The 72089-nt window shown below is 48.9% G+C and overlaps 1 protein-coding gene across 1 annotated transcript; it reads right to left on the reverse strand.

Annotated features, from left to right (window-relative positions):
- Nucleotides 1-13235: 13235 nt before the first annotated feature.
- LOC138293765 (uncharacterized) lies at nt 13236-58936 on the reverse strand. The gene is made up of 4 exons (XM_069233107.1): nt 58827-58936; nt 54710-56829; nt 52504-52599; nt 13236-15848 (listed from the first exon to the last, which is right to left on the reverse strand). The coding sequence occupies exons 2-4, from the start codon at nt 56187-56189 to the stop codon at nt 14797-14799; spliced, it is 2628 nt and encodes an 875-aa protein (XP_069089208.1). The 5' UTR covers nt 56190-56829; nt 58827-58936; the 3' UTR covers nt 13236-14796.
- Nucleotides 58937-72089: the final 13153 nt, after the last annotated feature.

Raw genomic sequence — 72089 nt, forward strand, 5'->3', positions numbered from 1 at the left:
CCCTCTCTGTTCCTTCCTCCTGCATCTGTGACTTGCCCTGAGTCACTCCTTTGTTATCCTGCTCATTTACTTTTCTGCTGCCCTCCTTTCTGTCCAGCCCTCGCTTAAGGTACACCTCCTACAGACTCTAAGAATCTATCCCATCTATCTGCTCTTTGTTAGCACAATCCTTGAACAACGCCATAAACATCTCTCCTAGATACTCTGTTACTATCTGTGTGACTCTCAGACCTTGAGGCTCTCTGAGGTTTGGTCCAGTCTCCAAGCTCTCCTAACTCGCGAACTGCCTCCAGTACATCTTTTAATGCCTGCTCTCTCTGATTAATTAGGAGAGTCATTATTACCTGCTTGTAAGCTGGGGGAGCTAAGTGAACGATTTTCTTTCGTATTGAAACTGTCAGTGGAGCATCTAACAAATTGTGAGCCTCCTCCAAGAGAATAGCAGTTTTCATACTTTCTTCTTTAATTCTCTGCATAGCATCTCTCAACGTGTACCAACGCTTATAATTTGGCGGAAAGTCTGATTCAGTACGATATTTCTGGCCACATCACACAACTGCCAATTGCAACTAGTTGCTCCTTGATAAAATGCTCTTGTATTATGGGGTCAGTGCTAAGAGTGCAAAACTTCCTTGCATCTGTCTCATCCAGTACCACCCCAGAAGCTCCTGTATCAAACAACCACACCATCCACATAAGCAATGCTTCCCCAGGATTTTCGCAAAACCTATCTGATGGAAATGGCCCTTTTCGCAGGGTTATCCCAAAACCTTTTGCCTTCTTCCTATTTTTTCTAATCTGTTTTTGCTGTTTTATTGTCTCTGCACATTTTACCATAGCTGATCAGTGCTAAAGTGCAAGTGCTCCCTATGTAAATTGTATTGGTGATTGGTTTATCCGTGATTGGCATAGTTGATTTCCTAGTAAGTCCCTAGTAACGTGCACTAGAGGTGCCCAGGGCCCGTACATCAAATGCTACTAGTGGGCCTGCAGCACTGGTTGTGCCACCCACATGAGTAGCCTTATGAACATGTCTCAGACTTGCCACTGAAGTGTCTGTGTGTGCAGTTTTAAACTTCCAATTCGACATGGCAAGTGTACCCACTAGCCAGGCCCAAACATTTCTTACAACTACCTGTAAGGCACACCTAAGGTAGGTCCTAGGTTGCTCCAAGGGCAGGGTGCAGTGTATGTTAAAGGTGGGACAAGTACTGATGTGTTTTACATGTCCTAACAGTGAAATACTGCCAAATGTGGTTGTCACTGTTGCAAGGCCTATGTCTCTCATAGGTTAACATTGGGGCTGCCTTTAATTATCCTTAAAGTGCAGTTTCCCTTTGAGAGCAGATGGAGATCTGGAGTTTGGGGTCTCTGAACTCACAATTTAAAAATACATCTTTTGGTAAAGTTGGTTTTTAAATTGTTTGTTTGAAAATGCCACTTTTAGAAAGTGGGCATTTTCTTGCTTAAACAATTCTGTGCCTCTGCATGCTTGTGTATTCATCGTCTGGGTTAGACTGACAGTTGGGCTGTTGTGAATTCCCTCTAAACACTGACACAAAAGGAAGCTGGGGTGTAGCCTGTAGGAGGCTGGCCTGGCTTGTAGTGGGTGCCAAGGGGTACTTACACCCTGTACCAGGTCCAGTTATCCCTTATTAGTGTAGAAGATGTGTTTCTAGCAGCTTAGGCTGATAGAAGGTAGCTATAGCAGAGCAGCTTAGGCTGAACTAGGAGACATGCAAAGCTCCTAATATACCACTGGTGTCATATGCACAATATCATAAGAAAACACAATACACAGATATACTAAAAATAAAGGTACTTTATTTTTATTGCAATATGCCAAAAGTATTACAGTGAGTACCCTCAGTATGAGGATGCCAAATATACACAAGATATATGTACACAATACCAAAAATATGCAGTAATTGCAAAAGGAAGTAATGCAAGCAATGTAAAGTTACAGTAGATTGCAATAGGAGCACATAGGTATAGGGGCAACACAAACCATATACTCCAAAAGTGGAATGCGAACCACGAATGGACCCCAAATCTATGTGAGCTTGTAGAGGGTCACTGGCACTGTAAGAAAACAGTGAGGGTCATCAAAATAGCCCAACCCCAAGACCCTGAAAAGTAGGTGTAAAGTGCACCTATATTCCCCAGAGAGCACAGAAGTCGTGATAGGGGAATTCTGCAAGGAAGACCAACACCAGCAAAGCAACCAAAGTGGATTTCTGGATGAGAGTACCTGTGGAACAAGGGGACCAAGTCCAAGAGTCGCGACAAAATCGAGAGTGGGCAGATGCCCCGGAAATGCCAGCTGAGGGTGCAAAGAAGCTGCCACCGGATGGTAGAAGCTGTGGATTCTGCAAGAACGAAGAGGGTTAGAAACTTCCCGTTTGGAGGATGGATGTCCCACGTCGTGAAGAAGCTTGCAGAGGTTTTCCCACGCAGAAAGACCGCAAACAAGCCTTGCTTGCTGCAAGGGTCGCAGTTAGGGTTTTTGGATGCTCCTGTGGCCCAGGAGGGACCAGGATGTCGCCACTTGGCTGAGGAGACAGGGGGGTGCCCAGCAAGCCAGGGAGCCCTCCCAGAAGCAGGCAGCACCCGTAGAAGTACCGGAACAGGCACTTCAAAGAGGAGTGAACCGGAGCTCACCCGAAGACACAAAAGAGAGTCCCACGACGCCGGAGGACAACTCAGGAGGTTGTGCACTGCAGGTTAGAGTGTCGGGGACCCAGGCTTGGCTGTGCATGAAGGAAATCCTGGAAGAGTGCACAGGAGCCGGAGCAACTGTAAATCACGCAGTACCCAGCAATGCAGTCTAGCGTGGGGAGGCAAGGACTTACCTCCACCAAACTTGGACTGAAGACTCACTGGACTGTGGGAGTCACTTGGACAGAGTTGCTGAGTTCCAGGGACCACGCTCGTCGTGCTGAGAGGGGACCCAGAGGACCGGTGATGCAGTCTTTTGTTGCCTGCGGTTGCAGGGGGAAGATTCCGTTGACCCACAGGAGATTTCTTCAGAGCTCCTGGTGCAAGAAGGAGGCAGGCTACCCCCAGAGTATGCACCACCAGGAAAACAGTCGAGAAGGCGGCAGGATCAGCGATACAAGGTTGCAGTAGTCGTCTTTGCTACTTTGTTGCGGTTTTGCAGGCGTCCTGAGCAGTCAGCGGTCGATCCTTTGGCAGAAGGTGAAGAGAGAGATGCAGAGGAACTCTGATGAGCACTTGCATTTGTTAGTTGAAGAATTCCCCAAAGCAGAGACCCTAAATAGCCAGAAAAGGAGGTTTGGCTACCTAGGAAGGAGGATAGGCAGCAAAACAGGTAGGAGCCTATCAAAAGGAGTCTCTGACGTCACCTGCTGGCACTGGCCACTCAGAGCAGTCCAGTGTGCCAGCAGCACCTCTGTTTCCAAGATGGCAGAGGTCTGGGGCACACTGGAGGAGCTCTGGGCACCTCCCCTGGGAGGTGCAGGTCAGGGGAGTGGTCACTCCCCTTTCCTTTGTCCAGTTCTGCGCCAGAGCAGGGCTGGGGAATCCCTGAACCGGTGTATACTGGCTTATGCAGAGATGGGCACCATCTGTGCCCATCAAAGCATTTCCAGAGGCTGGGGGAGGCTACTCCTCCCCAGCCCTGACACCTTTTTAAAAAGGGAGAGGGTGTAACACCCTCTCTCTGAGGAAGTCCTTTGTTCTGCCTTCCTGGGCCAAGCCTGTCTGGACCCCAGGAGGGCAGAAACCTGTCTGAGGGGTTGGCAGCAGCAGCTGCAGTGAAACCCCGGGAAAGGCAGTTTGGCAGTACCCGGGTCTGTGCTAGAGACTCGGGGATCATGGAATTGTCTCCCCAATGCCAGAATGGCATTGGGGTGACAATTCCATGATCTTAGACATGTTACATGGCCATGTTCGGAGTTACCATTGTGACGCTATACATAGGGAGTGACCTATGTATAGTGCATGCGTGTAATGGTGTCCCCGCACTCACAAAGTCCGGGGAATTTGCCCCGAACAATCTGGGGGCACCTTGGTTAGTGCCAGGGTGCCCACACACTAAGTAACTTAGCACCCAACCTTCACCAGGTGATGGTTAGACATATAGATGACTTATAAGTTACTTAAGTGCAGTGGTAAATGGCTGTGAAATAACGTGGGCATTATTTCACTCAGGCTGCAGTGGCAGGCCTGTGTAAGAATTGTCAGAGCTCCCTATGGGTGGCAAAAGAAATGCTGCAGCCCATAGGGATCTCCTGGAACCCCAATACCCTAGGTATCTCAGTACCATATACTAGGGAATTATAAGGGTGTTCCAGTATGCCAATGTGAATTGGTGCAATTGGTCCCTAGCCTGTTAGTGACAATTTGTAAAGAGAGAGCATAACCACTGAGGTTCTGGTTAGCAGAGCCTCAGTGAGACAGTTAGGCATCACACAGGGAACACATACATATAAGCCACAAACTTATGAGCACTGGGGTCCTGGCTAGCAGGGTCCCAGTGACACATAACCAACATACTGAAAACATAGGGTTTTCACTATGAGCACTGGGCCCTGGCTAGCAGGATCCCAGTGAGACAGTGAAAACACCCTGACATATAATCACAAACAGGCCAAAAGTGGGGGTAACAAGGCTAGAAAGAGGCTACTTTTTCACATAGCCTACATATCCCTATGGGCCATCTGGGCTATAGTGGAGGGAGGAGGGGTCACTTACACCTGAAAGGGCTGTGCCTACCCTCACACAATGCAGTCTCCGACCAACTGGAGTGTATCTGGGGCCAGGCCTGGGCATGGCAGGATCTTGTGAACTACAGAGACTTTCCTTTGAGAATGCCTATTTCAAAGGCAGAAAGGGGTATAAGTAGTGGACCCAAAACCCCAGACTTTTAGAATCTTTCTGGAATCAAGACGAACCTCTGCCAAGTAGAAGAGCTGAAGCACGGGAGGAGGACTACTGTGTCCCTTTACTGTGTTGCTTTTCTTGATTAGCCTACAGTTGCTGCTTCTGCCTTAAAAGAGAGCAAAGGGTGAACTTTGTTGTGTATCCATGCTTGAGAAAGTTCTCCAAGGCTTGGAGTACAGCTTGCCTCCTGTTGGAAGACTCAGGGATATCAAAGACTTCAGCTTCCTCTTCCTACAACACTGGGAACAGTGTGTTTTGTGCTGTTCAAGGAGAAAAACCACTTTGAGACCGTCAATGACGCTGCTGGCCTGCACCATGACCTGCCGATGCCACACGGAGTTGCACTGCCTCGCTTCGCACCGCGACTCTGGTCTCACTGACGCCGTCATCTGACGCCGCCACTAAGCCACTGCTCACACCGTGACCTGTGGGCCCCGCACTCCAGCATTGCCTTGCTCACACTGCAGCCTGGGCATTCTTGACAACGCTCCTGCTGACACTGGCGCCGCAGCCTGCACCGTGGCCTGTGGACACCACTCGTGAGGAACACGAAGCACCGTCCCGCACCGCAGCCGCGGTCCACCAACACCAGCACCATAGACTCCAGTGTTGTCACCAGGCATCCCTGCCTGCACCGTGACCCGTGGACTCTGCATGGAGCTTGTCCCGCGCCGCACCGCCAACTTGGGCTTACCGAATATAGCGATTTAGCAACGACTGCACTGCTGCCTGTACCGTGACCTGCTGACACCGCATGTTGCACCGCCCCACTTCCCACTGCAGCCCTGGTCTCACCAATGCCGTCACCAAGCTGCTGCCTGCACCATGACCTGTGGGCAATACACGTTGAATCGTCCCGCTTCGCACTGCAGTCCCAACGCCATGCACGCCAGCGCTCCTGACTTCATCAGTCTGGAGTTTGATCTGCAACGCGTTTGACTTCAAGGGCCCGACGACCCCCACAACGACTCCAGAACCGACGCCAGCGACACCACTCTACGGATCTCATTGCGAGGATCACAATACCTTGAAAATCCAAAGGTACTGTTTATGGGTCTTCCAGACACCGAGGCTGGCCCGCAACACTGCAGCTGGCCTGAACTGTTTGTTTTGTTGATCACAACGCCGTGATAGCCCCAGGTGGAGCTATCAACTTCAAGGAACTGTATTTTTAAGTTAAATCTTGCAAAATTCATATCTTTATTATTGTATGTCGGATTTTTATTGTTTTGGTCTTGTTTTATGCAGATAAATATTTGCTATTTTTCTAAAACCTGTGTATTGTCCTTTTGTAGTGTTTTCAACGTGTTACTGTTCGTTATGTGCAAATGCTTTACACATTGTTTCTTAGATAAGCCTGACTGCTCCTGCCAAGCTACCAAGAGAGTGAGCAGGGGTTATCGGAGCGGGTATCTCCCTTATCCTGACTAGAGTGAGGGTCCCTACTTGGACAGAGTGTAAACCGACTGCAAACTAGAGACCCTATTTCTAACACTATCCTTAATATCCTGCTGAGGATAATCTTCTAAGGAGTGCAACTCAACATCTCAGCCCTCCCACCCCTCAGGTTTTTATGACTGCCCTAGATTTTCCGTCTAAATATAGGCTGTGCCCGAACCACTGTCTGTTCATCCGGCTCAAGCTGGCCCCCACCTTTTTGCCTCATAACTAGAATAAAATAAACAAAGTTGTAAAAAACTGTAGAATCCCAAATATTGGCATCCCAAAAATCAGGGTCCTAATTTAACCCTGGTTTAGCAATGGCTAAATGAACTTTCTTTTGATTGACTCTATGTGTATGTTTACGGTATCTAAATTATGCAACGCTGTAGGAAAGTACCATCTTTCTTGGCATGTTACCCCCAAATTCTGCCTGATTGCATGTTTTGCCTGTCTCACTGGGATCCTGCTAGCCAGGACCCCAGTGCTCATATTTTTTAGCGATGTGTGTTGTCAGTATGCTTGACTGTGTCACTGAAGTTCTGCTAACCAGAACTCCAGTGCTTATGCTCTCTCTTCTTACCAAATTTGTCACTGTAGTTCAGTGACTCCAGATTCCAATTCCAATTGGCACACTGGACCCCCCTTATAAGTCCCTAGTATATGGTACCTAGGTGCCCAGGGCATTGGGGGTCCAGGAGATCCTTATGGGCTGCAGCATTTCTTTTGCCACCCATAAGGAGCTTAGACAAATCTTTCTTCAGGACTGCCACTGCAGCCTGCGTGAAATAGTGCAAAAACTATTTCACAGCCATATTTCACTGCACCAGGTAACTTATAAGTCACTTATATGTTGAACCATATCTAGGGCCAAATTCCCTGACTTCGTGAGTGCGGGGACACCATTATAAGCGTGCAATACATATATGTAGCTTCACAATGATAACTCCGAATATGGCCATGTAAGGTGTCTTAAGATTGTGGAATTGCACCCCAATCCAAATCTGGTATTGGGGGGCCACTTCCATGCACACTGGTGCCTCCACCATGGACCCCCAGTGCTGCCAAACCAGCTCTCTGAGGTTTCCACTGCAGCCCCAGCTGCTGCCACCTCACAGACAGGTTTCTGCCCTCCTGGGGATTGAGCAGCATAGTCCCAGCAAGGCAGAACAATGCATTTTGTTTAGGAGAGGGGTGTTACTCCCTCTCCCTTTGGAAATAGGTGTTACAGGCATGGTAGGAGTATCATCCTAGAGCCTCCGGAAGTGCTTTGAAGGGCACAGATGGTGCCCTCTTTGCATAATCCAATCTACACTGGTTCAGGGACCCCCAGGAACTGCTGTGGCGTGAAACTGGACAAAGGAAAGGGGAGTGACCACTCCCCTATCCATCACCACCTCAGGGGTGGTGCCCAGAGCTCCTCCAGAGTGTCCCTGGTGTTAGCCATCTTGGATTCCAAGGTTTTGGAATACTCTGGGAGCATCTGAGTGGCCAGTGCCAGCAGGTGACGTCAGAGACCCCTCTTGATAGGTCCTCTTCTGATAAGGTAGCCAATCCTCCTCTCTGGCCTATTTAGGGTCTCTCTTCTTGGTGTTTCCTCAGATTCGGATTGCAAGACTCCAACAGGACTCCTCTGCTTCAGCTTCTACCATTAGATCAACTGCAGAACTGGTCAAGGAACACTGCAACTGCAACAAAGAATCCAAGAAGGCTACTGCGACTCTGTAACTTCAGCTACTGCCAGCAACTGCAACAGTTTCCAGGTTGTGCATCCTCAGAAGGCTCCCTGTCTTCAGCCTGCACTGGAAGAATTGAAGGAATCTACTGTGGAGTGACGGAGTCACTTCCCTGCTTCAGCAGGCACCCTTCTGCAGCCACAACCAGTACTCTGGGTCCCCTCTCATCTTGATGAGTGTGATCTCAGAACACACGTGGTGGACCAAAGTGACCCTGACTGTCCAAAGGTCCAGCTGTCCAAATTTGGTGGAGGTAAGAGCTTGCCTCCTTGTGCTAGACAGTACCCCTGTGCACCGTGTGTTTTGCAGCTCCTAGGGTTTCTGTGCACTTCTTCCAGAAATCCTTTGTGCCAAGCGTATTCCAAGTCCCCAGCACTCTATCCTGCTACGCTCAGCTCCCTGAGTTGTTCTCCAGCGGCGTGGGACCCCTTTGTGTAGTGCTGCAATGACCGCCATTTGCAACTCCTTTGTCCCCATGTTCTGGGACTCCTGTGGGTGCTGCCTGGTCTTTCTGATGGCTCTCTGAAGTGCTGACATCCCCCTCTTTCTCCTCATCCTGAGTTGAGACCCCTAGGTCAGTCCTGGGCCCTGGCAGTGCCTTTTTCCGCCAACTGCATTTCTTGCATGAGCCAAGGTTTGTTGGTGGAATCCAAAGACAAAAACCAGCCTGCATTCTTCCACTCGACATGGGACCTCTCCTGCACCATGCAGGAACCTGCAGCTGTGTTCTTTGGTGCATCTCTGAATTTTTCTTCCAACCGGAGGTTTCACTTTTGAACCTTCATCCGGGTTAGCAGGAGCTCTTATTCTTCCTGGACTCTAAATCGACTCTTGGGCTTGGTCTCCTCTCTCCACAGGTCTTCAGGTCCAGGAACCCATCATTGGTGTCTTGCAGTTTTGCTTGGGTTTTGCATTATTCTTTATCACAACTTCTAGTGTGTTCTGAGGAAACTTGCTGTACGCACTCCTACTTTCCTGGGCTCTGGGGTGGGGTATTTTACTTACCTTTGTTGTTTTATTACACTCCCAGCGCCCCTCCACACACTACACTTGCCTAGGTGGGAAACAGACATTCACATTCCACGATTTTAGTATATGGTTTGTGTTCCCCCTGGCCCGTTGCAATCTATTGTGTTTTTCACTGTTGGCACTATTTTATGACTGTTTGCTTACCTGATTTGGTTACTAGTGTATATATTGTGTATAATACTTACCTCCTGTAGGAGGCTGGCCTAGCTTGTAGTGGGTACCAGAGTGTAACCGTATCGGCGCGTAGGAATCACACATGAACTGGCTGTTCTATGTACAAGGTGTTTATTATTAGATATTGTGGGTTAGAGTCCGGGTAGTTTTAGGTCTTTCTTCTGTTGGAGTTTTCTTTCTGCTGGCTTGGTTATGGATGTTTTAGATATCGGAGTATGTTCTTCACACTTCTCCTTTGTCTCCTCGTCTCACAGGTTTCCCGGGAAGCGTATGTGGAGAGAAAAAGAGGAACAGAGGTAAGTGATTTATTTTAAGATACTCTGGGATTTTGTTATTCTCTTTTCTGTCTCCTTTCTTGTTTTTCCTTCTTTTGTTTCCTCTCCACTTTGGTATCTTTTCTTCCTTGCACTCGTTCTCTGTTCTATCTCCTTTAACTGGGATTCTTCCTAGGTCTATTCTTCTCCCTTTTCTTTTAAGAATGGTATCAATCTATTAGTCTCCTATTAGCCTACTTGGCTGGTGATACCCTGTGCGCGGTGCCTTGGTGCTGCCTGTAGGCTTGTGCTTGATATTTAGTGATTTCGTGCGCTAGCGCTCTCCCACCCTTTTCCCCTTCTGTTGCCCTTTTCCTTCTTCCCCTCCCTTCCCCTTGTTTCTTCCATTCCCTACTCTCCCCCCTCCACCCCTTCCCACTCCCTCAGGGTAGGGCCCTCACGCACCTGGAAATGCCACCCTTCTCCAGAAGCGTGGTGAGGTGCAGCGTTCTGTCTTCCTGGATTCCTGCTGTTAGGGGTCCCGTCTGTGATATCCGGTCGCGTCGCTGGGATGAGCACCACTCTTCCATCTCCCGGCTCCTCTCGCGTCTCCAACTCTCTTTGTCCTCCTCCTCGTTGTCCTCGCAGTCTTCTTCTTCAACACCGGTTCCGTCTCTGTCTCAGCCTTTCCTTCCGTCTACTCCGACGCCTGCTTGTGCTGATACTGGGGTATCTGACCTTCCGGCTTCCCGCGCCGACGGTCCCTTCAGCCAATCACGGGAAGGGAAGCCGGGGAGGTCCGGAGCAACACAGGCAGCGCCAGCACCAGTCAGTCCGATGTGCAGGGGATCCACATCTAGCCCGTCACACAGAGGTACTTACACCTTGTGCCAGGCCCAGTTATCCCTTATTAGTGTAAAGAGGTGTTTCTAGCAGCTTAGGCTGATAGAAGGTAGCTATGGCAAAGCAGCTTAGGCTGAACTAGGAGACATGTAAAGCTCCTACTATACCACTGGTGTCATATGCACAATATCATAAGAAAACACAATACACAGAATTACTAAAAATAAAGGTACTTTATTTTTATGACAATATGCCAAAAGTATATCAGTGAGTACCCTCAGTATGAGGATAAGTTATATACACAAGATATATGTACACAAACCAAACTTAGGTAAGTAATAGCAAGAAAAGTAATGCAAACAGTGTAGAATTACAATAGATTGCAATAGGAGCACATAGGTATAGGGGCAACACAAACCATATACTCCAAAAGTGGAATGCGAACCACGAATGGACCCCAGACCTATGTGAGCTTGTAGAGGGTCGCTGGGACTGTAAGAAAACAGTCAGGGTTAGTAAAATAGCCCACCCCAAGACCCTGAAAGGTAGGTGTAAAGTGCACCTACTACCCCCACAGAGCACAGAAGTCGTGATAGGGGGATTCTGCAGGAAGAACAAACACCAGCAATGCAACAACAGTGGATTTCCGGACCTGAGTACCTGTAAGACAAGGGGACCAAGTCCAATAGTCGAGACAGTGTCGAGAGTGGGCAGGAGCCCAGGAAATGCCAGCTGAGGGTGCAAGGAAGCTGCCACCGGTTGGAAGACGCTTGGAGTTCTGCAAGAAAGAAGAGAGCTAGGGACTTCTCCTTTGGAAGACTGGTGTCCCACATCGCAATGAAGCTTGTAGAGGTGTTCCCACGCAGAAAGGCCGCAAACAAGCCTTGCTAGCTGCAAGGTTCACTGTAAGGTTTTTGTGTGCTGCTGTGGCCCAGGAGGGACCAGTATGTCGCCACTTGGAGGAGGAGACAGAGGGGGCGCCCAGCAACTCAGGGAGCCCTCACAGAAGCAGACAGCACCCACAGAAGTACCTGAACAGGTACTTGGAAGGAAAGTGAACCGGAGTCCACGCAAAGTCACAAAAGGGAGTCCCACGACGCCGGAGGACAACTCAGAAGGTTGTGCACTGCAGAATAGAGTGTCGGGGACCCAGGCTTGGCTGTGCGAGAAGGAAATCCTCGAAGAGTGCATAGGAGCCGGAGTAGCTGCAAATCACGTGGTACCAAACAATGCAGTATAGCGTGAGGAGGCAAGGACTTACCTCCACCAAACTTGGACTGAAGAGTAACTGGACTGTGGGAGTCACTTGGACAGAGTTGCTGAGTTCCAGGGACCACGCTCGCCAGGCTGAGAGGGGAGCCAGAGGACCAGTGATGAAGTCTTTTTGGTGCCTGCGTTAACAGGGGGAAGATTCCATCGACCCACAGGAGATTTCTTCAGAGCTCCTGGTGGAGGGTGAAGGCAGGCTACCCCCAGAGCATGCACCACCTGGAAACAGTCGAGAAAGCCGGCAGGATGAGGCGATACAAGGTTGCTAGTAGTCGTCTTGGTACTTTGTTGTGGTTTTGCAGGCGTCCTGAGCAGTCAGCTGTCGATCCTTTGGTAGAAGGTGAAGAGGGAGATGCAGAGGAACTCTGGTGAGCTCTTGCATTCGTTATCTGAAGAATTCCCCCCAAAGCAGAGACCCTAAATAGCCAGAAAAGGAGGTTTGGCTACCTAGGAAGGAGGATTGGCTACCAAGAGAGGTAAGAGCCTATCATAAGGAGCATCTCACATCACCTGCTGGCACTGGCCACTCAGAGCAGTCCAGTGTGCCCCCAACACCTCTGTTTCCAAGATGGGAGAGGTCTGGGACACACTGGAGGAGCTCTGGGCACCTCCCCTGGGAGGTGCAGGTCAGGGGAGTGGTCACTCCCCTTTCCTTTGTCCAGTTTCGCGCCAGAGCAGGGCCGGGGGATCCCTGAACCGGTGTAGACTGGCTTATTCAGAGAGGGGCACCATCTGTGCCCATCAAAGCATTTCCAGAGGCTGGGGGAGTCTACTCCTCTCCAGCCCTCACATCTATTTCCAAAGGGCGAGGGAGTTACACCCTCTCTCAGAGGAAGTCCTTTGTTCTGCCTTCCTGGGCCAGGGCTGCCTGGACCCCAGGAGGGCAGAAACCTGTCTGAGGGGTTGGCAGCAGCAGCAGCTGCAGTGGAGACCCCGGAAAGGCAGTTTGGCAGTACCCGGGTACTATGCTAGAGACCTGGGGGATCATGGAATTGTCACCCCAATGCCAGAATGGCATTGGGGTGACAATTCCATGATCTTAGACATGTTACATGGCCATGTTCGGAGTTACAATTGTGACACTGTACATAGGTAGTGACCTATGTATAGTGCACGCGTGTAATGGTGTCCCCGCACTCACAAAGTCCGGGGAATTTGCCCTGAACTATGTGGGGGCACCTTGGCTAATGCCAGGGTGCCCACACACTAAGTAACTTTGCACCCAACCTTCACCAGGTGAAGGTTAGACATATAGGTGACTTATAAGTTACTTAAGTGCAGTGGTAAATGGCTGTGAAATAACGTGGACGTTATTTCACTCAGGCTGCACTGGCAGGCCTGTGTAAGAATTGTCAGAGCATCCTATGGGTGGCAAAAGAAATGCCGCAGCCCATAGGGATCTCCTGGAACCCCAATACCCTGGGTACCTCAGTACCATATACTAGGGAATTATATGGGTGTACCAGTATGCCAATGTGAATTGGTAAATTTAGTCACTAGCCTGTTAGTGACAAATATGGAAAGCAGAGAGAGCATAACCACTGAGGTTCTGGTTAGCAGAGCCTCAGTGAGACAGTTAGGCATCAAAGAGGGAACACATATAGGCCACAAACTTATGAGCACTGGGGTCCTGGCTAGCAGGGTCCCAGTGACACATAACAAACATACTGACAACATAGGGTTTTCACTATGAGCACTGGGCCCTGGCTAGCAGGATCCAAGTGAGACAGTGAAAACACCCTGACATATACTCACAAACAGGCCAAAAGTGGGGTTAACAAGGCTAGAAAGAGGCTACTTTCTCACACCTCGTAAGGGAGTATAGCATCTAAGATATTTTTTGGCATTGTGTCACTAAAATAATGTACCTTTGATTTTGGTAACACTGATTATTGTCTTTCTTGTGTGTAAGTGCTGTGTGACTACAGTTGTATTGCATGAGCTTTGCACGTCTCCTAGTTCAGCCTTGGCTGCTCAGCTACGTCTACTCCTAGACAGCCTAAGCTGCTAGACACTGGCTACATTTCACTAATAAGGGATAACTGGACCTGGTATAAGTTGTAAGTACCTTAGGTACCCACTATAAACCAGGACAGCCGCCTACAAAGGCAAACAGCTGCCTTTTCTGCAACAGCCTGATAAGTATCCCCTTTATCCTGCAGTAATTTATTCTAACAAGACAGCATGGTTACGTTATTTTTGGCTTCAAGTAGCTGCCTCTCCATTTGCTTGCTTTCTTGTTCTAACTGAGCACATTTCTCATGCATTTTTGCACACAGTAGAGAATCAGCAGGGCCAGCAGAGGGTGTTTAGGAAAGATACAGCAGGGAGGGTTCTGCAGGAAAAGAAACCTCTGAGAGTGTGCAAGATTATTCTGATTTAAACACCCTTTATGAGGGCAGCGCCCTGAGACTCTCACAGGTGAGTAGTTGCGCTTTATAAAAACTGACTGATTGATTGATATTCCAGAAATTGCCTTTAATAAATGGAAGCTCCCAGCTATCTGCTGTGGAAAGGTGGAGGACAAGTGGAACCTGCTAATCTGCTAAGGTACACAGAAAAACATGTGTGACTCATTAAATATTCATCCAACAACTGAACTACTCATTAAGCCTCTTTCACCATAGGCCCCGATAAGTTACAACATACAAGTAAAACTGTGCATTACAGGATCAACAGTATACAATCTAGAGTTGTTTTGGTTTATAGGACTAGTAGGTGAAAAGATAGTTACAGCGAATTATGAGGTCAAAAGGACAAAATACAGAGCTGCAGTGATTTATGGGGTAAACCTAACAAAATCTTGTTACAGCTAAAAAGGGATCTATCTTGTTTGTACCACTTGATGTGGCAGAAAATGTCCTTTAGAGTAAAGCTTTTGGCATATACTGTACAATTATAAGGTACTCAGTGTGCATTGTTCGGTGCCGCAGAAGATGTGCCTTTCGAGTAAAGCTCTTCTCACACCCAGTGCAGCTATAAGTCCTCTCTCCGGTGTGTTAACATTGATGCAATTGAAGATGTGCCTTTTGAGCAAAGCTCTTCTTACACTTGGCACAGTGGTAAGGCCTCTCTCCTGTGTGTAGGCTTTGATGCCGTAGAAGGGTTCTCTTCTGAGCAAAGTGCTTGGAACACACAGTGCAGAGTTAAGGCCTCTCTCCTGTGTGTGTTCTTTGGTGCCGCAGAAGATTTGCCTTTCGATTGAAGCTCTTCTCACACACAGTGCAGCCATAAGCATGTTCTCCTGTGTGCATGCATTTATGTTGATGAAGAATTTTCTTTCGAGTGAAGCTCTTGGCACACACAGTGCAGTGATAGGGTCTCTCTCCTGTGTGTATAATTTGGTGCTGTAGAAGAGTTGACTTTCGATTGAAGCTCTTCTCACACACAGAGCAGCTCCAAGGCTTTTCTCCTGTGTGTATGCGTTGATGCTGATAAAGGCTTTGTTTACATGTAAAGCTCTTCTCACACACAGTGCAGCCATATGGCTTTTCTCCTGCGTGTGTGCGTTGATGCTGATAAAGGCTTTGCTTACATGTAAAGCTCTTCTCACACACAGTGCAGCTATAAGGCTTTTCTCCTGTGTGTATGAGTTGGTGCTCATGAAGAGTTTTCTTCTGAGTGAAGCTCTTGGCACACACAGTGCAGTGATAAGGTTTCTCTCCTGTGTGTATTCTTTGGTGCTGTAGAAGATTTCCCTTTTGATTGAATCTCTTCTCACACACAGTGCAGGTATAAGCCCTCTCTCCTGTGTGTACTCTTTGGTGCCGTACAAGATGTGACTTTTGATTGAAGTTCTTCTCACATGCAGTGCAGGTATAAGCCCTCTCTCCTGTGTGTACTCTTTGGTGCTGTAGAAGATTTGACTTTTGATTGAAGCTCTTCTCACATGCAGTGCAGTTATAAGGCTTCTCTCCTGTGTGTGTTCTTTGATGCTGTAAAAAAGTTGATTTTTGAGTGAAACACTTTTTACACTTGGTGCAGGGATATGGCCTGAGGCTGGTGTGTACTTTTTTGTGCCTCACAAGAAGTGTTTTAGTGATAAATCCTTTTTCACACACATTGCAAGCAAAGTGTCTCCCCCTCATGTGCATTCTGCGGCGTTTTCTTAAGTAGATATTTTGAATAAAGTTCTTCTTGCCTCCAGAACTTTTATGGCTCTCTTCCCCATCCATACTTTCTAAGTGTGATTGTTGAGCTGCAGAATGAAAAGAAGACGGAAAATTACACATGGAAAATATTTCCTGAAAAAGCTGCAGTTATAATATGGAAGAGTGGACAGGTAGAATTCAGGAAAATATGTACATTCCAACAAGAAGAGTCACAGTTCACTTTGAGACACAAATGGTGGCAAGGCCGCTCACAGGAAGTGCAGTGACGTAGTGAGTCAAGTGCTTCACAATAAGCACTCACTGCAGAGATTGAACCACAGCAGGGACCTGGGATACGCTAGCTCTAGTCTGTGTACTTATAGGGTAACTTCACCCCACGATCCAATGACATCAAAGGATCATTAATAAGAACTGGAACATTCTAAATGGGGACTGAAGTCTACCCCGACTCAGTGATGTGCACTATTAAGGGGCTTTCCCAAGATAAGGGGACATTGTCCCTGTGGCGACTGCAACATTTACTGGCTGACAGAAGCGACCAAGGAGCTTGACTTAGGCCTACTCCGTACGTGGGAAATACGGGGCCATACAAATTACAATACGAACAACCGCGTATACTTAATTCACTGTCCATGTCAAATGTTCTATGCAGCCATGACCACAAGGTCGGGAAAGATTAGAATTAATGAGCATCATAGCACAATTAGATGCAAAGAAAATCAACAAAACTTACCAGTCATAACACTTCTAAGCAGCAAACTCAAAATGACATGAAGTGCACTGTTTATAGAAGTTACAGGATGGACCCACCATACATCAGTCTACTGCTGCAACCACGTTAGGTTTTTAAGCTTCACATGAACATCAACAGCCTTACCGATGACAAACCTTGGATGTCACTCATGAAGAATGTTACTGCCCCTCCCGCAGCTAAGCTGTTCATTGTTTAAAGCACTCCACAAGTGCATGTGTTCTCCAGGTGAGTCCCTTGTGTGCTCCTCTACAGGGGGTTGCTCTCTCGCCCAACAGTATACTTTGATTAAAATTCACATTGTTGCTCTGTTCCTTAAAGTGTCCTCAGTTGGAGAGTGCCGTCTTCGCAGGGCCATACAGTCGCGGTCAGGCAGCCTAGCGTTACTCTGTTTTTTATTACTTATTTTTTACTACTGTTCGCTTGCGCAGTTTGGTGAAGTGTCCACTGCATTCCTGCAAATGACATCAGATCTTTGTTGCATTCTCTTCTCATACGAGTCAAGGTTTAAAAAACTGCACAATGTGGCATTCCATTCCTCAGCACACCAGGTGCCTGTCCTGTAGTATGTGAGCTTGTACGTGCAGACGATGAGTAGCCAGCGGTGTGCTGGAGACACGAGGCCCAAAATGGAATGGCGAATGAACTGCATCAGCACTCGTAAAGCGCTAACAGAAGCAAGAGCACCAATGAAGCTATATATTGAGGAGAACAGTGCCTGCGTGGCTGTTCATTCAAAGCAAGTGATATTGAAGCAGCTAGCTGTTTGTACACTCCAGCTTCCACCCTCCTCGCACTCTGCCAACAGGAAATGTCTTGAGTAAAGAATGTGTGGGGTTTGTCTTAAAGACTGTAAGGCCATCAGGCGCAGGTCTCCAGTTTAGCAATCCCTCGCCATATAACAGTAGCCGTACAGCAATCTCGGCTCAGTGAGTTAAGGGCTCATATTGACAATAGTGCTGTCAGCAACCGTTCACAAGCTACACATTTGGCAAGGTAAACACAAGGGTTTTGCCTTCTGAAGTCGATAAATAGAGTGCTGCTAAATTTGGCATTAGTAACACTGGTTATTTACACTTCCTATGAATGGCATATTATGAGAACACTCATTATCAGGTTAACGCAATCAATATTAAAATACTGGTCACACATAACTTTCAAGTGAACATTTGTATATGCAATAAAACAATTTAAAATTACAAAACTGACTCACAAATAAATACCTACACTAGAAAACAACTACCTCTCACAAAGGCGAGCCCTATTGGCTTTGCCAATGCCCGTTCTTATTTGGTGTAAATCTGTTCAGTAGTCTGAGATATTAAAGGAAATCCTGAATTATATATCTGGGCGGAGCCTAAGCACAGATCTCACTGTGAGATCTGATTGGCTGTCAGCACTTCAACCAGAAAGTGATGACAGCCATCTTGGGACCAATATGCATGATAGCCCCGATGAAATACATTGTATTGAATGGCAGGTCTTAAGGATCACAAAAAGGAGAACATATAAAAGGTGATAACAGATTTTAGTTACAATATAAGTCATTTGTTAAAGCTACAATTCTAATTTTAGGAATTGTGGTGTGTTCTAAGGTGATTTTACCCTCCTGGGATTTAATGAATCATGTTTGAGAAAAACAGTTGTCTCATGATTTTCCCATAGAGGTTATCGAAGGTGCCCCAGAAGCTAAAAGGAGAGCATATTTCTGGCAAATTCTGGGTCAGGACCGGAGATGAGGATTATGCCTTCTTTCTCCACTTTATTAAATAGCAGCCGAACATTAAAACAAGAACTCCTATTCCCATGAAAGCTTGGGAATGGGAGTACAATAAAGAACCAATCAAAATATATAAGCAAAACCAATCAGGAACAGGCAATCCATAATACAGTCCATTGTCTGTTTCCAGCATTCCTCTTTCTTTGCTGCTCGCGGCCGAGATAAGTTTACTTCCTTTACTCTGTTTCATTGTTTGATTAATTGCTCAGTGTTTTCAAGATTTTTTTTTTATGTTCACTATGCTAATTTCATTGACCTTTTTATTTTATTAATGTTTAACATCGCGGGAATGTTATCGCTCCTTCGCAATTGTTTTTCGAGTTGTGCACTGCATGCGGTGTTTGAAGGCCACCATGTGGCACCCATTCGAACACTCGCGCTGAGGAGATGTGCAGAGTTGAACACGCGGCTTCATGTCCTGTCGGATAACGGGAACGAAGCTGCGTGCCCCCTTCCAGCTGTGTGTGTCGCTCTCAGCTATCAGCCTGTAGGGTGACGCCCTTTCTAAAGGGTCTATAATTTGGGCTATTTGAACGCCTCATATTCACAGGGGTCTGTACTATTTTTACTTTTTTATATACCCTGCAGGGTCAGTATTTGGGCATTTCTGCCCTTTAGGGACACACTCCGAGGCAAATATTTCTATATATCTAATTATATATTTAATAATTACATATTTATATATATGTGGTTCCCCTTTTAGAACATCTTTGCACTGGGGAGAGGTGTTCCAGGCTGAAGACCTTTTCCGTCAGTGTAAATTCACACTTTTTACCCTCAACTGACACCCAGCTTGTATTACTAATTGTCATGTATATATATATATATATATATACACACACACACATATATACACATATACATACACACAAATAATTATCATTTGAATCCCCTCATATATTTCAATATGGAATTAACTGATGGCGATGAGTTTTTTGATGCTGTTGATGCCTCTATTTATAGAGCAGTTTCTGAGGCAATTGGTCCTCTTGAGGACAGACTTTCTCAAGAAATTGCACGTGACTGTGCAAAATTTACAGCCTCTAACCTAGGCCCCTCAAGGCCACCTCTACCCCTTGATTCTCAATCCGTTACCAGTGCTGCGACTCCAGCAACGCGTCGTCGTGAAGGAGTTGATCACTATGTTTTCAATTGTGTTAAAAATTCCCTTTTATCCCTTCCTGATCCCTCTCTTTCTTTACACCCTACAAGTTCCCTGACCGTTTAACCACACTCTCTGTCCCTTCGATATACTGACCCCTCTAGGGATCAGGATGATGATGATGATGATGATGATGCCGGTCCTTCCGGACCGTGGCTTCCCTTCACCTCTCAACCTACTCCTCACGATTCCACACTGGATATTTCTGACATGTTAGATCCAGATGAAATTAGCCATCCTAGGTCTTCCGAATGGGTCCCGTCTGACAAGGTCACGAATTATAAGAAGGAATCCTGTAATTGCCTTAGGGCTGAGTGACCCTGCCCTTCTATAGCTAACCAATTAGCCATAACTCCTCAACTTGACTCGAAAATGTCTACATTTTTGCAAATATTCATAAAGGACCCAAAAAAGGGAATAGATAGGTCATGGCGGGCATGTCAAGATAAGCTCTTGGATGTTTTAGGCCCCTTAACAAAAATATTAGACATGGCGAAGGACGCTAAGACCTCGGGTGTGCTTGTCTCTCCTGACATCCTCTCAGGTTGGGCTCAACGTGCTATAATTTGTTGGGGCAATGCAAGTTGTACACTCTCTCTACTGAGCGTCTTCGCTCTCTCCTCATTAAAGTGGATCTCAAATTGGGAGATCTAGCTGAATGAGAAGCGGGCGCTGTGGCTCCAGGTGCATTATTTGGTGAACCCTTCATAAAAGAACTGGGAAAGATTGTAAACACTGTCACTTCCGTGGGTAAGGCGCAATCGTCTATGAAGAGGGTTTTTCCCACCCATTTTTTCCACGGAGCCAGTTTAGGCAGGGGCCGCTCGGCCGGCTGTGCTCAGGCACATACCTCATACAGAGGACAAGGCTCCAAGCAAAGCCAGTTACAAGATCATTCCAGATTTGCCAACATCTACCCCACAAATGGCAGAAGCTTCAGGTATCGAGGTGACATAGGAGCTTCAACATCCAGTTCCTATTCTTTCTTCCCTTCTAAAAGTAGGTGGCCGCTTTGCGGATTTTACCAAGGCATGGAAGTCAATAACAAAGGATGCCTGGGTCTTGCAGATAATAAAGGGTTTTCAGATAGAATTTGTTGGCACTCCCAAACAGGTTTCACGTCCAAGTCCCTTTGTTTTTTCGTGTCAAGATACCATTCTGGTGGACGCTGAGGTTACGCCACTGTCGGACAAAGGAGCTATTTCTCCGATGGTGCTGCACCCTCAGGGGTTCATCAGCAATCTATTCCTAGTAGACAAAGCCAATGGAGGTCGACAACCAGTCATCAATTTAAGAGAATTCAACGAATGGTTGATTTATCGCCATTTCAAAATGTAAGGGATTCACCTTCTTCGTGATGTCTTGCACCCTCTGGATTGGTTAGCTCGTCTAGATCGAAAAGTCGCTTATCGGACATACCCATCTTACGCCGCACAGGTGTTTTCTTCGGTTCATCTGGCAAAATCAAACTTTCGAGTTCACAACCCTTCCATTCGGTCTCTCTTCAGCACTTTGGTGCTTCACAAACGTCCTCAGGCCCGTTGTGGAACATCTCAGAGAGCAGAAGATACGATTAATTGTTTATCTCGAGGACATGTTACTCCTGGCTCAATGTCTCAGGAAACTCTCTGTCCAACTTCAGATAACTGTCAACTTATAACAAGACCTAGGGATTGTTATAAACGAGTCAAAATCTTTATTAATTCCTTCACAAACAGCAGTCTTCCTAGGTTTCACTATAGACTCGACATCCGCCACCTTAAGTCTTCAATCTCGAAAGATGGCAAAGATTTGTCACAAATTGCGACTTACTCTGACCAAACAATTGGTTTCACTTCAGCAGATTGCCCGCCAAGTGGGACTCCTCTCCTCTTCTCTACAAGCAATTTTTCCCGGTCCTCTCCATTATCAGACTTTTCAACATCTAAAGGCGTCCCAGCTCTGCAAAGGTTTAACTTATTCTCAGAAAGTTCTACTCTCATAAGAATCAATAGAAGAAATACGTTGGTGGCTATCACACATAGAGGCTTGGAACGGAAGAGCAATCTCTGTCTGTGCTCCGGATCTCATAATCGAGTCAGACACCAGCCGGAGGTGTTTTCTCATCTCTAGGATTTATGGGGTCCGTTTACAGTTGATCTTTTTGCATCCAGGTTGGCTCACCAGCTTCCCAGACTTTTCAGTTGAAAACCAGACCCTTTGGCGACTGCCACAGATGCTTTCCTTCAGGATTGGAGTCAGGAGAAAAGTTATGCCTTCCCTTCCTTTGCAATGATTATTCGAACGTCCGCTCATGTACATCGCCAGCAAACAGGACAATTTGGAAATCCCAAGTTTGGTTTTCAGTTCCTCTAAAACTTTCCTGGGATTCTCCAGTCCAACTCTTCCCCCTGTTTCCCTTGCTGCTTCTCAATCTGGACAATATTCCTCATCAGATGGTTCTGGAAGGCTCTCTATCATTGACGGCGTAGAGAATGTACGGGGACGATAGTTGGTCTCAGGTCGCAACAAGCTGAAGACCTATAATCAAAAGCATGGGCTCCCAGCATGTCTAAGCGTTACAGGTCAGCTTGGGGTCGATGGGCCCGTTGGTGTTTGCAAAGGAGTTGCAATCCCGTGGAAGCTAATGTAGTCCATGTTCTTAACTTTCTGACCTACCTTGCTTCTAAAGGATTAGCATATTGATCCATTAGTACTATCAGATCAGCTATTTCAGCTGCACACTGTATGGTTGATGGTGTTTGTAGGAAAGTACCATCTTGCCTGGCATGTTACCCCCATTTTTCCATGTATGTCAGTTTGTTTTTGCCTGTCTCACTGGGATCCTGCTAGCCAGGGCCTCAGTGCTCATAGTGAAAACCCTATTTGTCAGTGTGTTTTGCCTGTCTCACTGGGATCCTGCTAGCCAGGACCCCAGTGCTCATAGTTTGTGGCCTGAATGTGTATACCTGTGTAGTGCCTAACTGTGTCACTGAGGCTCTGCTAATCAGAACCTCAGTACATATGCTCTCTCTGCCTTTAAAATTGTCACTGTAGGCTAGTGATCACTTTTACCAATTTCAATTGGCACACTGGAACACCCTTATAATTCCCTAGTATATGGTACCTAGGTACCAACGGTTTTGGGGTTCCAGGAGATCCCTACGGGCTGCAGTATTTCTTTTGCCACCCACAGGGTGCTCAGACAAACCTTTACACAGGACTGTCACTGCAGCCTGCGTGAAATAATGCACGTTATTTCACAGCCATTTTCACTGCACTTAAGCAACTTATAAGTCACCTATATATCTAACCTCCACTTGCTGAAGGTTAGGTGCAAAGTTACTAAGTGTGAGGGCACCCCCCTTGCACTAGCAAAGGTGCCCCCACATGGTTCAGGGTCATTTTCCAGGACTTTGTGAGTGCGGGGACACCATTACACGCGTGAACTACATATAGGTCAATACCTATATGTAGCTCCACAATGGTAACTCCGAATATGGCCATGTAACATGTCTAAGATCATGGAATTGTCCCCCCATTCCAAATTTGGTATTGGGGAGCCAATTCCATGCACCCCCGGTGCTCCACTATGGACCCGGGGTACTGCCAAACCATCTCTCTGGGATTTTCTCTGCAGCTACTGCTGCCGCCAACCCTCAGACAGGGTTCTGCCCTCCTGGGTTCTGTGCAGCCCAGCCCCAGGAAGGCAGAACGAGAATTTCCTCTGAGAGAGGGTGTTACATCCTCTCCCTTTGGAAATAGGTGTTGAAGGCTGGGGAGTGGTAGCCTCCCCCAGCCTTTGGAAATGCTTTGAAGGGCAAAGATGGTGTGCTCCTTTCATACGCCAGTCTACACTGGCTTAGGGAACCCCCAGTCCCTGCTCTGGTGCAAAACTGGACAAAGGAAAGGGGAGTGACCACTCCCCTGTCCATCACCACCCCAGGGGTGGTGCCCAGAGCTCCTCCAGTGTGTTGCAGACCTCTGGGATCCAGAGGTGTGAGGGCACAATGGAGGCCTCTGAGTGGCCAGTGTCAACAGGTGATGTCAGAGACCAACCCTGATAGGTGCTTATCTCACTAGGTGGCAAATCCTCCTCTGAGGGCTATTTAGGGTCTCTCCAGTGGGCTTTTCCTCAGATAATGACTTGAAAGAATTCACCAGAGTTCCTCTGCACCTCCCTCTTCGACGTCTGCCAAGGATCGACCGCTGACTGCTCCAGGACACCTGCAAAACTGCAACAAAGTAGCAAGAAGACTACCAGCGACATTGTAGCGTCTAATCCTGATGGCTTTCTCGACTGTTTCCTGGTGGTGCATGCTCTGGGGGCTGCCTGCCTTCATCCTGCACTGGAAGCCACGAAGAAATCTCCCGTGGGTTGACAGAATCTTCCCCCTGTTTCAGCAGGCATCAAACTTCAGCGTCACTGGTACTCTGGGACCTCTCTCATCCTGATGAGCGTGGCCCCTGGAACACAGGTGGTGGACCCAAGTGACCCAGACTGTCCAGTGGTCCAATTGTTCAAATTTGGAGGAGGTAAGTCCTTGCCTCTCCTCTCCAGACAGTAATCCTCTGCACTGCATGAAATGCAGCTACAAGGGCATCTGTGCACATTTCCATGAAATCCTGCATGCACAGCCAAGCCTAGGTCTCCAGCACTCTGTCCTGCGATGCTCAGCTCCCTGAGGTGATCTCCGGTGTCGTGGGACTCTCTTTTGCAGTGTTGAGATGACCGCTGTGTTCAGACTTCTTGAATCTGTGTTCAAGGACTTCTGCGGGTGCTACCTTCTTGTGCGTGGGCTCTCTACGTTGCTCAGTTTCCTCTCCCAAGTGGAGACATCCTGGTCATTCCTGGGCCTGGGCAGCACTCTTTTTCTTCAACTGTGACTCTTGCAGCTAGCAAGGCTAGTTTGCTGTATTTTGCCAAGGAAACAACTCTGCATCCTCCAGCACTCCGTGGGACATCTGCACGAAGTAGAAGTTCCTAGCACCTTTCGTTGTTTCAGAATCTTCAGCTTCTTCTATCTGGAGGCAGCCATTGTGCACCTTCATCCGGGGTTTAGTGGGCTCATGCCCCCCCTGGACACTTTTGCGACTCTTGAACTTGGTTCCCTTCATTTGCAGGTCCTCAGGTCCAGGAATCTGTCTTCAGTGCTTTGTAATCTGTATTGGTCTTTGCAAAATCCCTTATCACGACTTTAGTGTATTTCTGGGGTAATAGTAGTACTTTACTCCTACTTTCCATGGTCTTGGCGTTGGGTATCTTGGACACCCTTAGTGTTTTCTTACACTCCCAGCAACCCTCTACACACTACAATAGCCTAAGGGTCCATTCGTGGTTCGGATTCCACTTTCTTAGTATATGGTTTGTTTTACCCCCTAGGCCTATTGCATCATATTGTATTCTACAGTGTTTGCGCTACTTTCTAACCGTGTTACTTACCTGATTTGCTTTTCTGTGTATATTTTGTGTATTTTACTTACCTCCTAAGGGAGTATATCCTCTGAGATATTTTTGGAAGATTGTCACTAAAATAAAGTACCTTTATTTTTAGTAGTTCTGAGTATTGTCTTTCTTATGATATAGTTCCTATTTGATATGAGTGGTATAGTAGGAGCATAGCATCTCTCCTAATTCAGCCTAGGCTGCTCTGCTATAGCTACCTCTATCAGCCTACGCTGCTAGAACACTACTAATCTACTAATAAGGGATAACTGGACCTGGCACAAGGTCTAAGTACCTTTGGTACCCATTATAAGCCAGGCCAGCCTCCTACAGTGTTCCGTTAGGGGAACATAAGTTAGTGAGCCGTCTCGTTCAAGGAATCAGGCTTTCCTTACCTCCTGAGCCCCGTTGTTCATCCCGGTAGGATGTGAATTAAGTACTGAATATGTTTTTACCTTGGCAATCTAATCAGTATCTTTCCAGGAACTTTCTGCCAAATTATCCATGCTTATTTGTCTTATATCCTGTAGAAGAGTTTCTGATGTCCGTGCCTTAGATGTTTCTAATAGAACCTTCTCCCCTTCTGGAGTCTCCTTCACGGTAAGTAGACGAACAAAAAGTAATACCAGAGTAAGCTCTTACCCTGCTTTCCCAGATGTCCCACAAATTGTGTATCATTCGTTGCCTCAAAACGTATGAGGAGATGACTTCAGATATTCACCCTCCCGGAGAGTGACAACTTCTTATTGCACTGTGTAAACCACATAAAGCAGTTTCCTCACCTATTATTGCTCGGTGGGTTCGTTCGGGAGAGCAACCTCTCTGACCTGGTCAGTGAACTGCTCTGCCACTGCATAGTTCCACTGGTACGTGGAGCCCTTCTGTCCCTGAACTCTGACCTCTGTCAGTAGTTGGAGGCCCTCCTCCACCTGCAGGCTTCTGCCTGTGCCTCATCCCTGGTGTCTAGTGGGAGAGCTCTGCTCTTCTGCTGGGCTGCCCTCTGCCTCTTTTTTCCTCGTTTTTGCTTGTGAACTATTTTACTTGTGTGCGTTTCGCTTTCTGCTTTCATCTATCTTTTCCTCGTTTCTCTTGTCACTTGTTTTTCTCTCTCTCCTCTCATTATCTCTCCCCGCCGCTGCTGCCACTGCAGCCCCGCCCCCCTCCTCTCTTTCATTCTCTCTCCCCGCTGCTGCTGCCCCCACGGCCCCGCCCCTTCCTCTCTCTCATTCTCTCTCCCCACCGCTGCTGCCCGCTCCACTTTTTCGCACCGTTTCCCGCTCCCGCTTCCCAGCTGTCCTGTCCTTCCCACTCTCCGTACTTAATGGCGCCTGAGCGCAGCAAAGGTACGCCAAAGGGAAGCCTGTCTGCGCCTGTCCGCGACCCGACCGCAACCAGCACCAGGACCCCTGGACCTCTCGCCCACCACCGCTACTCGTCAGCAGCACTCTACTCACTCAACCCAGGGCACGACAACAACTGTAATCAGGCAACACCAAGGGACCTTCACCTGTCGCCACTGCAAATTCACCAGTCTCAGTCACTCAAGCCCACCCCCGATGACCCACAAAACAGAACACAACCTCAGACGTATCCTGATCAACGCTCGCTCCATCCACCGGCACGCCATCGAACTCTGGAACCTCATCGAAACCACATCCCCAGACATCGCCTTCCTCACAGAAACCTGGCTTAAGCCCTCTTCTACTCCAGACATTGCCATCGCCATCCCAGATGGCTACAAGATCATTCGCAAAGACCGCATGAACCCAGGGGAGGCCTCACCATCGTCCACAAAGACTCCCTATGCCTCTCCAAGAGCACTGAAGACTACACAACCAACATGGAACTCCTCCACTTGCAGATTGGAACCAACCCTAACACCACTCAGTGAGATACCCTCATCTACAGGCCGCTGGCCCCTCAATCCCCCATTGTGCAACACCCTCGCTGACATCGCCACCACCCACACGCTCGCTTCCAAGGACTACATACTCCTCGGGGACCTCAACTTCCACCTGGAGAAAGCCAATGACAACAACTCCACAACGTTGCACGAAAACCTCGCCAACCTCAGACTCAAGCAACTCATCCCCTCGTCCACCCACTCCGCCGGACACACTCTCGATCCCATCTTCACAGCCAGCAACCACATCTCCATTAGCAAAATCACCGACCTCCAATCGACCGACCATCTATGTATCCACTTTACCTTTGGCAAATCCCCCGATCGACACCTCGCTCACCTACCACCCTGCAGGAGCTGGAACAAGATCCCCCAGGACCAGCTACTCACCAGCCTCAACAATTCACCCACCCCAGACGACCTCAACACTAACACAGCTGCCAGGGACGTCATCAACTGGATCTCAGACTGTGCCAACACCTTAGCTCCCATCAATAAACCCTCCAACAGATGCTCATCTATCAGAGCCAACTGGTTCATCCCAGCCCTCAAGGAGTCCAAACAAAACTGCAGACACCTCAAAAGGAAATGGCACACCAACAAGATCCCCACCAACCACGAAGCCTTAAAAAAAAAAGCCTTAAACATACACCAACAACTCATCAGGACCACCAAGAGAAACGCCTTCCAGGAATGCATCAACAACAGCGCATACAACAGCAAAGAACTCTTCATGATCATCAGCGAACTGACCAACCCCAGAGCGAACTCTGCAGACATCCTCCCCTCACAAGAACTCTACAACAACCTCTCCACCTACTTCCACTGCAAGATTGCAGACATCTACAACAGTTTTCTGACCCAGGCCCATCCCATGCCCAACACCGTCATAGCCTCCACTGAAGCTCCTCCAAACCCCCACCACCTACTCCGCTGGGCCTACATCTCCAATGAGGAAACCCTCAACATCATGAACTCCATCCACTCCGGCTCTCCCTCCGATCCCTGCCCCCATCACATCTTCAACAAAGCAAGTAACACCATCGCACCCAAGCTCCGGAACATCATCAACCGCCCCCTTCCCAGAAATCTGGAAACACTCCGAAATCAAGCGATTCCAGCTCATCCCTCTACTCCCCTTCCCAGCCAAGGTCATCGGAAAGGCTGTCAACAGACAACTCACCAAACACACCGAACTCTACAACATCCTTGACCCCTCTCAGTCTAGCTTCCGGAGCAACCACAGCACTGAGACCGCCCTCCTCGCCGCCACAGACGACATTCGCATCCTCCTTGACAGGGGTGAGACCGCAACTCTCATCCTCCTTGTCCTGTCCACTGCTTTCAACACCATCTCCCATCACACTCTATGGACCCGTCTCCCCCTCTTCTACTCAGAGGCCACCAAGATCAACCTCGGATTCATCCTGGACTCAGCACTCTTAATGAACTGTCAAGTCAGCATAGTCTCCTCCGCCTGCTTCAACACCATGCGCATGCTCCGGAAGATCTTCAAATGGATCCCAACTGAATCCAAAAGAACAGTCACCGAGGCAATCGTCAGCAGCCGCTTGGACTACGGCAACACACTCTAAGCCAGAACCACCACCAAGGTACAGAAAATACTACAACAAATCCATAACGCATCCGCCCGTCTCATCAAGAACGCCCCCAAACACAGCCACGCCCTACTGAGAGACCTGCACTGGCTCCCAATAGACAAGAGAATCACATTCAAACTTCTCATGCACGCATACAAAGCCCTTCACAATGCCGGACCAGAATACCTCAACCAAGGACTGCACTTCTACAAGCCCACCAGGCAACTGTGCTCCGCCTACCTCGCCCTCGGCGCCATCCCACGCGTCTGGAAGGCCACAGCTGGAGGAAGGTCCTTCTCCCACCATGCCGCCAAGGCCTGGAACTCCCTTCCGATCCACCTCAGAAGATCCCCCACTCTATCACTATGCAGAACGGACCTCAAAACGTGGCTCTTCATCTGATCCCTGACTTCACCTGCTGCTCCCCCCTCACCGCACCCCCACTGCCTTGAGACCCTAACGGGTGAATAGCCGCACTCTACAAATACACTGATTGATTGATTGGGTGAGGCAGGAGGTTGGTATCAGTCTTTCCCTCTTCGGTGCTCACTCCACATGCAGAGCTATGGTTTCTAAAGCATTTACTTTAGGTGCTCATCTGGGAGATATCATGAATGAAGCAGACTGGTCTTCGTACTATACCTTCAAAAGATTCTATTTCAAACCAGTTTTTGATATGTCTCAATTAGTGGTAAATAGGCTTTGAACTAGCATACTTCTAGCCTCTGGTCCTGACAGAATGAAAAGTTTCCTAGCTTTCACAAACAGAAAGTTTCAATTCTATTAAGGACTCGGAGGCGAGGATTATCCCTCCCGATCATAATTTATTTTTTCATGTAAACCTTTCAAACTTAAAGGAGCCCTCCCTGTATGTAGTAAGTACGTCCTAATTATCCATTCGGATTTTTTGCATCTAGAATTTGAAATTTGTAATTAATTGTTAAAATTTATCCTGGTATCTCTTCCTATGAGTCTTTTTCTTTAAGACTCCAAATACCTTGTTTTTAAGACTATCCTTTCTTCGTAGGAACTGAAACAGCGAAACAAGATGCTTGACCATGGATGACGGCCTGGAATACGTGACGAAATAGAAATCCTGGAAACAGACTATATTATGGACTAACTGGTTTTGCTTATCTATTTTGATTGGTTCTTTATTGTACTCTGATTCCCAAGCTTTCATGGGAATAATAGTTCTGGTTTTAATGTTCCGCTGCTATTTAATAAAGTGGAAAAAGAAGGCATAATCCTCGCCTCAGAGTCCTTAATAGAAATGAACATTTCCATTACGATAGTTAGGAAATTTTTCATTTACACTAACTTTCTGAGCCATATGTGAGTGAAGTCTGACATTCTATGTCAGGCCCGGAGACTCTGATTATGCTTCTCTTTATTTACTATAATTTTTACAGCAGCCAATCAGATTAACATGAACGAAAAAACTACAACCCCCATGAACCTAAGTTTGCATATAACATGGTCCAATCACCAATAACAGCCCCTCAAGAGCCACTGCCACCATCTTGGCTCCCTCTTTCTTTGCTGCTTGGCAGCCAGTTAAGTTAAAATCTTATTTCTCTCATAAATATTGTGTCTAATGTTTGAGAATCACTGTTTTTCTAGTCTGTTTCACTGTAGAAGACAGGTGCTGCTTCCATGCGCAGTCTGTAAGCTCATATATGTCCTATCCCACTTCTATTTTGCTTAATTCTGACAATGTTCTTCTTTGCAGGGGAGCGCTTTGGCCTCCCAAGACCGGGATTGCTCAGCCACGGACCTCCTCAGTTGTGGAGCGGGAGTAGGGAGCGGATGCCATCTTGTGTCGGCCGCCATCTTGGGTCGGCCGCAATCCCCTTTCTAGTCCTTTGGGGCTAACAGCATACGTGCACAGGCGCACCTCCCGCCACACTTCTTTTGAATGCGGCAAAGGAGTTTTATTAGCGTTAAGTGGTGCGCTCCACCGCTTATGGGCATTGTTATTCAATAATTGAATCTCTTGTGTGCTATTTTGGCTCCCGGCGCCCTGACGCATCAGAGTGTGCCCAGGGTTATAATAATCTTGCATAGGCTCTGCCTAGAGTGCTTTGCAGGCGTCTCCCTCCACTCTCTAAAAGACTGTTTGTGCCTGCTGGGGTCGCACTCCCCCTTCAATACAGTTACCTGAATGTTTATTCATTGTGAGTGTGTATCTGCACTCCCCAGTGTTATCATGGCTCAGTACGACCCCTATGAAGAGGATTCTGGTGAATTTCAGAAGCTATCCTCCTCCTTTGAAATGAATCTCATGGAGGTGTTAGATAATAATGTTCAGCTCTCAGTTATTAAGGCTTTGGCCAAAGGCCTTGGCCCCCTGACTTCCCATTTCAAGGGTTTGGCGCGCCAGCAAGGTTTGTTCCCACCTATCCCTCCCTCTGTAGGGCCTTCGTCCCAGCTGCCTAAGTCTTCCAAAGGAAAAGCAAAGGCAAAGAAATGGGCCCATTCTGAGACTTTTAAGCAGTTATTAGTGGTGGTCCTGGAGGAGCATGGGTATAGCAATCCCCGCTCTCAAGCACTTTCCTCAGACAACTCTCTCCAATATTCCGAAGTTGCAGGTTCCGATTCCTATCAGGATCCCCCAGATATTGACCAGGAAGAGATGCCTGGACCCAGCAAGGGAAGGCATCCAGAACACGGACCGGATCGCAGCCCGATTCCACTTAAGGTCTTGACATTCAACCCAGCTGAAATTGTGCACCCTCGTTCCACCAATTGGACCCCCCTCCCTGAGATGGCTAGTTATGTCCAATCCCACCTCAGACAGGGTTTTGATAAGGAAGTCAGGTAAGGCTCAGGTCTGAGTATCCCAGACCAGACCTGGTGGACAAGGTATCTGATACTCCTTAGGTGGATCCCACCATCATGAACTTTATGAAGAAAATGGGCCAAAGACCCTAAAAAAAGGACTGGGCAGGTCTTGGCGGTCCTGTCAAGACATATTGCTGGATCTTTCAGGCCCCATCACAAAGATACTGCTGCTGGGGTTCCAATCCAAGGAATCCAGAGTGGCAGTAGATCCAGAAATACTGATTGGATGGGTGCAGCAGGACGTCTGCCAGTTGGGTAACGCCAATGTGGCAATTTCTACTGAAAGGCAGCACTCTATTTTGATGCGTATCGACCCTAAGCTTAATGACCTTGCTTCGTTGGAGGCAGGTCCGGTGGCGCAGGGTCTACTCTTTGGAGGGCCCTTTGTAAAAGATCTAGCAAAGTTTGCTGCAACCTACAATACTTTGTATAAAGCACACCTCTCACGTCAGAAAGTTTTTCGAAACAACCTTTTTGGAAGGGCCGGCGATACAGGGCCCGTTCATCAGGCCGAGGTGTGTAGCAGGGCTCTCAGTGAGACAGCTTTAATCGTTCCTGCAGAGGTTGGCAAGACCAGTCTGCAGACCAGACCTTCTACCCAACACAAGGTTGTGGGGGTCGTCAATGCTTCCGCAGAGGCTGCGGCAGGGGTCAACAGAGAGGCAGCCCAGAGGCAGGCTATTCAGGTGAGAATGCTACAATTGTCAGAAGTGATTTTGGGGGCAGGATTCGATTATTCATTCACAAACGGAAGTCCCTAAATCAGGATTTTTGGGTCCTCGATTTTGTTGTGGGTACAAAATAGAGCTCTACAGCTCCCAAGTGCAGACATTCACGCCTCAAGAGCTGTATTTTTCCCTTCAAGATCGGAAAATTATTTCAAAGGAGATCTTCTCTCTACTTAAAAACGATGCCTTTCTGCCCCGCATCCTGGAGGCTACATCAGCACCATATTCTTGGTCAGCAAAAGAGGAGGTGGGGCACGTCTGGTGCTCAATCTAAAGCAGTTCAATTCTTGGATCATATACAGGCATTTCAAGATGTAGAGTATTCACCTCCTCCAAGATCTGCTGCAAGAAGGCGACTGGATGGTCTGGCTGGACTTAAAAGTCGTATATCTCTTCATTCCAAACAGACGCTTTCTTCCATTCTTTTGTCTTGGTCAATGTTACAAGTACAAGGTCCTTCCCTTCGGCCTCTTTTCAGCCACATGGTGCTTCACCAAGCTGATGAGGCCAGTTGTAGAGGCTCTTTGCACCAAAAGCCTCAGGTTGATCTTTTACCTCATCGATATTATCATCATGGCCCAGGATCCTCAGACAGTATCCCGGCATTTGTCATGGACAATTCAAGAAGGAATTGAGGTCTGCACTGCAAAGCCAGACAATATCGTTGAGGTCAATAGCTCAGATTGTGGGCCTACTGGCCTCCTCCATCCAGGCCATATTTCCGGGCCTGCTTCATTACAGGCACATCAACATCTCAAGATACAACACCTTCAGAAGGGATTGAAGTATTCGGAACAGATTCGGCTTTCGGTGGAAGCCAGGTTGGAGATGAACTGGTGGTTGTCCCACATGGATGCCTGGAACGGCAGGGCAATCTTTGGCAGTGCCACAGACATAATCCTGGAATCGGATGCCAGCAGGTGGGGATGGGGACCCAGATGTGGGTCTCTTTCCACAGGGGGCCATTGGTCAGAGCAGGCACTCCAGCTCAACATCAATTGCCTGGAACTTCTGGTGGGGGTTCCTTTGCTGTCAAGAGCTTATCATCGTCCAAGACAGACTGTTGCATTTTGCTGCAGATGGACAACATCTCAGCAGTTCAGCATGTCAACAGATTGGGGGGGTACAAAGTCCCAGAAGTTTGCGGAAATTGCCAAGGACTTTTGGCAGTTTTGCCTTTGACATCAAATTTCGATCATAGCAGAGGATCTTCAGGGGTCCAAAAATTCTGTGGTGGATTGGTACTTTCGGCACCTCTGAGATTTCAGCGATTGGAGAGTGCATCCAAAGTTTTTCTCCCACCTCAATTGCAGATGGGGCCCCTGCTCAGTGGACCTCTGTGCCTCTCGGCTCAATCACCATCTTCCCCTGCTTTTCAGTTGGCGTCCGGACTCAGACACCTTGGCGATGGCCGCGTTTTTGCAGGACTGGTCCACTCACCTGAGTTATGCATTTCTCCCATTCAGCATGATTCCCAGAGTGCTTGCTCAGGCGTGTTGCAGGAGAGCCGAGCTTATCCTGGTAACGCTGCCCTGGAGGGCGCAGCCTTGGTGCCCCATGGCTTTGGAGATTTCTTGCAACATGCCTTTTCTGTTACAGTCGAGACAGAATCTATTGCTGGACCCAGCGGACCTTCCACATCATTTGATCATGTCGTTATCAATTGAGGTTAGTAACCTGGAGGGTTTCAGGAAAAGATGGAAATTGCCAGACATTTCTCCACAGGCTTCAGCCTATATCGACCCGGCCTGGCCATCTAGTACCCACAAACGATACGCTTCTGCTTGGGAAAGATTGGTATCTTGGTGTAACGAAAGGGGTGTAGATCCCTCTCAGGAGGAAATCAATTTTCTGTCCTCCTTGGCGCAATCAGGTTTGGCTTACAGGTCTGTAAACAACTACAGATCTGCTATTTTGGCAGGTCATGTCCAGGTTAATGGTAAACCTGTTGGTGAGGATCCTATGGTGTGTAAACTGATGGGAGGTATCCTTTTTTGTAAACCTCCCCAGGCTCCATATTCCACTTGTGGGACGTGAACACAGTGCTCCAGTTTTTTAATTCATGGCCTGATAATAAATACTTATCACATAAACAATTATTGGCCAAGTTGACTATGCTGTTATTCCTGATCTGTGGCAAGAGGGTCTCAGACGTGCGAGCCCTAGATATCAGGGTACAAAAATTTCCCCGGAGGGGTAAGTTTTTCCATATCTCACACAACAAAAAACAACATTTAGCTAGTTTCTTATCCGTCTTTCCCTAATGACAAAAACTCTGTGTGGTGCAGTGTATCAAGGCCTATGAAGCGGCTACTAGTGAGTTTTGTGTAGATCCTGCTGGAAGTTACGCATCGCTCTGCGAAAACCTTTCAGGACAGTATCATCAGCCACCTTGGCTAGATGGATGTGATGGCTTCTCTCAGAATCAGGCATTGATGTCCCCGTGTTTGGGGCTCATATTGCGAGGGATGATATGGCGTCAAAGTCCTTCGCTTTAGGATGTCATTTAGGAGGCATCATGAAAGCAGCAGACTGGTCCTTGGAAAGCACTTTTAAGTCATTCTATTACAGGCTGATTGTGGATGTGGCGTCAGTGGTAGTGGCACAGCTTTGAACAAGCATAATCGGAGCCTTTGGTCCTGAAATAGAATAAAACATTTTCTAGCTGTCGCAATAAGAATTTTTAATTCTATTAAGGACACAGAGTTGAGGATTATCCCACCCTGAGGTTACTGCTTTACTGTGTAAGGTATAAGTATATTGTTTCTCGATACTTACAACATATGAACTGTTCATTCCCACCCGTTTTGGCTATGGTTAAAGATGCTATGAATGCAGTTTTTCCAGCTCTGGTTCCTTTCTTTAGGTAACGAGCAAAAGCAACCTTGAAGTGTTGCGTTGTCCCCTAAGGGTTTGGCAGTTACAAAGGTCTTCTTTCGGATGACATCATGGGACGCTGAGTTCAGAGGGTTTTTTGTGGAGCTCCGGGTTCATGTTTAGTGACCAGTGGAGACTGTTTGTGTTTTTCCTTTGTATTGTGTTTCATTGAGTTAGACGTCTTACTTCAGCCATTACAAAGAAAGAGGAAGCCAAGATGGTGGCAGTGGCTCTTGAGGGGCTGTGTTATTGGTGATTGGACCATGTGATATGCAAACTTGGGTCCATGAGGGTTGTAGTTTTTTCGTTCAAGTTAATCTGATTGACTGCTGCAAGAATTATAGAAAAGAAAGAGAAGGATAATCCTCACCTCCTGTCATGATTATCAGCCCAGCCTGTGGTGGTAACTGGAGAATCTGGGTTTGGTAACTTATAAATGTTGCAATACAAAAAAAGAGAGAGTAAGTATTCCAGAAATGACGGAGTCATTTGAAAATATCCTTTATTTACATCCTGCGAAGCACACACATTGACCTGCAAGTAATTGACTGTATTTCCTCTCTTCGGCAGAAGTGCCATGTACTGACTTAATTAAAATACATGTGGTGATTACGTAATGAGGTGAGGCCCATCTGTAAATACCAGCATAACTGCCTGACTTGTGCTTGTGATTCAGCTTCTCTCCTGGCAGCTGGTGATGACTCTGGTGATGACTGATAAGCTCCTGGATCACAGTAAGCATCCTTTGGGAATTGTCAAAGAAAGCTTTGTCATTCTGTACTTACTTATAGACAGAGATTGTTTTGTGAAAACGGAAGGAACAATTAACTCAATGTATTTTGTGAAAACTAGTAGAAATGTCAAGTCGGAGTTAATTTATAGAACAGATTGATCCCGAGATGTGATAACAGAGCTTTTTGAAAGTATGTTAAGTGGAAGTTAATTTATAGAAACTGAATATTTCGGAGAGGTCATAAAAGTATTTTCTTTTTAAGAAGGTCAAGTCGAAGTTAATTAATAGAAACAGACTATTTCTGAGATGTAATAAAAGAGCCTTTCTGAAATAGCATCAAGCTGAAGTTAATTTATAGAAACAGTATATTTCTGAGATGTGATAAATGAGCATTTTTTAAAGAATGTCAAGTCAAAGTTAATTTACAGAAACAGACTATTTTTGAGATGTGATAAAACAGCGTTTTAAAAGACTTTAATCAGAGAATCACAGAACATTCATGTAATTTGGAGAAAGAGAACACAAGGGAAATTACAAAGTGTGAACAAGCTTGAAAGCAACCAGTACTTTAATTTTAGGTGAATTTGTATAAAGGTAATTCTGAACTTTTAAGTTACTTGAATATAAGACTGTATATTCCTGGGAAGATAAGAACAGAAACCAAATTCCCTCAACAATCCTAAATTACCTGGTATTGGAAAGTAACCAACAAACTACAGATCTGTTTCATTCATCATAAATCCAACAGGTGAGAATAGGTTCATACAATCATATCTGTTGAAAGTATTTCAAGCCATTTAATATATGACATCTGATTTCATAGTCTTTATTATTGTCACAGGTCTCCCTCCCTGCAGTACCCTTCCCAACATCCCTTCCCCTCAACAAGCCACTCCAAACCTCGGATAACTAATATAGTTGCAGAGTCGGTGCTGCCAGAAGGTGGGCATTGGAGGGTACTGCTCCTGAGGAAAGTGCCCCTGACAGAATCACGAGCCCAAAGGTATTTTATTCCTCTTGAGCAGTATCTTCACAATGTCATCCTTAGAGGATATTTGTAAAATATTAACTGCAGTACAAAAAGAGCTTGCAGCTACTCGACTTGAGACGGCGGCACTTGCAAGTCAGGTTAGCCAATTACAAAGTCAAGCTAGGCAGTTTGTCCAGCCACCCTCTGTAGGAGGCTGGACTGGCTTATAGTGGGTACCTTGTGGTACTTACACCCTGTGCCAGGTCCAGTTATCCCTTATTAGTGGAATAGAGGTGTTTCTAGCAGCTTAGGCTGATAGAAGGTAGCTATGGCAAAGCAGCTTAGGCTGAACTAGGAGACATGCAAAGCTCCTACCATACCACTTATATCATATAGCACAATATCATAAGAAAACACAATACACAGAGTTACTAAAAATAAAGATACTTTATTTTAGTGACAATATGCCAAAAGTATCTCATAGGATACCCTCACTTAGGAGGTAAGCAATATACACAAATTATATGTACACAAACCCAAAACAGGTAAGTAACAGTAAGAAAAGTAGGGCAAACAATGTAGAATCACAATAGGATGCAATAGGTAAACATAGGTCTAGGGGCAACACAAACCATATACTCCAAAAGTGGAATGCCAATCACGAATGGACCCCAGACCTATGGTAAGTTGTAGAGTGTCGCTGGGATTGTAAGAAAACAGTAAGGGTGTCCAAAATACCCCACCCCAAGACCCTAGAAAGTAGGAGTAAAGTTACCCTACTACCCCAGAAAGACACAATAGTTGTGATAGAGGGATTCTGCAAGAACCACAAGCACCAGCAAAATACTGAAGACGGATTCCTGGACCTGAGGACCTGAAAAGGAAGGGGACCAAGTCCAAGAGTCGCGATAGTGTCCAGGGGGGGCAGGAGCCCAGGAAACCCCGGAAAAAGGTGCAAAAGGCTGCCTCCGTGTGGAAGAAGCCGAAGATTCTGCAACAACGAAAAGGGCTAGGAACTTCTCCTTTGGATGGAAGATGTCCCCCGGCATGCTGGATGTTGCAGAAGTGTTTCCACGCAGAAATACCACAAAAAAGCCTTGCTAGCTGCAAGGGTGGTGGTAGAGTTTTTTGGGTGCTGCTTGGGACCAGGAAGGACCAGGATGTCGCCGCTTGGAGGAGGAGACGGGGGGGCGCTCAGCAACTCAGAGAGCCTCCGCAGAAGCAGGCAGCACCCGCAGAAGTACCAGAGCAGGCACTTGGAAGTTCTGTGAACTCAGAGCCACAAAAGGAGGGTCCCACGACGTTGGAGTCCAACTCAGCAGGTTGAGCATTGCAGGACGGAGTGCTGGGGACCCAAGCTATGCTGTGCACAAAGGAATCCTTGGAGAAGTGCACAGAAGCCGGAGCAGCTGCAAATCACGCAGTACACAGGTTTGCTGTCTGGCATGGGGAGGCAAGGACTTACCTCTACCAAATTTCGACAGAAGGGCCACTGGACTATGGGAGACGCTTGGACCCAGCTCCTGTGTTCCAGGGACCACGCTCGTCAGGATGAGAGGGGACCCAGAGGACCGGTGATGCAGTCTTTTGGTGCCTGCGTTAGCAGGGGGAAGATGCTGTCGACCCACAGGAGATTTCTTCTTGGCTTCCAGTGCAGGGTGAAGGCAGACAGCCCTCAGCATGCACCACCAGGAAACAGTCGAGAAAGCCGGCAGGATGAGGCGCTACAATGTTGCTGGTAGTCGTCTTGCTACTTTGTTGCGGTTTTGCAGGCGTCTTTGAACAGTCAGCAGTCGATCCTTGGCAGAAGTCGAAGAGGGAGATGCAGAGGAACTCTGGTGGGCTCTTGCATTCATTATCTGAGGAATAGCCCAGAGGAGAGGCCCTAAATAGCCAAAAGGAGGTTTGGCTACCAAGAAAGGAGGTTTGGCTCCCAAGAGAGGTAAGAACCTATCAGGAGGGGTCTCTGACATCACCTGCTGGCACTAGCCACTCAGAGCAGTCCAGTGTGCCCCCAACACCTCTGAATCCACGATGGCAGAGGTCTGGGATGCACTGGAGGAGCTCTGGGCACCTCCCCTGGGAGGCACTGGTCAGGGGAGTGGTCACTCCCCTTTCCTTTGTCCAGTTTCACGCCCAAGCAGGGCTGGGGATCCCTGAACCGGTGTAGACTGGCTTATGCAGAGATGGGCACCATCTGTGCCCATCAAAGCATTTCAGAGGCTGGGGGAGGATACTCCTCCCCAGCCCTTCACACCTATTTCCAAAGGGAGAGGGTGTAACACCCTCTCTCAGAGGAAATCCTTTGTTCTGCCTTCCTGGACCGGGGCCTGCTCAGAACCCAGGAGGGCAGAATCCTGTCTGAGGGGTTGGCAGCAGCAGCAGCTGCAGCGGAATCGCCGGAAAGGCAGTTTGGCAGTACCCGGGTTCTGTGCTAGAGTCCCGGGGGATCATGGAATTGCCCCCCCAATACCAGAATGGTATTGGGGTGAGAATTCCATGATCTTAGACATGTTACATGGCCATGTTCGGAGTTACCATTGTGACGCTACACATAGGTAGTGACCTATTTGCAGTGCACACGTGTAATGGTGCCCCCGCACTCACAAAGTTCGGGGAATTTGCCCTGAACGATGTGGGGGCACCTTGGCTAGTGCCAGGGTGCCACACACTAAGTACCTTGCCACCTAACCTTCACCAAGTGAGGGTTAGACATAGAGGTGACTTATAAGTTACTTATATGCAGTGAAAAATGGCTGTGAAATAACGTGGACGTTATTTCACTCAGGCTGCACTGGCAGGCCTGTGTAAGAATTGTCTGAGCTCCGTATGGGTGGCAAAAGAAATGCTGCAGCCCATAGGGATCTCCGGGAACCCCAATACCCTGGGTACCTCAGTACCATATACTAGGGAATTATATGGGTGTTCCAGTGTGCCAATGAGAATTGGTAAAATTAGTCACTAGCCTGCAGTGACAATTTTAGAAAGCAGAGAGAGCATAAACACTGAGGTTCTGGTTAGCAGAACCTCAGTGAGACATTTAGGCATCACATACAGGGCACGTACTATAAGCACTGGGGCCCTGGCTGGCAGGGTCCCAGTGACACATAGACTAAAACAACATATATACAGTGAAATATGGGGGTAACATGCCAGGCAAGATGGTACTTTCCTACAATGCACATGGCTTTAAAATGAATGCGTTGTTCTATGGGGAGCCAGTGGAGCGAGGCCAGTGCTGGTGCAGCAGAAAGATGTCTGGGAATGTTCATAAGCCGACGAGCAGCAGCATTCTCCACAAACTGCAATTGCTTTTTTACGCAACTGGGAGAACTCAGGAAAAGAGAATTTCTACAAGTGACAATATAAGGGCCCGAATGATGAGTCTTTTGGCCAAAAATGGAAGAAAATGTTCCTGATAGTTCTTAGCAGACTAAAACAGGCTCCGACCAACCTTTTGGAGTGACAATCCATGGTAAGACGGGGGTCTAACCAGAACTCTAAGCTCTTTCTGTTCTCTTTAGGCGGATGGAGATCTTTTAACCCTTCCAAAGCTGGGGCTGGGGTCTTGAGGAGAGAGACGTTGCCAACTAACATTACTTCTGATTTCTCATCACTGAGTCTGAGTTTGGAGTTGGCCATCCATCTGGCCACATCCGAAAGACAAGAGGATAAATTAGGTTGCTCCAGGTTGACAATGGTGGAGGGAGAGAAGACCAACTGAATGTCGTCAGCATAGGATACTAGGGAAAGAACGCATGATTCCACAATGTTGGCTAGAGGGGACATGTAAATGTTAAAAAGAGTGGGACTCAAAGAAGAGCCCTGTGGTTCCCCACAGGTAAGGGAAAACGGGAAAAAGAATGGTCAAGAACTTGGAAGGTCCTATCTCTCAGGAAGGAAGAGAACCAATTGAAAGTGGTCCCTTCAATACCTACCAGTGATATTTAAGTAATATATTATAGTCCACAGTATCAAATGCAGCGCTCAGGTCTAGTAATATGATGGCTGCTTATGCACTGAATCTAATAGTTATCGAGTGTCTTCTGTAACGATGAAAAGAGCAGTTTCAGTACTGTGTTGTGGTCTGAAGCCCATTTGCGTGGTATGGAGAAGTTTATGGCTTTCGAGAAAGCCTGTCAATTGGTTTTGGATGTGTTTTTCAATTTCAATTCAATTTCAATTTTCATATACAAAAGGTAACCTCCCGCCCGGACTACACTAACAGCCTCGATCTGGTCCTTCCTACGTTTTCTGACTCCCAGACTTCAGATCATACAAACTGCTGCAGTCAGACTTACTTAACAAGGTTCCTTTCCGACAGCATCTCCCCTCATCGGAAGCTGCTACACTGCTTTTCGGTTGGGAAGTTTATTAAATTCAACGCTCTGAGGCTGGTGTTTAGAGCCCTAGCAGGGGAAGTCCCTTCCTATATGAGAGACAGGCTGTGTCTGTCCTAGCAAAACAGATCACTCGGGCCTAGTAACCTACACCTGATGCAGGTCCCCAAATTCTCTAAAACTCAGCGCAGAGGAAGCAAAGTGCTACTTAATCTCCGCAGGGCACCGTCAGTTTCCATCTTTAAGAGAGACTTAAAAACACTTTTGTTTGACTCTGAATAACTCTCAAGGTAGCTTATGTCTGGTATCAGTCTTCTTAGCTTTTGCGCACCAGGATGCTTCGGATGAAGTAGAGGGGAGCGTTACAAATGTCTCTGATTGATTAATTGGTGAAAAGCCCAATGGACATGGTTGCATTTTGTCACTGTCTCCGAGGCATAGCTACTTGAAATCTTAACTACGGTCAAACCTTCCAAACACCTCTCATGCATCTGCAGAGACCTTGGGCAGAGAAATGCCCAACCATGGTTTGAAAATGAGCAAGGTCTCCCCCATCTTAACGAATAACTAATGACCTTCCACCCAATCTCAACACTTAGGGAAGAAATTAGTAAGCTCATTAGCTTTAAAGCCATACCTCCGCATACAGACAAACAATCTTCTTGATGCCTTTATTTCTGACTCAGACACGTTACAGCACAGAAAAAGCCACTCCGCAAATTGTGAGGGAACCTATCTGCTTCCCAGGCTCAACCATCTCCAGCCTACTTCTGCTTCTGGACCACCCGGCTGCTTGTGATACCATCAACCACTGTGCCCCGAATAACATCCTGAAAGCAGGGATGGGAACTGATGGGACAGTCCGAAACGGATCGGATTTATATTTGTCTAGCCAATAGCTAATAGTTAAAATGGGGAGTGCTCATTCTAGAAAAAAACTGACCTAAGGCAAAGGGTTCCACAGGCTTCAATCCGATCCCCAATCTTGTTTAATCTACATCTCAAAGCACTTGGAGCAGTTCTGAGTAACTTTGGAATTCTTTAGTATTAGTATCCAGATGACACCCAGATCTACTAGGAAGTAACTTTTCCGAGTGACATCCTCCAAAGCAAATCTACAAGCACCACCTAAACCAATCCGAAAAACAAATGTCTTCTAACTTCACAGAAACAAAAGTCCAATCTCCATGTCCAGGAGCGGCTTGATTCTTTATCTTGCCTGGATAGTAAACTGGCCGTTATAGAAAATGCTAACTCGCTGTGTTTTATCCGCATCAATGCACACGGTGCTTGCCACCGATGACACCAATCTACAACACCAGCCAGTTCATTCCTGAGAAGAACCTTAAAATTGCACTCCATGCACTGGTATTTTCCAGACTGGACTATAGGAACTTTTTCCCTTCTGATCTCCCCGTGCCAATTAGCATCACAGAGAAATGTTTCCTCCAGTTATCCTCTTTGTGACAGGTCACAAACATTTTTAGTCAGATTTCTTCTATGCTTAGCATCCTATAATGGCTTCCCATTAAAGTAACAGGCTAATTTAAGACTGACTGCATCACCCACACAGCCCTCCACAGCCCTACACCCTCCTATTTGGTTGAAAAACTCAAAATTTCTGGTGCTCAACAAAGATTTAAAAAGCCCTCCTGCTGGAACAAGCGACATTCAGGCAAGGCTGCTTCATGAAACAGGCATTTTCAGCCAGTGCTACAGCTATCTGGAGCTCCCGCACACAAACTCCTCGTACAACCGCAAGCCTTGCCACAATAAAAAGGAGCTCAAAATCCTCCTATTTGGGAGAGTTTGGATAAAGCTATGATCACTTTTCTGCATCCAGTTTTCCAATTTATCCAACTGCTTGAACTTTCTCCACTGATGTGATCTGTGGGATTAGTCTCTTTTCTTTGTTGCTTATCATTTATTTTATGATACATATAATCTGTAATGTTGTCTTTGTTGTTTTGGAAAGTGCTCCGATGCCCTTGGAAACCTTCAGAAAGAAACACAAGCTTTAGTACAGAGAGCAGATGCATTGCAAGAACAAGGAATTACAGAGATTCCTTCAAGGATAATGGTCAATACTTCGTTGCAACCAGTTCTGCATTCTCGGAACCCTCTCCTCGGGAGGGCCCAGCAGTTCTGGACCTTCAGCTGTACATGTTACTACACCCCCAGCTACACCTTTAGCCCTTCCTGAAAGATATGAGAGCCTGCTAAATCCGCAGCGTTCAATCAATGTCAGGTACGCTAGGTGTAAACCTACATACTTTCCTAATGAGCAATCAAAAGTGGCTTTTTACCACATCTGGGTGGAATCGCAGCCTCCTGGTGGATTCCTTTAGCTGAACACAATGATCCTAGTTAGAAATGGGGCTTCCGGTTCGCTAGGGTATGCACCTCAGCCAAGCAGAACCCACCACTCTAGTCAGGGTAAGTCAGATACACTCTCAATTAAGCTGTGGTCACCCCCTGGTAGCATGGTGCAGAGGAGTCAGTTTTAACTTAAGAGGCAATGTGTAAAGTATTTGTACAACACTCAGATTAATTACAGTGACAATACCACAGAAAAAAACTCCACACCGTGGTGCAGTAAAAAGAGGGAGATTTTATCAGCTTTCAATACGACCAAAAAAGACAGCACTTAAATAAAGCAATTTAGGGTTAGAGAGTTTGCTGGGAAGTTCTTAGGCTCTTAGTTATTAAATATATTGAGGAACTTGTGGACAAAGAAGTGTTCCTGACAGGCCTCTCACTATCCTCGTGCACAAGGGGGTGGTGCTGTTTGCTGAATTCTGGAGGCGCTCCTTTAGCAGGATTACAGCCCAACCCCCAGGCAGTTCTCCGGCTGCGGCGCTCCGGATCGTGTGGGAGCAATCATTCTGAGGTGGGAGGCCCCGACTGAGTCCTAGGGTAGTCGGGAGCACCTCACTCTCTTCCAGGAGGATGCAGGGACGCTGGGGGTCAAGCTCCGGGTTGCTCTAGATCACCTACAGTGCCTTCGTGATTTCTGTTGCAGGTACCACCCGGCGGCCCAAAGCAGCAGTCACTGAAGGGTTTTGATACAGTCGGGGCTCTAGCAGCACACAGCAAAGAGGGCTTGTTAAGTCAAGTGCACAAAATAGAGCAGCAGGGTCGAGGCGTGCAGGGTTCATGGGCCCTTGAAGTGTCCCAACAAGAAGGGCTATTGAATAGGTCGTTGGGAATACTCTGTGTCCCGAGGGGATGATTCTTGGAGTACAGGGTAGAGATCAGCAGGCAACATGGCCGCACAAAAGGGCAGAGCAGCGGTTAATGGGAACAGTCAAATCTGGCAAAGAGGCAATCTTGACACACAGAGCCCCTGGTATCCAGACGTGTACTGTTTTAGTGGATCAAGGGACCCAGTACTTCTACAGAAAAGTGCTTTTGATGTGGGAGATGACTACAAAAGAATCTTGTGAAGTGCACAGGTCCCCCTTTGAGGTCAGTCTCAGCTCCAGGCAGCCAATGGGAGGTAATCAGCCCCTTTGTGTGGACTCAAGCCCCTACCCCGCTGGGGTGTAAGTGTGAGCCCTTCCCAACCTCCTCCCCAGGAAGCACCATCAGTATGCACATGAATGCAGCAGTGGCTGAGTATCCTGAGCTGTGGGAGTCTGAAGGGAAAGCACAAGGGTAGCCGTCACCTGACCCAAGCCAGGCATGTATTAGAGATAGGATGTAGGCACGCAGGGCAGTAAGGGCAGAGAAATGCCCACTTTCTAAAAGTGGCATTTGTAAAATAGTAATCATAAATCCGACCTTACCAGTAATGAGGATTTATTATTACCATTCTAAAGTTACTAAACATGACCTAGCTACTTCTCTCAGATCAGGAATCACAACTTAAAGGTATTAGAAGGATCTTCCATTGCGGGCCTATGAGAGGGGTAGACCTCACAGTCAAGAAAAAATATCTGAGAGGGGTTTCACCGGAAACTGTAAAGTATATGTCCTGCTTTCTTTACTTACTTGGCACCCTGCCCTAGGGCTCCCTAGGACCTACTTTAGGGGTTATTCATATGAAAGAAAAGGGGAGTTTAAGGCTTGGCAAGAGGTTTAAATGCCATGAAACTGCACACATAGGCTCTGCAGTGGCAGGCCTGGAACAAGTTTACAGGACAACTTAAGTAGGTGGCACAATCCGTGCTGCAGGCTGACTCGTAGCGTTCAATGTAAAGGCCCTCGGAATATGATATACCACTCTACATGGGACTTACAGGTAAATTAAATATGCCAAATGTGGGTACACCAATGTTACCAAGTTTAGGGCAAGAAGCACATACACTTTAGCACTGGCCAGAGGGGCACAGTGCTCAGAGTCCAAAGACCAACAAAAAGATACAGCAGGAAGACAGGAGGTAAAGGCCAAAAGTCTGGGTAAGAGCACCCTAAGGACGCCAGGTCTAACAATACTATATTGCACAACTATTCTTATAAAGTTGGAATGAAGAAGCTGTTTGACAGACATGCATCTGTGCGGTCCGTGGGTGCGGAACTCTTGGATCTAAAGTAAAGCTATAAGAATTTACTGACGTATATTGCAGACTAATAACAGACTGATCCTGAAACCTGAGTGGCCAGAAAGCAAAGGCAGTTCACTAATCTTCAGAGGAATAAGGGGCACATGGACCTGAAAGAAAGAAAGGTCACTTGTGATGGGATTGCTCAGGTAAACCCAAAAGAAGACATGAAGAGGGATTGTAGAGTGCCCAAGAACTGTGGAGACTTGCTCCCCGGGCTTCAACGACAATACAGTCTCTAAGACTTTGTCTCACAGTAGTTCAGATCAGGAGTATCAACGGTTCTATGTATCTGCCCAGTTAGAAAGGTGATCCACATCAATGACAATATGCAATTTGATAGACTCGGCAGCCAGTGGTAATTATTTCAGATCTGGATCAGGTTAACGTCACAGTATTCCCAGTCTTCACAGGGGAAATATTGAGGTTGTGAAAACCATTGTAGGAGTGAGAAGACTTCAGATCTTATAACTCACTCTACGGAAGACCAGACTCGGACCATAAAGGGAAACCATGTGGAGAGACCAGCTTTGACATAATAAGAGCGCCACAATTCAAGCCACATTAGGCATTCCTTGGACTCAGATCATAATGCAACTACTGACTGGGTTTGGCAAACTATTACCTTATGTTCTGACCACTGTGAAACACATCGTAAGTGTGGGAAGACCGTTCTGAAGATCTGCTTCGCCCCGATTTTCCCTTTTCGATCACCTGGTTTTTGACCTTTTACTGTGAGAGAGGCTCCTAGTTTGGGTCTAACTGTAGGAGGATGGCATGGCTTGTAGTAGGTACAAGAGGTACTTACACCATGTGCCAGGTCCAGTTATCCCTTATTAGTGTAGAAGAGGTGTTTCTAGGAGCTTAGGCTGAACTAGGAGACATGTAAAGCTCATACTATACCACTGGTGTCATATGCACAATATCATAAGAAAACACAATACACAGAGTTACTAAAAATAAAGGTACTTTATTTTTATGACAATATGCCAAAAGTATCTCAGTGAGTACCCTCAGTATGAGGATAAGTTATATACACAAGATATATGTACACAAAACAAAATTAGGGAAGTAATAGCAAGAAAAGTAATGCAAACAGTGTAGAATTACAATAGGTTGCAATAGGAGCACATAGGTATAGGGGCAACACAAACCATATTCCAAAAGTGGAATGCGAACCACGAATGGACCCCAAACCTATGTGAGCTTGTAGAGGGTCGCTGGGACTGTAAGAAAACAGTGAGGGTTAGAAAATAGCCCACCCCAAGACCCTGAAAGGTAGGTGTAAAGTGCACCTACTACCCCCAGAGAGCACAGAAGTCGTGATAGGGGGATTCTGCAGGAAGAACAAACACCAGCAATGCAACAACAGTGGATTTCCGGACCTGAGTACCTGTAAGACAGGGGGACCAAGTCCAATAGTCGTTACAGTGTCGAGAGTGGGCAGGAGCCCAGGAAATGCCAGCTGAGAGTGCAAGGAAGCTGCCACCGGATGGAAGAAGCTTGGAGTTCTGCAAGAAAGAAGAGAGCTAGGGACTTCTTCTTTCGAAGACAGATGTCCCACGTCGCAATGAAGCTTGCAGAAAGACCGCAAACAAGCCTTACTAGCTGCAAGGATCGCAGTAGAGGTTTTTGGGTACTGCTGTGGCCCAGTAGGGACCAGGATGTCGCCACCTGGAGGAGGAGACAGAGGGGGCGCCCAGCAACTCAGGGAGCCCTCACAGATGCAGGCAGTGCCCCCAGAAGTACCTGAACAGGCACTTGGAAGGAAAGTGAACCGGAGTCCATGCAAAGTCACAAAAGGGAGTCCCACGACGCCGGAGGACAACTCAGAAGGTTGTGCATTGCAGGAAGGAGTGCCGGGGACCCAGGCTTGGCTCTGAACAAAGGAAATCCTGGAAGAGTGCGCCGGAGCAGCTGCTAATCACGCAGTACCCAGCAATGCAGTCTAGCGTGGGGAGGCAAGGACTTACCTCCACCAAACTTGGACTGAAGAGTCACTGGACTGTGGGAGTCACTTGGACAGAGTTGCTGAGTTCCAGGGACCACGCTCGTCAGGATGAGAGGGGACCCAGAGGACCAGTGTTGCAGTCTTTTGGTGCCTGCGTTAGCAGGGGGAAGATTCCGTCGACCCACGAGAGATTTCTTCAGAGCTTCTGGTGCAGGGTGAAGGCAGGCTACCCCCAGAGCATGCACCACCTGGAAACAGTCGAGAAAGTCGGCAGGATGAGGCGCTAAAATGTTGCTAGTAGTCGTCTTGCTACTTTGTTGCGGTTTTGCAGGCGTCCTGAGCAGTCAGCGGTCGATCCTTTGGTAGAAGGTGAAGAGGGATATGCAGAGGAACTCTGGTGAACTCTTGCATTCGTTATCTGAAGAATTCCCCAAAGCAGAGACCCTAAATAGCCAGAAAAGGAGGTTTGGCTACCAGGTTTGGAGGATTGGCTACCAAGGGAGGTAGGAGCCTATCAGAAGGAGCCTCTGACGTCACCTGCTGGTACTGGCCACTCAGAGCAGTCCAGTGTGCCCCCAACACCTCTGTTTCCAAGATGGCAGAGGTCTGGGACACACTGGAGAATCTCTGGGCACCTCCCCTGGGAGGTACTGGTCAGGGGGAGTAATCACTCCCCTTTCCTTTGTCCAGTTTCGTGCCAGAGCAGGGCTGGGGGATCCCTGAACCGGTGTAGACTGGCTTATGCAGAGATGGGCACCATCTGTGCCCATCAAAGCATTTCCAGAGGCTGGGGTAGGCTACTCCTCCCCAGCCCTTCACACCTATTTGCAAAGGGAGAGGGTGTAACACCCTCTCTCAGAGGAAATAGTTTGTTCTGCCTTCCTGGGCCAGGGCTGCCTGGGCCCCAGGGGGGCATAAACCTGTCTGAGGGGTTGGCAGCAGTGGAGACCCCAAAAAGGCAGTTTGGCAGTACCCGGGTTCTGTGCTAGAGACCCGGGGGATCATGGAATTGTCCCCCCCAATACCAGAATGGTATTGGGGTGACAATTCCATGATCTTAGACATGTTACATGGCCATGTTTGGAGTTACCATTGTGACGCTATACATAGGTAGTGACCTATGTATAGTACACGCTTGTAATGGTGTCCCCGCACTCACAAAGTCCGGGGAATTTGCCCTGAACGATGTGGGGGCACCTTGGCTAGTGCTAGGGCGCCCCCACACACTAAGTAACTTTGCACCCAACCCAACCCAGAGTCACACCAATGTACAGTGTAATATATATGAAAAGAATAACATAGTAGGTCACAAAAGCATATCTGTACAGCTGATGGGTCATCCAGGAGTGTCATTTTTTCAGACTCAGCTCAAGATAAAGGGCCAGTATTGCTCTGTCCAGCTGCCCGAGGAGGGCCTTGCATTAATCAACCAGCTGTCATTCTGTGCCAGGAGCCAGGCCTCGGAGGCCCTAGAAGGAATGTCACGGAGGGGCTGAGTCTCTCAGAGCACATGTGGCAACTACCTCCTGGCCTACGTCATTTTGAGCTATGCCAGAACTGTGCAGGAAGGTTGGGACAGGGTGGAGAAGTGATGTGGGAAATCTGGATAGACCAGAGGTGCAGCCCTACTGAACACTTCTGCCCCCACTTAAAAGGTCTTGCACAGGGGAGGGCTCTCTCTCTTAGCCACGCATCTCTGCAGGGCACTGTGACTGAAGACGGGTATTTTCTTTCCCCATTCTCCTCTTCCCCATGGGGCTAGAGTTGCCTTGACTGTTTCTAGGTCGGGTGGATTGTGCCAGGTGGTAGAGTGGGGACCTAGCTTCGCACTCCAGCTCACTCTTGGAGGAATATCAGGTGACTGCCTGACAAAAACCTCATGAAGTAACTCTGCATTCGGCCTCCTTCCTCTATATGGTTATGGAACTCCTTGTTGACTTGCAATATCCTTATAATGAACGGCAGGGGGTACTTTAGCCCTAACATATTTTCACTGAAAAAGGTTAACATGAAGTTATAGTTGGTTTTGTTACAGAGCTCCTCCAGTGTGTCCCAGACCTCTGCCATCTTGAATGCAGAGGTGTGAGGGCACAGTGGAGGCCTCCGAGTGGCCAGTGCTGCAGGTGACATCAGAGACCCCTCCTGATAGGTGCTTACCTGGTAAGGTGGCCAATCCTCCTCTGAGGGCTATTATGGGTCTCTCCTGTGGGTTTCTCGTCAGATAACGAATGCAAGAGCTCACCAGAGTTCCTCTGCATCTCTCTCTTCAACTTCTGCCAAGGATCGACCGCTGACTGCTCCAGGACGCCTGCAAAACCGCAACAAAGTAGCAAGACGACTACCAGCAATATTGTAGCGCCCAATCCTGCCGGCTTTCTCGAATGTTTCCTGGTGGTGCATGCTCTGAGAGCTGTCTGCCTTCACCCTGCACTGGGAGCCAAGAAGAAATCTCCAGTGGGTCGACGGAATCTTCCCCCTGCTAACGCAGGCACCAAACTTCTGCATCACCGGTCCTCTGGGTCCCCTCTCATCTTGACGAGTGTGGTCCCTGGAACACAGGAGCTGGATCCAACAGTCCAGTGGTCCTTCTGTTCATATTTGGTGGAGGTAAGTCCTTGCCTCCCCACGACAGACAGTAATCCTGTGTACCGCGCGATCTGCAGCTGCTAGGGCTTCTGTGCACTTTTGCAAGGAATTCTTCGTGCACAGCACAGCCCAGGTCCCCAGTACTGCGTACTGCATTGCTTAACTCGCTGAGTTAACCACCGACTTTGTGGGACCCTCTTTTGTTGTGTTGAGACGACCACCGTGCTCAGATTTCTTGAACGCCTGTTCAAGTGCTGTGGGTGCTGCCTGCTTCTGCGTGGGCTCTCTGTGTGGCTGAGCGCCCCCTCTGTCTCCTCCTCCAAGGGGCGACCTCCTCGTCCTTCCTGGGCCCGGGAAGCACCCATTGTCTTCAACCGCGACTCTTGCAACTAGCAAAGCTTGTTTGCGGTCTTTCTGCAGGGAAACAACTCTGCATCTTCCAGCACGCCGTGGGACATCTTCTGACCAAAGGAGAAGTTTCTGGCACCTTCCGTTGTTGCAGAATCTTCGGCTTCTTCGACCTGGAGGCAGCCCTTTTGCACCTCCATCTGAGGTTTAGTGGGCTCCTGCCCCCTATGGACACTTGCTTGACTCTTGGACTTGGTCCCATTCCTTTGCAGTTCCTCAGGTCCAGGAATCCACCTTCAGTGCTTTGCTGTCAGTTGTTGCCTTTGCAGAATCCCCTATCTCGACTTTACTGTCTTTCTGGGGTAGTAGGGTAACTTTACTCCTACTTTTCAGGGTCTTTGGGTGGGGTATCTTGGACACCCTTAGTGTTTTCTTACACTCCCAGCGACCCTCTCCACACTACACTAGGCCTGGGGTCCATTCGTGGTTCGCATTCCACTTTTGGAGTATATGGTTTGTGTTGCCCCTAGACCTATTTCTACCTATTGCATCCTATTGTATTCTACAGTATTTGCACTACTTTTCTAACTGTTTACTTACCTGATTTTGGTTTGTGTGTATATTTTGTGTATTTTACTTACCTCCTAAGGGAGTATATCCTCTGAGATACTTTTGGCATATTGTCACTAAAATAAAGTACCTTTATTTTTAGTAACTATGAGTATTGTGTTTCTTATGATATAGTGCTATACGATATAAGTGGTATAGTAGGAGTTTTGCATGTCTCCTAGTTCAGCCTAAGCTGCTCTGCTATAGCTACCTCTATCAGCCTAAGCTGCTAGAACACTACTAATCTACTAATAAGGGATAAATGGACCTGGCACAAGGTGTAAGTACCATCAGGTACCCACTATAAGCCAGGTCAGCCTCCTACACAGACAAACCAATGAAATTTGCAAGTTATGGTTAGAACCACAATCCGTAACTCACACTACAGCCAGGCAAACCCTAACTCAGCACAGAAATCTAAAATTCCTAAAATCTGCTGGTGCCTGGTCTACACAACAGTTACAGTGGATTCATTTTTTTTTTTAACGAGTATGATTTTGTAATACAGTTCCAACCTGGTTGCGGTCATGGGAAGGCAGATGCTCTTTCACTTTTAGGACATGATTACATAGATTAGCTCAATGAGTGCCCTTACATCATTCCCTGGGAAAGGGTTCAAGGAGCTGAATCACAGGCAAAGACGTCCTACAACAAGAATCAGTAGAACAAGGAAAGGAAGATCACAAGCTCATTAGTCGCTTTGGGTGGCTCAGTTTGACTACAACAATGTCAATAACAATTCAACTGGTCATACTCCCTTGTAACGCAGTTACGGCTATCATCCTCAAATGTTGGGGATTGATGTGACCCAACTTTAACCACACACATAGTGATGGAGTTCTTAGACCAATTAAAAAGAATACATCGCAAGGCACAAGACAATCTGTCTAGTGCCAAGACACAGTACAAAGCACAAGCAAATAAACATTGACAACCAGGTCTACTCCTACTGGAAGACCAAGACGTTTGGCTTTCCACATAAAATATTTGCTTGATGGGTCCAAGAAAATTTCAGTTTCGATACATCAGACCGTTCAAGATCTTAAAAAAGCTAAACTATCTGGCCACGAAATTGGACCTGCCAAGAACAATGCGCATTCATCCCGTATTTCACATTCATTCATTGATGCCTGTTGCCCCTGGAACCGTTCTCCCACAGAAACCACCAGCCCTGTTGACAAACAAAGGACCAGAATTTGAAGTTAAAGCAACAAACTATATTATCTAATTGACTGGAAAGGATACGGACCAGAGGATTATACTTGGGAACCTACTAGACTTGTATAGCTTTTTCATCACAGATACCCTTTGAACCAAAGCCTACAGGCGGGACTATTGGGGGGAGGAGGGGGTTGTATTGTTGGGCTTTTACCAACCATACCCTGTACCTGTGGTCCAGTGAAGATCTTTTGCAGCCCTCCGGGGTAGGAAACACGGACTGGGAGATGTCACGTACATGCAGCGGTCTTTCGATGTGCAACGCCCGTGTTAGGTGAGGTGCAAGTGATCAGCTATTTAAGTTTGCCCGCTTTCTGGTGCTTGACGTCCCACCCCTCTTGCAGGTAATCCTGTGTCAGTTTCTGACTCACCTGTTTCCGGGCATTCTGGCATCCTCGGTGCAGGAGTTTTCTTTTCATCAGGTTCACTTCTTCCTCGCTGCCTCGCTGCCCCACGCCTCGTTCCTTCTGTGGAAAAAAAAAGGTTAGATATTTTCACAACAAAAGAAGATTTAAAGGCTGTAATATGTGCGCATGGTGGCAATTTTAGTATCTTACTAATCGTGTCCTTGTTCATATTTAGTTATAGAGCTATTTTTTGAAGCCCAATATTTTTCGCTGTGAATCTTCTGGAAGCCTATAACTTTCACTGGGCATTCCAGTGAAACTGTGAAAATCGTTTAACAGTTTCTGTAAACAGAAATCAGCCTGAATATTGAGAAAGCATGCTGTGTGGGAACATCTATTACTATTTACTGGCATACGATTATGATTGTTCATGTAGTGTTCAATATATATATATATATATATATATATATAGTTATTAAGGCCTAACAAGTACTGTGAGTGGGTTAACTCACTACCTATTTGACAAACTTTGTGTTGAAACAAAAGGTTTGTGTACCCTGAACTCGAACACATGATTTAAGATTGCTTATTCTGATGCCTTAACTGATAACTGTCTACCCCATTTAGAATGTCGGTTCGAAGGTTTCCAGCATGGTCCAATAGCACTGTGGTATGTATCCTGTTCCTTGCCCAATTAAGTGGTACAAATATTCGCATATCTGAGTCATTGTAAAATAACCACTCCTGTCTATCTTTCTCAAGGTTTGTCACTTGCAGAGTTTCTGTCAATATAAGCACTCCCTGTCAGAACACTTACGAGAAAGCAGGTTCAAGTGAGAAGAGAGATCACAAAGGTACCATACATCACTCTGGGTTTAGGGAGGGGGACTATAGCTGTACGTATATGACTAACCAGAGTACCTTGTCTCGTAGGACGTAGCAGCAGAACGGAAATTCCTGGGCAGAATGCTAGACAGAATCCAGGGAGCTTAGAATCAGAAACAGTATTTTCTTTCCCCATTCTCCTCTTCCCCATGGGGCTACAGTTGCCTTGACTGTTTCTAGGTCGGGTGGATTGTGCCAGGTGGTAGAGTGGGGACCTAGCTTCACACTCCAGCTCACTCTTGCAGGAATATCAGGTGACTGCCTGACAAAAACCTCATGAAGGAACTCTGCCTTCGTGAAATTCTTCTATATGGTTATGGAACTCCTAGTTGACTTGCAATATCCTTATAATGAACGGCAGGGGGTACTTTATCCCTAATATATTGTCAATGAAAAAGGTTAACATGAAGTTATAGTTGGTTTTGTTATAGCACCTTAACAGTTCTTTAAAATAAACCTCAGAAATTCACTTAAAAAACGAGGGTGCATTTATTTATGGTATTTATGGTTAAGACTTAAAACTGGACAAACCACTGAAATTTGCAAGCTATGGTTAGACCCACAATCTGTAACTGACACTGCAGCCATGCAAACCCTAACTCAGCATGTTACAAGTGATGATGCAATGACATTTACATTGGTAAAAAGAGTTCTCTAAAGGCAGGATGCAGATGAAGCAAGATCACTGCTATGTTTGTCCTGCCCATAAAGCAATTGAAAACACAGTTAGGACTGAGCTAGAAGTCGGATGGGTGAACTCACAGGTGACACATAACAAAGCACTTAGTGTATCTGAGTTGGAGAACCCTGCAGTGGCAAGAACATCACTGTTCTGTTGTTGAGGCTGAGTACATACTTTGATTTTTGTATCAGGAACTGGACAGGGCTGTGTCTTACCCATTGTAACTGTGCAACAGGAAACACAATTCACTCTCTAGATTGTGCATGTTGGCTATTCTCAAGGAATACCACATCACTTGCATCTGACAATGAAGTTTGATTTCTGCCAGTGATTCCTCCCATGAATAGCGATATTCCCAGTTCTTCCGCCTGGAATGGGGATAAACAAGGAGGGATGAGAGCTACTGTTCTACTTGTCTCATGCAGAGTCCCATTACCAGGACTGTTTCTGCACAGGAAGGCTGCAGTGCTGTTTAGAAACAAGGGGGAGGAACGCAGGGACACATCTGAACCCAGTGTACTCGTACTCTGGGGGGTCAGTATCGCTCAGGGGGTTCTCCCAAACCATAATCCTCTCCTCGGAGACTTACTGAAATCTGACAATATGCATTTTGAGGAGCTAGTTAGTATGCATTTGAGTGTCCGTTTATACCGAAACACATACCTGGGAAGGCTTTTAACAGCAATATATGCGATTTTGTATTTCCTCTCTCCATTGAGTTTGTGAGGGCATCCTGATCTGCAGTACTTGTATCCAGTCCTAGGCATGATGGGGGCACAGAAGGACCCCGCTCATCAGAACAGAGCAGTTCTAACTTGTAGTTCTGATGCTTATCTTTTGATTCAGGACGCAGTGGTTCGAGTACGGAGTTCCGATCCGAGTCTCGTGCATCACTACAGGGTGGTTGTAGCTTGTCGTTCTGATAGGAACCTTGTGCATCAGTACAGGGTGGTTCTAGCTTGTCGTTCTGATATGAACCTTGTGCATCAGTACAGGGTGGTTCTAGCTTGTCGTTCTGATGTGAACCTTGTGCATCACTACAGGATGGTTGTAGCTTGTCGTTCTGATGTGAACTTTGTGCATCAGTACAGGGTGGTTCTAGCTTGTCGTTCTGATATGAACCTTGTGCATCAGTACAGGGTGGTTCTAGCTTGTCGTTCTGGTATGGACCTTGTGTATCAGTACAGGGTGGTTCTAGCTTCTCTTTCTGATATGAACCATGTGCATCAGTACAGGGTGGTTCTAGCTTGTCGTTCTGATATGAACCTTGTGTATCAGTACAGGGTGGTTCTAGCTTCTCTTTCTGATATGAACCTTGTGCATCACTACAGGGTGGTTCTAGCTTGCTGTTCTGATATGAACTGTGTGCGTCAGTACAGGGTGGTGCTAGCTTGTCGTTCTGATATGAACCTCGTGCATCACACCAGGGTGGTTCTAGCTTGTCATTCTGATTTGAATCCTGCTCCACAGGGTGTAGTGGTTCCACCTTGTAGTTCTGATCTGGTTCCTGTGCTTCAGGACGCATTGATTCTAGCTCTCGATGTAAAGACTCTAGCTCGTAGTCCACATTTGGACCCTGTGCATATGGAAATTCCTGTTTCAAGCACAGGTGTTGTTGACTCTGGGTATCTTGAAATGCTAACTGTAGGCAATGGGTTTGTTGTGACCCGAAGCCATCAAGAGACAATAACCCAGACTGTAAGTGTCCACATGGTGCCTTTCCATCAGGTGATACAGGTTGTAGGCACTGGTTCTCCTGGGGATCTTGGCAATCAAAACACATCAACTCTTCCTGCACTTGTTCCTCTGGTTCCTTTGCATTTGGTAACACAGGCTTTTTACAGTGGTTTTGCGGTGGCTCATCTCCAGCAGGAAATAGTGGGTGTGGGCAGAAGTTCTGTTGCTGGTCCCAACTATTAGCAGACAAAGGGGATGGTTCTGGCTTCAGGTGCTTATCTGGTTCCCTCTCTTCTGGGGACACTGGCTGTATGTTGTGGTCTTGCTGTGGTGTGTGCCCATCAACAAATTCCTGCTGAAGACACATCTTTCCATTCAGTGATCTCACTGAATGATCTGTCTGAGGGCACCTGGATTCAGTACAATCCTGTTTTAGTTCATTTCCATCTGGAAACCCAGGATGCATGTACTGGTCCTGCTGCAACTCATGTACATCTTAAAACCCAGGTTGCATGCTCCTGCCCTGCAGTGGGTCATGTCGATCTGGCAACACTGCTTGTAGATAAAGACTTGACTCATCTGGGCGCACTTTAACATAGGTTGGAGAGGAGAGCCTACAGTCCTGCTTTGGTGCATGCCTATCAGCAAACACTGGCTGAAGACACAAGCTTGGGTCACCTGGCCTGTCCAGCTGAGGTGTCGCAGGAGACTGGCTAACAGCACAATCTCTAATGCTCATTGGACAAACCATCTCCAAAGACACCCCAGCATTTGGAAGGGGATATTGACTCTTTGCAATCCAGATTTGCTCCATAAGCCCAGCGACTCTAGACGGTACGTCCTTTAGGGTATTCTGCAAGTCATCCAGTTTGGCTTCCAACTGCTCCAGCATGGATAAGAGGATAATGTGGGACAGGTTCCCTGAAAGGGACTCCAGCTTAAGGTCCATCTGAGCATTATTTCGGGATCTTGAAGCTGAGACGTCATGGACAGGAGAAGATGGGAGTGTGGCTCTTACGGATTGAGGTGACCGCTGCACTTTCACTTTCTTTCCTGGAGCCTGCGTTCTCCCCATTCCGATATAATGATGTTTAAGTCTCAAGTGTCTGCAGAGGGGAAGAAAAGAGAGAAGAGAACGTCATCAGAGGACAATTAGGTCAAAATACTCCTTCCTGCCTCACTAAGGCCAGTGTGATCAGAGAAAACCCCTAATTTGTATAAACCAGAAAGATATGAACCAGTAAAAGTGCACAATACTCGTATATAGTAGATGTATTATGAAAGGAATTGTAGGTCTAAAAATATAAATAAAAGGGGGGGGTCTGGGCTCTGAGACTTCACTGCCCCCTTAAAGTGCACAGGGTCCTGCCCCCTCCCTCTGCCCTCCTCAGACTCACGCCCCCCCTTAAAGTGCACTGGGTCCTGCCCCCTCCCTCTGCCCTCCTCAGACTTACCCTCACCCTTAAAGTGCACCGGGTCCTCCCCCCTCCCCCTCCCTCTGCCCTGCTCAGACTCACCACCCTCCCCTTAAAATGCACCGGGTCCGGCCCCCTCCCTCTGCCCTCCTCAGACTCACCCCCCCTTAAAGTGCACCGGGTCCTGCCCCCTCCCTCTGCCCTCCTCAGACTCACGCCCCCCCCTTAAAGTGCACCGGGTCCTGCCCCCTCCCTCTGCCCTCCTCAGATTCACCCCCCCCTTAAAGTGCACCGGGTCCTGCCCCCTCCCTCTGCCCTCCGACTCACCTCCTGCCCTTAAAGTGCACCGGGTCCGGCCCCCTCCCTCTGCCCTCCTCAGACTCACCCCCCTTAAAGTGCACAGGGTCCTGCCCCCTCCCTCTGCTCTCCTCAGACTCACCGCCCCCCTTAAAGTGCACCGGGTCCTGCCCCCTCCCTCTGCCCTCCTCAGACTCACCCCCCCTTAAAGTGCACCGGGTCCTGCCCCCTCCCTCTGCCCTCCTCAGACTCACCCCCCCCTTAAAGTGCACCGAGTCCTGCCCCCTCCCTCTGCTCTCCTCAGACTCACCTCCTCCCCTTAAAGTGCACCGGGTCCTGCCCCCTCCCTCTGCTCTCCTCAGACTCACCTCCCCCCTTAAAGTGCACCGGGTCCTGCCCCCTCCCTCTGCGCTCCTCAGACTCACCTCCTAACCTTAAAGTGCACCGGGTCCTGCCCCCTCCCTCTACCCTCCTCAGACTCACCGCCCCCCCTTAAAGTGCACCGGGTCCTGCCCCCACCCTCTCCCCTCCTCAGACTCACCCCCCCTTAAAGTGCACCGGGTCCTGCCCCCTCCCTCTGCCCTCCTCAGACTCACCCCCCCCCTTAAAGTGCACCGAGTCCTGCCCCCTCCCTCTGCTCTCCTCAGACTCACCTCCCCCCTTAAAGTGCACCGGGTCCTGCCCCCTCCCTCTGCCCTCCTCAGACTCACCTCCTAACCTTAAAGTGCACCGGGTCCTGCCCCCTCCCTCTGCCCTCCTCAGACACCCCCCCCCCCTTAAAGTGCACCGGGTCCTGCCCCCTCCTTCTGCCCTCCTCAGACTCACCTCCCCCTTAAAATGCACCGGGTCCTGCCCCCTCCCTCTGCCCTCCTCAGACTCACCTCCTCCTCTTAAAGTGCACCGGGTCCTGCCCCCTCCCTCTGCCCTCCTCAGACTCACCCCCCCCTTAAAGTGCACCGGGTCGTGCCCCCTCCCTCTGCCCTCCTCAGACTCACCCTCCCCCCCTTAAAGTGCACCGGGTCCTCCCCCCTCCCTCTGCCCTCCTCAGACTCACCTCCCCTTAAAGTGCACCGGGTCCTGCCCCCTCCCTCTGCCCTCCTCAGACTCATCTCCTCCCCTTAAAGTGCACCGGGTCCTGCCCCCTTCCTCTGCCCTCCTCAGACTCACCTCCCCCTTAAAGTGCACCGGGTCCTGCCCCCTCCCTCTGCCCTCCTCAGACTCACCCCCCCTTAAAGTGCACCGGCTCCTGCCCCCTCCCTCTCCCCTCCTCAGACTCACCCCCCCTTAAAGTGCACCGGGTCCTGCCCCCTCCTTCTGCCCTCCTCAGACTCACCTCCTCCCCTTAAAGTGCACCGGGTCCTGCCCCCTCCCTCTGCCCTCCTCAGACTCACCTCCCGCTCAAGTCGAAGCTCCTGCTCTGCGAGGAAGTGAATAAAAGAGTTTCACTTCCGGGTCGGCGGCGGCAGAGGCAGCACCAGCAGCAGGTCCTGTCCAGTCCCGCCTCCTCCTCAGACCCTCACAGGCCTCGGACCCGCCCCTCTGGCCTGGCAGTGGGATCACTTCCGGGTCAGCGGCGGCAGAGGCAGCACCAGCAGCCACGGAACGGTCTCCCGGGCCCGGCTTCTTACAGCATCTGTGCGTAGCTTCCGGCGCACGCGGGGTCCGGAAGCAGTTACCAGAGCGTGCGTGACCCCGCGCACGCGCCGTGTCCCCCCCTGTCTGGGCCCTCGCGGTGGCTGCTTGTGGCCCTTCCTGGGCCGCTGGGCGAGCTTCACTGGAGTCTCCGGGCCTCATAACCGCGGCTGCACTTTGTATAGCGCCAACAAGTCCGATCACCAGCGCTTTAGCTGCCTCCATTGGGGTGTTTCAGCGCCCCCTGCGTGCCCCAACCATCCTGCACCCTCCAGTCAGAAGTGTAATCAGGGGACCTCCCTCTGGGAGCTCACTCATCAGAGCTTTCACAGGAGCTCACTCATCAGAGCTTTCACAGGAGCTCATTCATCAGAGCTTTCACAGGAGCTCATTCATCATACCTTTTACAGGAGCTCACTCCATCAAAGCTTTCACAGGAGCTCATTCATCAGAGCTTTCACAGGAGCTCACTCCATCAAAGCTTTCACAGGAGATCATTCATCAGAGCTTTCACAGGAGCTCTTTCATCCAACCTTTTACAGGAGCTCACTCCATCAAAGCTTTCACAGGAGCTCATTCATCAGAGCTTTCAGAGGAGCTCATTCATCAAAGGTTCCACAGGAGCTCACCCCATCAAAGCTTTCACAGGAGCTCACTCATCAGAGCTTTCACAGGAGCTCACTCATCAGAGCTTTCACAGGAGCTCACTCATCAGAGCTTTCACAGGAGCTCCCTCCATCAAAGCTTTCACAGGAGCTCATTCATCAGAGCTTTCACAGGAGCTCATTCATCAAAGATTTTACAGGAGCTCACTCCATCAGAGCTTTCACAGGAGCTCATTCATCAAAGGTTTTACAGAAGCGCATTCATCAAAGCTTTTACAGAAGCTCATTCATCAAAGCTTTCACAGGAGCTCATTCATCAAAGCTTTTATAGGAGCTCACTCCATCAAAGCTTTTATAGGAGCTCACTCCATCCGAGCTTTCACAGGAGCTCATTTATCAAACCTTTTACAGGAGCTCATTCATCAAAGCTTTCACAGGAGCTCACTCCATCAAAGCTTTCACAGGAGCTCATTCATCTAACCTTTTACAGGAGCTCATTCATCAAAGCTTTCACAGGAGCTCATTCATCAAAGCTTTCACAGGTGCTCATTCATCAGAGCTTTCACAGGAGCTCATTCATCAAATCTTTTATAGGAGCTCACTCCATCAGAGCTTTCACAGGAGCTCATTCATCAAATCTATTATAGGAGCTCACTCCATCAGAGCTTTCACAGGAGCTCCTTCATCAAAGCTTTTATAGGAGCTCACTCCATCAGAGCTTTCACAGGTGCTCATTCATCAGAGCTTTCACAGGAGCTCATTCATCAAATCTTACACAGGAGCTCATTCATCAAAGCTTTTATAGGAGCTCACTCCATCAGAGCTTTCACAGGAGCTCATTCATCATAGCTTTCACAGGAGCTCATTCATCAAACCTTTTACAGGAGCTCATTCATCAAAGCTTTTATAGGAGCTCACTCCATCAGAGCTTTCACAGGTGCTCATTCATCAGAGCTTTCACAGGAGCTCATTCATCAAATCTTACACAGGAGCTCATTCATCAAAGCTTTTATAGGAGCTCACTCCATCAGAGCTTTCACAGGAGCTCATTCATCAGAGCTTTCACAGGAGCTCATTCATCAAACCTTTTACAGGAGCTCATTCATCAAAGCTTTCACTGGAGCTCATTCATCAGAGCTTTACTATACACATATCCTGTACTACTTTCAGACAGCATATACAATTTAATTCCATATCGTGCCCTTTTTCTAGGAATGTACTGCCTAAAAACCAAACAACCCTTGAAGAGGACCAAAGACTCGTCCACACTTATCTCTTTGCCTGGAACATAGACCTCCGAAAACCGATCTACAAAATGATCAAGGACAGGCCTAATCTTAAAAAGACGGTCAGAATCTGGGTGATCTCGTGGCAAGGCTAATGCATTGTCAACAAAATGCAGCATCCTAAGAAGAAGCAAATACCAATTACGACTCATGGTCGCAGGAAATATAGCTGTTGCCATCAAGGGACTAGTAGACCAATAAGAAGCCAGTGACGGCTTCCTTATCAACCCCATCAAAAAAGTCAAACCCAAAAACTTTTTTATCTCCTCCAAATTTGTGGGAATCCACTGGGCAGCCCTAGAGTGTGGCCTAAGTCTAGCAGCGTTGTCCCTCAAATGCTGCTCCGCATGCTCAACAATCTCTTCCAAAAACACATCATCCATGAATAACTCAAAGAAATTGACAGGCACAAAGTTCTCTGTATTGGCGCTACACCCCGGGAGACCAGTAAAGGCAGGCAACTCTGGCTGCTCCATGTTTGGGGCAACCCAGAGATCAGGTCTTATAACGGGAAACCTTTCAGCCCCAGGTTGCTGCACTAATGGCACATCAGTGTCCTCCTCTAAAACAGGCCCTTCATCTGCACTGAGTGTGGCTTCCTCATCAGAAGATTCCTCTCCGGCAGAAACTTCACTGCCAGAATCTCTCACTTCCTCCTTTGCCTCAGATGCAGAGTCCGTCTCATAATCATGATCAGGCAATGACTCAAAAAGCATACCAACCACCTGCTGAGCGGTCATCCTGCGGCTAGCCATGATCTTTCCTACTAAAATTAACTGGACAAATTCACCACCAACAACCAGCACTGTGTAAGATAAGTAATAAAGTGTAGCTTTATTAGTAAGAGTTATAAACTCAAAAACTATACCGCTCACTTGCCTGAAAAAGCTTGAATCACCAGCAACTACTCTGCACAGACACAGCAATCACCAATGATATCCCACTAGAAAGAAAAGCAAATTAGAAATAAGACAAAACGAATATCATTGTGCACAAATCTAAGGACAATTTCCCACACAATCCTGCATTTAGTATACCCCCTACAAACATGTCATTCATGCATGGCAACAATACTTCTTTGGAGGAAATAGTTTTTACTTACCTAAAACATGCAACTATGCAAACCGCAGGTCAACCACTGCCAAAACCGCAAGGAGCCACAGCAAATAAAGCAAAAGCTTTGAACTAGAACAAAAAGGAGGAAAACATTTTTTATCACAAATGCAAATACTTCATCAGTTGACAAACACCCCGCCATCAAACATCTAGAAATTGGTGCCTAAGTGGATTCTGCCATAGGGGCAGATGGGCCTACTAAGAAAATAGGCCTATCTGCCCCAAGGAGGGCAGAAAATACCTTTAGTAGTGTGTCCCCATGGGGAGCGACCCTTGCCCAAGGGGACAGCCCCCAAACAAAAAAAACACACACACACTATCCCTGGTGCCTAAGGGGCTTCTGCCCCCCTTGGGGGCGAATGGGCCTAAAAATAATAGGCCAATCTGTCCCCAAGGGGTGCAGAAATGGCCTTGGTACATGTGCCCCCAAAGGGGGGGGGCGACCCTTGCTCAAGGGCCCCCCCATCCACTAACACACACACACACTGTCCCTGGTGTCTAAGTGGCTTCTGCCCCCATGGGCCTAAAAAATAGGCCCATCTGCCTCCAAGGGGGGCAGAAATGGCCAACAGGTCAATGCCCCCCTTGGGGGGGCGCCCCTTGCCCAAGGGGACGCCCCCCCACAAAAATAAACATGTAAAAAAAAATCCCTGGCGTTGTATTGGTTTCTGCCCCCCTTGGGGGCAGATCAGCCTAAAAATAATAGGCCGATTTGTCTCCAGGGGGTGCAGAAATGGCCTTGATACAGGTGCCCCCAAAGGGGGGGGCGACCCTTGCCCAAGGGCCCCCCCATCCACTAACACACACACACTATCCCTGGTGTCTAAGTGGCTTCTGCCCCCCTTGGGGGCAGATGGGCCTAAAAAAAATAGGCCCACCTGCCCCCAATGGGGGCAGAAATGGCCAACAGGTCAATGTCCCCCTTGGGGGGCCACCCCTTGCCCAAGGGGACGCCCCCCACAAAAATAAACATATTTAAAAAATCCCTGGTGTTCTAGTGGTTTCTGCCCCCCTTGGGGGCAGATCAGCCTAAAAATAATAGGCTGATCTGCCCCCAAGGGGGGCAGAAATGGCCCTAAAAGACATGCCCCCCAAAGGGGAGCGACCCTTGCCCAAGGGGGCACCCCCCCACATATATAAACAAAAATAAAAACATCCCTGGCGTTCCAGTGGTTTCTGCCCCCCTTGGGGGCAGATCAGCCTAAAATAGTAGGCCAATCTGCCCCCAAGGGGGGCAGAAATGGGCATTAATAATTTGCCCCCAAAAGGGGAGCGACCCTTGCCCAAGGGGCCGCTCCCCGACACTCATAATCACATCACAACAAACAAAAAAAATCCCTGGCGTCTAGTGGGCATTCCCCTCGTGCCTCTTTTTGCAAACCCCCCACCCACTGGGAAGAGAAACTCACCTCTTCCTCCGTTGCCGCACAGGAAGCAAATGGCTTCCTGTGCAACCGGCACCCTGTAATGAAGTCAGCGCGCGATCGCGCGCTGATGTCATTATGGGGGGTGGGGGCGCGGGGTGGAAAGGGAAGGGCTTCCCCTTCCATCCCTGCCTTTGGGGGAGTGGAGGGAAGCACACAGAGGGAGCGAGAGTGCTCCATCTGGGCTGTGTGCCGAGGACGTAATGGTTACAGGTTAATTGCAAATGTAGGTGTGTTCATTTCACATTACTGTCAAATGTTCAAATGTCGCAAGGGGGACACCGGGGATTGTTTGCCATGTGGGTTGTTGGATTATATACTCCCTTGGAGGAGACATGGGAGATTACGCAATGTTTTCCCAGAGTGATTCCATCACTTTGTGTATATTTGTAGATTGGTGCATAGTATTGAGTAGTGTGTGTGAGTAATAAATGTACTTTTAAGCACAGACTGGACAATCATTTATTGAGAGTCATGCTTGTGTGCTCGTGAATGGGGATTACTAGCCCACACCACCTCCCTTGAGTAAGCCTTGGACTGCTCTGCAACGCTACCCTATGAGAGTCAAGCGCTACAATGGGGTGTTTGGTTCCCAGTGGTGGTCGTGTGTGGACTCATTACTGTGCAGGCCACACAACTAATGACCCACCTTCCAACAGTAGAGATATCACTGAAAAGTGATATAAAGAGGGTCATTCTGACCCTGGCGGCCGGTGGCCGCCAGGGCCACCGACCACGGGAGCACCGCCGACAGGCTGGCGGTGCTCCAATGAGCATTCTGACCGCGGCGGTTCAGCCGCGGTCAGAAGCGGAAAGTCAGCGGTCTCCCGCTGACTTTCCGCTGCTCATTGGAATCCTCCATGGCTGCGGAGCGCGCTCCGCAGCCATGAGGATTCTGACCCCCCCTACCGCCATCCAGTTCATGGCGGGGAAGCCGCCATGAACAGGATGGCGGTAGGGGGGGGTCGCGGGGCCCCTGGGGGCCCCTGCCGTGCCCATGCCAATGGCATGGGCACGGCAGGGGCCCCCGTAAGAGGGCCCCAAAATGTATTTCACTGTCTGCATTGCAGACAGTGAAATACGCGACGGGTGCAGTAGCACCCGTCGCACCTTCCCACTCCGCCGGCTCGATTACGAGCCGGCATCCTCGTGGGAAGGTCGTTTTCCCCTGGGCTGGCGGGCGGTTTAACTGGAACCGCCCGCCAGCCCAGGGGAAAACTCGTAATACCCGCCGCGGTCTTTTGACCGCAGCGCGGTAATTTGGAGGGCGGGATCCTGGCGGGCGGCCTCCGCCGCCCGCCAGGGTCATAATGAGGCCCAAAGTGTCTTAAGTCTTTTAAAAGCAAAGAAAGGTAGTCATTACAACCCTGGCGGTCGGTGTTAAAGCGCCGGTAAAACCGCCAACAGGCCAGCAGTAAAAAAAATGGAATTACGACCATGGCGGAAACCGCCAACATAGACAGCCACTTTAACACTCCGACTGCCACGGCGGTAAAAACAAACACCGCGGCAGTAACCGCCAACAGACAGGCGGAGGACAATGTACCGCCCACACTATTTCAACCCACCAATCCGCCACCTTTTCCGGGACGGATTCACCGCGAACAAAAACACGGCGGAAACAGGACTTCAAAGGGAAAACGCTCACCTCTGCACACCCCACGAGGAACCAGGACGCCATGGAACCGGAGCTCCAAATTCTGCCAGCCTTTATCTTCCTGCTCCTCTACCAGGAGCACGAACGCCGGCGGCGAAGACAACGGTGAGTACTGCACCTACGACACAGGGGGGAGGGAAAAAACAGTGACACACACACGCAACACGCAAAACCCCCACCCCCACCCTCACCCACTACAACACACACACAAGTACATGTTGATACATCACAGTAACACCCACAGCCCCACCTGGAAGAATGCAAGGACAAAAGGAAATGAGTCGCATAATTGTGATATATTCAAAGACATGAATCAAAAATATATACAAATATATACCTTTATACTATATACAATTATATACACCAAGAACACCAGTCCAAGGGATTCTACCATCATAGTCCGTGGACCACTGGGCCCAAAAGGCATGGGCGAGGCCCACCCGATCAAAACGGAGAGAACACTGCAGGGGCATCAGATAGAAATAAAACAGGCACCTCAGGGGAAAGGGAAGGGGGGCACCTCAGCCAGTTGAGTGCACGATGACAGATCCACGAGGGGGCTCCATGCCCATTGATGTATCCTGGGGAGTGCAAAGCCACAGTCTCTCAAGTCACTCCAGTGGGTGGTTTGCCCACTGTTCAATCCTGGGGAGTGCAAAGCCACAGTCTCTCAAGTCTCTACAGTGGGTGGTTTGCCCACTGTTCAATCCTGGGGAGTGCAAAGCCACAGTCTCACAAGTCTCTACAGTGGGTGGTTTGCCCACTGTTCAATCCTGGGGAGTGCAAAGCCACAGTCTCACAAGTCTCTACAGTGGGTGGTTTGCCCACTGTTCAATCCTGGGGAGTACAAAGTCACAGTCTCTCAAGTCTCTACAGTGAGTGGTTTGCCCACTGTTCAATCCTGGGGAGTGCAAAGCCACAGTCTCTCAAGTGGATAACAGACACCATTGGTTCTGGAGGGGGCCTTGTGCCCAGAGTGCTTCATCCTGCCAAGGACAGAGGTAGTGGATGTATCGCTCCACTGGTTCTGGAGGGGGCCTTGTGCCCAGAGTGCTTCATCCTGCCCGTGGCGGACTCAGTAGCGTCGGAATCATTTGCGCTGACTGGCCTGCGGGGCTGCTGGCGGCGGTGTCCTGGGCAGCGGTGCTTGTGGCTGTGTCCTTGGCAGCGGTGCTTGTGGCGGCGGTGTCCTGGGCAGCGTTTCAGCTGCTGGCAGTCTTGTTCTGCCCTGCGGGGCTGCTGGCGGCGGTGTCCTGGGCAGCGGTGCTTGTGGCGGAGTCCTTGGCAGCGGTGCTTGTGGCGGCGGTGTCCTGGGCAGATGTGCTTGTAGCGGCTGTGTCCTGGGCAGCAGTGCCTGTGGCGGTGTCCTTGGCAGCGGTGCTTGTGGCGGTGTCCTTGGCAGCGGTGCTTGTGGCGGCGGTGTCCTTGGCAGCGGTGCTTGTGGTGGCGGTGTCCTGGGCAGCGGTTCAGCTGCTGGCGGTCTTGTTCTGCCCTGCGGGGCTGCTGGCAGTGGTGTCCTGGGCAGCGGTGCTTGTGGCGGCGGTGTCCTGGGCAGCGGTGCCTGTGGCGGTGTACTTGGCAGCCGTGCTTGTGGCGGCGGTGTACTGGGCAGCAGTCCCTGTGGCAGTGTCCTTGGCAGCGGTGCTTGTGGCGGTGGTGTCCTGGGCAGCGGTTCAGCTGCTGGCGGTCTTGTTCTGCCCTGCAGGGCTGCTGGCGGCGGTGTCCTGGGCAGCGGGTCAGCTGCTGGCGATCCTGTCTGTGGCAGTGGTGCTGCTGCTGGCGGTCGCTTCCTGGGCAGCAGGGTTGCTGGCGGTCCTGTCTTTGGCAGCGGGGCTGCTGCTGGCAGTCGCTTCCTGGGCAGTGTGGCTGCTGGCGGTCCTGTCAGTGGCAGCGGGGCTGCTGCTGGCGGTCACTTCCTGGGCAGCGGGGCTGCTGCTGGCGGTCGCTTCCTGGGTAGTGTGGCTGCTGGCAGTCCTGTCTGTGGCAGCTGGGCTGCTGCTGGCGGTCGTTTCCTGGGCAGCGGGGCTGCTGCTGGCGGTCGCTTCCTGGGCAGTGGGGCTGCTGCTGGCGGTCTTGCCCGCCGTGCTGATATTCCCAGACTTGCCGGTTTTACAGTGCCCCTTTCCCCCCTTGGATGGTTTTGCAGCTGTCTCCATACTCCCAACTGTAACCCTGGGAGCGGATTTGGTGGCTGATTTCTTTCCCCTCTCCCGCCAGGCACTGTCCAACTTTTGATGCTTGACAGGTGGGGGACTGTCCGTGCTCTGGCTCCTTGCCACACTGCCTGCCCTGCTGCCTGGTGCACTCCATAATCCGGTGACTACTGGCACCACTGGTCCCGCCGATGTTGTGGTTGAAGTGCTAGGTTGGGACCTGGAGAGTCGGGCCCTAGGAGACTGAAGGGGTGGGGGAGGTGAGGGAAAGAAGTCAAGGTTGGACAGGAAAAGTTTCTTAGGAACAGTGGGACGGGTAGATGGAGGGGGTTTGGGAGTGGAGGAAGAGGTAGTGGTTGTAGGAGGTGTCTTTGGGTGAAGGTGCATGGGCTGGATGCTGTCGTGAGGTGGATGGCTATTGGGTGGGTGTGTGGCTGCGTTTGTGTACCTTGGGAGGTGGCCTCACAGACACACTGGGAGAGGACACAGGGGATGTGTGAATGGTAGTGGGGGTGGTGAGTGCTCGTGAGCGGGGTGTGGTGGTGGGTGTGCTGGTGATGGACGTAGTGGCTGAGGATGTAGTGCATGCAGGTGTGAGTGGAGACGAGACAGGGAGGGAGGAGGGAGACAAGGAGGAGGGGGACACAGTGGAGTCAGTGGATGTTGGTGTCTGCATGTGTGTGATGCTTGCATGAGTGCCTGTGGGATGTGTAGTGATTATGTTTGCCAGAGCTTCCCTTGTGTGTTGAGGTGGGTGCATGCTGGTCTGATGTTGTGCTTGGGATAGGCTGAGGTACAGGGGTGTGGGTCTGGGTGGAGGAAGTTGGAGGGGGGAGGCTAGAGACAGGGACAATGGCTGCCATCAGTGCTGAGGCCAGAGTCTGAAAAGCTCGCTGAAGGGTTGTCTGACCAGAGTGAATGCCCTCCAGGAATGCATTGGTTTGTTGCAACTGCCTCTCTACACCCTGGATGCCATTCAAAATGGTAGACTGCCTTACAGTGAGGGACCTGAGGAGGTCAATGGCCTCCTCACTGAGGGCAGCAGGGGTGACAAGGGCAGGGCCTGAGGTGCCTGGGGCAAAGGTAAATGCCCACCCTCCTGGGTGAGCGGGCACGGGGCAAAGGCTGAGGGGCTGCTGGGAGGGCGGTGCTGGTGGGGGGTGGCGGCTGTACCTGTAGATGCGGGGGCACAGATGGTGCCACCACCGCAAGAGAGCTCCCATCAGAGGAGGAGTCCGCCTCGCTGGTGTCAGCTCCTGTCCCCACCGTGGAGCTCCCCTCGCCCTCCATCCCACTGGTGAATTCGGAGTCCATAGTGTCGCCCTCCAGGGCCATGTGGGATGCAGCTCCCTCCTGCTCTGGTGCCACTTCTCCTCCGCCTGATGATGCTAATGCACACAAGTACAGGGAGACCACAAAGAGGGGGAGGGGAGACAGAAGAAAAACATGTTCAGTGCATGCAATACCGCTACCGTTGGCGGACACGATAGACACAGAAGCCCCCTGCACTACGCTGCGCACTTGGGCTCCACTATTCAATCCCTGGGACATGGCTTACAAGGCTATGGCTGATTTCGGCACACATGGATGTCACAGGAGCCTGACTAGGTGTAGTTGGCACTGTACACAGGTGGGGTGCGGTGCCACAGGGCCTGCCTGAAGAAGGGAACTTAACTAGCAAACTCGCCCTGGCCTAGGGGAACCCACAGCCCACCTCCCCCACCCAGACACTTAAAATGCGCGCTGAATCAGCTGAATGAGAGTGTACTCACCCCCTTGTGTCTGCTGTGATGCCCTCAAGCGCCCATCCTCGTCTAGATCCTGAACATCAGGGGGGTCATGGTGCAACGGGCACCCCTCCCATGTTGGGAGGCCATCCCCAGCTGGGCCTCCGCCGTCTTCTTGCTCCAGCGGCGGATGTCCTCCCATCTTTTCCGGCAGTGGGTGCTCCGTCAGTGGTAGACCCCCAGAGTCCGGACTTCCTTGGCGATGGCACACCAGATGTCCTTATTCTGGTGGGTGCTGACCTACAGGAATTGTACAGGGGAAAAGAGAAGTAATTACCAACTGCACCGTCACAGTCATTGGCCCGCATCCCTACCCTTGCCATGACGCACATGCACTCACTGTCATTTCATGCACGCCTCATTCTCACCCCCCCATCTTTCATCCACCCCACTCCACACAGATATTGCCCATACAGCATGCTCACAGTGTACTTACCTGTTTGTCTGGAGGACCGTAGAGTAGCGTGTACTGGGGGAGGACCCCATCCATGAGTTTCTCCAACTCCTCCGTGCTGAAGGCAGGGGCCTTTTCCCCAGACACATGAGCCATTGTTTCTTCCAGACTGAGGTCACAGCAGCACTTGCAGTGTAGGTCCCCTCCTGTCGAAGATCAGGTATCGAGTGATTGAACAGATAGAAAATGGTGGTCACGTCCGCGGCGGTGCATACCGTCACCACCCTATACAATACTGTGTGCATGGCTTCTTTAAGGGTGCCAAAGGCTTTTTGACAAACCTCTGTCCAGATCAACAATCTGGGCTGCTTCCTTGAAGTCAGCTCAGTTAAGGGGGTAACCGTGATTCCATAGCGCTTAACAAATCTCCTGTAATAGCCAGTGAGGCCTAGGAAGGCTCTTACGTCTGTTTGGATTTTAGGTGGTTGCCAGGCCCTGGTGGTTTCAGTCTTGGCCTAGAGAGGCAGCACCTTGGCCCCACCGGCCAAGTGTCCCAAATACACCACAGATTCCTGCTCAACCTACCACTTACTGGCCTTGATGGTCAGGCCTGCCTGTTGCAGGGCCTAAAACACCTCATGAAAGTGGTGCAGGTGGTACTCCAAGCTGGAACTATGTACAGCAATGTCATCTATATAGGTGGCAAAAAAGACCTCCTTACTAGCCAGGACCCTGTTAACCCACATTTGAAAGGGAGCAGGGACATTTTTCAGTCTAAAGGGCATCACCCGAAACTGGAAGTGGCCCTCTGGGGTTGAAAATGCTGACCTCTTTAGCTCACTCAGTCAAAGCGCTATGACTTCCCTGTAGTCAAATCAAAGGTACTGAGGAATTTGGCAGCACCTAGCCTGTCAACGAGCTCACCAGCTCGAGGGGTGGGGTGCGCATCAGTCCTGGTGACTGAATTCAGTCCTTGGTAGTCCACGGACTTCTGATGTGGTACCCGGTAGGGAAGCCTTTGGTACCAACACCATAGGGCTACACCAGAGACTATTAGAGGGCTCCATCATCCCTAAGGCCAGCATCTTGGAGACTTCCTCCCTGATGCTGGCCCTCACCCTCTCTGACAACCTGTACATTTTGTTCTTTACAGGGGGATTGTCTCCATGTCAATTTCATGGACGCACAGATGAGTGCTAACCAGGCCCCTGTCACGATTCACCCTGAGCTTACTGTCGATGTTGGTGAGAGGTGGTGAGCGGCCCCGGTTCCTGCAAGTCCTGCTCTGGCCGAGGTAGGGGCGACCCCTGCCGGTAGCCACGGTGCTGTTTAACAATAGTAAGCCACTACAGTCCGTGCCCTCCAGAAGGAGTCCCAGAGGAAAAACCCCAAAAGGGTAAAAAAAAACTCCAACAGGAACTCCCTGAAATAGATGGAGGACACAATGAATTAGGACTTAAGATTCTGGAATTCTGGAATTCTGGAATTCTGGAGACTGAAGACAGATCAAGAACAACTGGCGCCACAAGAGGAAACCAGCCGAAGCGTGACTGCCACCGCAGGAGTGTTGCAACACAATGAGAAGGAAGATAGATTCCCCTTATATACCCCTAGACAGGAAGTGGGAAACAGGAAGTAGTAATACCACCATCTTGGTTTGGGAAAAGGTCATAACTTAAAATAGAAAACATGCTCCTGAGAAAAGAGAAACAATGCATGCCGGGAAGAGAGGAAGTGAACAGCATGCTGGTAAGGAGAAAGGCTTGCATATAAACTAGTCTTTTGAATGTGTGACAGATAAGTGGGTATAAGGAGGGAGGTCCCGGGCATCCAAGGTGCGTTAATTATGTCTTGCGCGCTGAGCGCGGCAAGGACCGTGACCCAATTCGGGGTCTCCGGCCCTGCCGCGCTTGCCATGTAACTTGCGGCCGGAGAAAAGGGCCGCGGCGGGTGCCGCGACCCTTGAACCGAGCCGCGGCTTCTCCTGCGGTCCGCCCGCGGGCCGCCGCGGTCTCCTCGAGTTGCGCTGCAGCGGCCTGTGCTCACGGCCGCAGCGCAACAGCCCCAGCACCTGTATTCTTTCCCTAAACTGTACCATTGCTTCCACAATTGGCACACCCCTGACACACAGCTCAGTCCCTTGTAAAAGGTACCAATGGTACCAAGGGCTCTGTAACCAGGGATGGTACCTAAGGGCTGTAGCATGTATTATGCCACCCAAAGAGACCCCTCACCAAACACATGCACACTGCCATTGCAGATTTTGTGTTCTGGGAAGAAAAAGGTAGTCAACATGACACCCATCCCTGGGTGCCATGCCTACAGAATACTGCCTGTGACATAGGTAGGTCACCTCTCTAGCAGAGCGTACAGCACTAAGCAGGGTGCACTATACCACAGGTGAGGGGATAGCTGCATGAGCAATATGCCCCTACAGTGTCTAAGTCCATTCTTAGACATTGTAAGTGCACTGTGGCCATACTGAGTACCTGGGCTGGGAGTTTGCCATTACAAACTCCAGAGCTCCATGATGGCTTTGCTGAAGACTGGGAGGTTTGTTATCAAACATATCAACCCAATAAGCCCACACTGGTGCCAGT

Source organism: Pleurodeles waltl, chromosome 4_2 (genome assembly GCF_031143425.1).
Source record: "Pleurodeles waltl isolate 20211129_DDA chromosome 4_2, aPleWal1.hap1.20221129, whole genome shotgun sequence".
Taxonomy (NCBI): Eukaryota; Metazoa; Chordata; class Amphibia; order Caudata; family Salamandridae; genus Pleurodeles; species Pleurodeles waltl.

Coding starts and splice junctions, on each gene's coding strand:
- LOC138293765 (XM_069233107.1), bottom strand. CDS start 56,189: ATGCATCCTGGGTTTCCAGATGGAAATGAACTAAAACAGGATTGTACT. Junction 52,600..54,709: donor GCTGTTAAAAGCCTTCCCAG/GTATGTGTTTCG, acceptor TTTTTTCCACAG/AAGGAACGAGGCGTGGGGCA. Junction 15,849..52,503: donor GCCAGAATGCCCGGAAACAG/GTGAGTCAGAAA, acceptor TTCATTCTGCAG/CTCAACAATCACACTTAGAA.